Source organism: Gossypium arboreum, chromosome 3 (genome assembly GCF_025698485.1).
Source record: "Gossypium arboreum isolate Shixiya-1 chromosome 3, ASM2569848v2, whole genome shotgun sequence".
In the NCBI taxonomy this organism is placed as follows: domain Eukaryota; kingdom Viridiplantae; phylum Streptophyta; class Magnoliopsida; order Malvales; family Malvaceae; genus Gossypium; species Gossypium arboreum.
The window spans coordinates 74,047,670-74,119,758 of NC_069072.1; positions in this window are offsets into that span (position 1 = coordinate 74,047,670).

Below are 72,089 nucleotides of genomic sequence, written 5' to 3' on the forward strand. Positions count from 1 at the left end.
TTAAAGGAAAAATTTAAAATTTTTATTTAAATTTCCAATTTAAATTTTAAACAAAAATTTTCTTAAAAATTTTAAAAATTTTAAAATTATTAAAAAAAATTTAAAAAAATTTTTTTAAAATTTTTTAAAAACCCCAAAATTTTAAAAAAAAAAAAAAATAAAAAAAATTTAAAAAAAAGGGGAAAAAAAAAAAAGGAAAAGGAAAAAAAAAAAAAAAAAAAAAAAAAAATGAAAGAAAAAAAAAAAAAAAAAAAAAAAAAAAAAAAAAAAAATTTTTTTTTAAAAATTTTAAGGAAAAAATTCAAAAAATTGGTTGAAAAAAAAAAGGGAAATTTTGTTTTTTTTTTTTTTTTAAACCCTTAAGGGGTTTTCCCCAAAAAAAATTTTTAAAAAAGGAAAAAAATTTTTTAAAATTAAGGTTTGGTTTTGGAAAAAATTCCTTTTTCCTTTTTTGGGAAAAGGTTTTTGTTGGAAAATTAATTTTTTTAAAAAAAAAAAATTTTTCCCTTTTTTTTGGTTTTTTGGGAATTTTTGTTTTAAATTTTAAATTAAAAAAAATTTTTTTTTTTTTTTTTAAAAATTCAAATTTTAAATTTTAAAAAATTTTTCTTTAATTTTTAATTTTTTAAAAATTTTTTTAAAAAATTCAAATTTTTTTTTTTTTTTTTAATTTAAAGGTTTTTAAATTTTTTTAAAAGGAAAAATAATTGGTTCTTTTGGTTTAAATTTTTTAAAAAAAATTTTTCCAATTTTAAAAATTTTAAAAAAAAATTTTTTGAAATTTTTGGGCCCTTTTAAAAAAGGCAATTTGGGGAAAAATAATTTGACCCAAAAAAAAAAAAAAATTTCCCCCCCAAAAAATCAATTTAAACCGGGAATTTAAAAAGGGGCCTTTAAAAATTTAAAAAAAGGCCCTTAAAAAGGGCCCCCCAAAAAAAAACCTTTTCCCCTTTTGGCCCTTTGGGGAAAAAAATTTAAAAAACCCTTGGGTTTTTTTCCCCCCTTTTTTTCGTTTTTTTTTCCCCTTTCCCAATTAAATTAAGAAACCTTTTTTAAAATTTTTTTTTCGGCCTTTTTTTTTTCCTTTTTTTTTAAATTTTTAAAAAAAATTTTTTTAATTAAATTTTTAAAATTTCCCTTTTTTTTTTTTTTTTTTTTTTAAAAAAATTTAAAATTTATTTTTTTTTTTTTTTTTTTTTTTTGGGGTTAATTTGGTTTAAATTTTTTTTTTTAATTTTTTTATGTTTTTTTTTTGGGTTTTAAAATTTTTTAAAAGGGGGGTTTTTCTTTTTTGGAATTTTTTGGGGGTTTTTTTGGGGGAATTTAAAATTTTTGGGGAAATTTTCCCCTTAATTTAAAAAACCCTTTTGGGGGAAACCTTTGGGTTTTTTTTTCCCAAGGGCCCTTTTCCCCCTTTTCCATGGGAAACCAAAAATTTTGGGGGGTTTTTTAATCCTTAAAAGGGCCCCGGGAAAACCCCCGGCCGAACCAAACCCTTTTTTTTTCCAAACTTCAAGTTTTTTTAAAAAGGCTTTTTTAACCTCCCCCCCTTTTTTTAAATTAAGTTTTAAAAATTTTTTTTTTTTAAAAGGTTTTTCCAAATTTTAAAAATTTTTTTTTTTTTATATTTTAAAATTTTTTAAATTTTTTTTGGGGTTTTCCCCTTTTTTTTTTTTTTTTTTTTCCTTTAAATTTCCAAACCTTTTAAAATTTTGGGGGGTTTTTTTTTTTTCCCTTTTTTTTTCCCCCCCCTTTTTTTCCTTTTTTTAAAAAAAAACCCCCCCCTTTTTTTTCCCTTTTTAAAAATTTAATTTTCCCCCCTTTCCCCTTTCCTTTTTTAAACCCCCAACCCTTTTCCAAAAAACCCCCCCTTTCCCCAAAAATTTTTAAAAATTTAAACCCCCCGGGAAAAAATTTTTTTTTTAAAAAAAAACCCGAAAATTTTTCCGGTTTTGGGGGCCCCCCCGGGCCCAAAAATTTTTAAAACCAAACCCTTAAAATTTTTAAAAAAATTTTTTTTTAAAAAAAATTTTTAAGGGCCCTTGGAAGTTTAAAAGGGGAAAAAGGGTTTTTCCTTTAAAAAAAGGAATTTTAAAACCCAAATTTCCTTCCAAAAAATTTTTTAAAAGGAAAAAGGGGGGGTTTAAATTTTTGGCCCTTTTTAAAAAAGGGGTTTTTTTTTTTTTTTTTAAAAAATTTTTTTTAAAAAAAATTTTAAAAAATTTTTAAAAAAATTTTAAAACTATTAATTTTATTTAAAAACCCAATTTTTTTAAAAAAAAATTTTAAAAATTTTTAAAAAACCTTTTCCCTTTTTTTTAAAAAATTTTTGGGAAAAATTTAAACCCCCCAGGAAAAAAATTTTTCCCAAAATTTCCCTTTTTCCCCAAAAAAAAAAAAATTTTAATAAAAAACCCAAAATTTTTTAAAAAATTTTTTTTCCCTTAAACCGGGGAATTCATTCTAACCCCCCCAAAAAAAAAATAAAAAAACCCCTTTTTAAAAACCCAAAAATTTTTAAAAATTTTAAAAATTTTTTCCTTTTTTTTTTTTTTTAAATTTTTGGGTTTAAATTTTTTTAAAAAAAAAAAAAATTTCAATTAATTTTAAAAACCAAAATTTTTTTTTCCTTTAAAATTTAAATTTTTAAAAGCCAATAATTTCATTTTTATTTAAATTTACCCTTTTTTTAAAAAACCTTTTCACCCCTTTAAATTTTTTAGGGAAAAATAATAATTTTTTTTTGGGAAAAGATTCAAAATTTCCTTTTTTTTTTTTTTTTTTAAAATTTTTGGTTTCCCAATTTCCCCAAAAAAATATTTTTTAAAAAAAAAATTCTTAAAAATTCCTTTTTGGCCCCCAAAAAAACCCAAAATTTTTTTAAATTTAAATTCCCAAAACCCTTTCCCTTTTTTTTTTTAAGGGGTTTTTTAAAATTTTTTACCCTTTGGGTAAATTTAAAAGCCAATTTTTTTTACCCAAAACCCCCCCTTTTTTTCCAAATTTTAAAAAAAAACCCTTTTAAAATTTTTTCCCAAAATTTCCAAGGTTAAATAATTTTCCCAAATTTTCCAATTTTTTTTCCTTTAAAAAATTTTTTAATCTTTTTCCAAATTTTGGAATTTTTTCCCCTTTTTAAAACCCCCTTTTTAAAAATTTGGAAAAATTTTTAAATTAAAATTAAATTTTTCCCCAAAGGTTTCTTACCAAAAAACCCTTTTAAAAAATTTAAAATTCAAATTTGGGAAAAATTTTTTAAAAATTTCCCCAAAAAAAAAACCCAATTTTTTTAAAAAACCCCCTCCTTTTAAAATTTAAAAAAATTTTTAAAAAAAATTCAAAAATTTTGGGGCCAATTATTAAAAAACCCTTCCCAATTTTTAAAAATTTAATTTAAATTAACCCTTTTTTTTTTCCCAAACCCGGGCCTTAAAAACCAAATTTTTTTTTTCCCTTTATTTAAGGGCCTTTAAATTCCAATTTTATTAAAAAATTTTTTAATTTTTTCCCAAATTTTAACCTTTTCCCAAATTTAAAAATTTTTTAAATTTTTTTTAAAAAAAAATTTAATTTTTCCCCAATTTCCCAAAAACCCTTTAAAATTTTTAAATTTTTAAAAATTTTTTTAAAATTTTAAAATTCCTTTAAAAAAAAAAACCCCAATTTTAACCCCCCAAAAAAAACCCTTAAAATTTAAATTTAAAATTTTTAAAAAAAAATTAAATTAAAGGGAAATTTTAAAAATTTTCCCGGAATTAAATTGGAAAAAAAAAACCAAAACCTTAATTTGGTTTTTTGGCCAAACCCTTTTTTCCTTTTCAAAAGGGGAAAAAAAAAATTTTTTTAAAAATTTTTTTTTTAAATTTTCCCTTTTCCCCAAAATTTTTTATTTTTTTTTTAAAACCCCAAAAATTTTTTTAAAAATTTTTCAATTTTTCCAAATTTAAATTTTTTAAAACCCAAAAAAAACCCCTTTTTTTTTTTTTTAAAAATTTAACTTTTACCAAAATTTTAAAAAAAATTTTTAAAATTAAATTTTAAAAAAAAAATTTAAAACCATAAAATTTAAAAAATTTAAATTTTTTTTTTTTAAAAAAAAAAAGGCCCTTTTGGGAATTCAAAATTGGAAAAAAGGGGGGGAAACCAACCTTTGGGTTGGGAACCCCAAACCCTTTTTCTTTCCCAAAAAAAAAAAACCCCTTTTTTTAAAATTTTTTTAAATTTTTAAAACCCAAAAAAAAACCCCCCCTTTTTAAATTTTCCCCCAACCCCCCCGGTTTTTTTTTTTAAAAATTTTTAAATTTTAAAAAAGGGAACCCAAAAAACCCCAAAATTTTTTTAAAAATTTTTCCAAAAGGGCCTTCCCCAAAAAATTTTTAAATTTTTCCAAAACCAATTTTAAAAAAAAAAAATATAAAAAAATTTTTTTTTTTTTTAAAACCCCCCCCAAAAAAAAATGGGTTAAAACCCCTTTTGGGTTTTTCCCCCCCGGAAAAAAAACCAAAAAAAAATTCAAAAACCCCCACAAACCCAAAAATTTAAATTTTTTTCCCCCCAAAAAAAAATTTATTTTGGGAAAAGGAAACAAAATTTTTCCCGGTTTAAAAAATTTTTTCCTTAAAAAAAAGGGAAAATCCAACCCCAAGGGCCAAGCCCTTTTCCCCCTCCCCCTTTTTTCCCCCAAAATTGGGTATTTTAAAAAACCCCCTTTTTTTAAAAAAAAATTAAAATTTAAAAAACTTTAAGGGAATTTGCTTTTCCCTTTTTTAAAAATTTTTTTTAAAACCAACCAAAACCAATTTTAATACTTAAAAAATTTAACCTAATTTTAAAAAAAAACCAAAAAAAATAAGGGCCTTTTTTAAAACCCAAAAATTAAACAAAATAAAAAGGCCCCAATTTTAAAAAACCCCCCCAAATTCATTTTTCCCCCCCCCCAAAAATTTAAAATTTCCCAAAAAAAAATTTTTTAAAAAATTTAAATTTAAAAATTTAAAACCCAAACCCAAAAAAAAAGGGTTTTTTAAACCCCCCTTAAAAAAAAAAAATTAAACCCCCCCTTTTTTTCCCTTTTCCCCTTAAATTTTGGGGAAAAAAAAAAAAAAGTTTTTTTTTTTTAAATTTTTTTAAAAAAGGTTTTCCCCAATTTAAATTAAAATTTTCCCCTTTTAATTTTTAAAAACCCCAAAATTTTTTAACCCATTTAAAACCCAAAATTAAAATTAAAAAAATTTAAAAAAAAAATTTTTTTAAAAATTTTTTTAACGGGCCCCCCTAATTTTTAAAAAAAAAATTTTTTTTTTGGGGGTTTTAACCCAACCTAACCTTTTCGGAAACCCAAAATTAAAATTTTTTTTCCCCCCAAATAAACCCCCCAAAAACCCAAAAAAAATGTTTAAAACCCCCCTTTTAAATTTAAACCCCTAAAAAAACCTTTGGGGAAATTCGCCCCCAAAACCCCAAAAAATTTTTTAAAAATTTCCCCGGGAAATTAATTTGGAGGGGTTTTAAAAAAAAATTTTTTTTAAAAAAACCAAATAAATTTTTCAAACCCCCCTTTTTTCCAAAAAAATTTGGCCCCAAAAGGAAAATTTTAAGGGTTTAAATTAAACCCAAATTTTTCCAAAATTAAATTTGGTTTGGAAATTTTTAAAAGGGGAAAAAAATTTTTTTTTTTTAAAATTTTTAAAATTTTTTTTGGGAAAATTTAAAATTTTTTAAAATGGGGCCTTTTAAAACATTTTAAAAGGGCCTTGGGAAAAAACCCCTTTTTAAGGGAAAAAAAGGGGGAAAAAAAATTTTTAAATTTTTGTTTTATTAAAAAATAAATTTAAAACCCCAAAAAAAAAAAAAAGGGTTTCCCCATTTGGCCGGGAAAAGGAAAAAAAAAATTTTTTTTTTTTTATTTTGGGGTTTTTAAAAAAAAAAAAAATTTTCCTAAACCTTTTAAAAATTTTTCCTTTTGGGTTTTTGAATTTTTTTTTAAAAAGGGGGCCCTTTGTAAAATGAGAGGGCCCCTCAGATCAAGATCAAAATAGGTTCAAAAAAAAATTTTTAAAAAAAAAAATTTTTTTTTCCTTTTTTTTCCTTTTTTTAAAAAAAAAAAAAAATTAAAAAAAAAAAAAAAATTAAGTTTTTTTTTTTTTTTTCCAATTTTCCAAATTTCTTTTTCCTTTTTAACCCCTTTTTCCCCCCCCAAAACCAAAAATTTTTTTTTCCTTTTAAACCCAACACCCCCTTTTCCCTTTTTTAAAAAAACCCCAAACCCAAAAAAAAAAAAAATTACAAGGTTAAAAGGGGGGGAAAAGGTTTTTAAGTTTAAATTTAAAATTAAAAAAAAAAAATTTTTTTTTTTTTTGGGAAAAATTTTTAAAAAAATTGGAAAAAAAGGGGAAAGGAAATTTAAAAGGTTAAATTTAATTTAAATTTTTAAATTTTTTTGAGGGGTTGGACCAAAATTGGAAAATTAAAAAAAAGGGGGGGGGAAAAGGCCCCTGGGCCCCAAAGGGGGAAGTTGGTTTTAAAATTTTGAACCAAAAGGGGGTTTAAAAAAAAAGGAACCAAGGGCCCCAAAAAAAAAGGCCGGAAACCAAAACTTTTAAACAATTTTAAATTTTCCCCCCAAACCCCAAAAGGGGGAAAAAAAAAATTTTAATTTTTTTCCCTAAAAAAAAAATTTTTCCCAAAATTCCCGATTTGGGGGTTTTTTAAAAAAATGGGGCCGAATTAACCCCCAAAAAAAGGGGGGGGGGGTTTAACCCCAACGAAAACCCAAAAAACCCAAAACCCCCTTTTCCCAAGGGGGGGTTTAAAAAAAAAAAGTTTGAGGGAAGGGGGGGGGGAAAAAAGGGTTTTTCCCCAACCAAACCAACCCCTTTTAAACCAAAAATTTTTTTGGCCAAAGGGGAAAAAAAAAAAAAGGGGGGGGGAAAAAAAAAAAAGGGCCAAGGAAAAAAGGGGGGCCCGGGAAAAAAACCCGGGGCCCCAAAACCCAAAGGGGGGTTTGGAACGGTTTTCCCCAAAAATTTTAAAATTATTTTAAATTTAAAAGGTTTAAAAAATTTTAAATTTTGGGTTTTTGGGGAAATTTTAAAAAAAGGAAAATTTTGGAAAAATTTAGGAAATTGAAAGGGAAAAAATGGGAAAAATGGTTGGGGGGGTTTTTTTTAAAATTTGGCCCAAAACCCCCAAAAAAAAAAACATGTTAAAAATTTTTTGGGGAAAAAAAAAAAAAAAAAATTTAAAAAGGAAAAAAAAGGGGGTTTTTGGGGTTTAAAAGGGAAAAAAAAAAAAAAAAAATTTTTAACTTTTTAAAAGTTCTTGGGAAAAAAAAAAGGGGGTTTTTTTTTTTTTCAAAAAAAAAAAAAAAGGAGGGTTTTTGGGTTGGGGTTTTTTTTGGGGGAAATTTTTTGGTTTTTTTTTTTTTTTTTAAAATTTAAAAATTTAAAAATTTTTTTCGGGGGATTTTTTAAGGTTTTTTTAAAAAGGGCTTGAAAAAAGGGGGATTATTTTTTTTTTAAACCCAAAGTTTCCCCCTTTTTTTTTTAAAAAATTAAAGGAAGGGTTTAAAAAAATTTGGTTTAAAATAAAAGAAAAAATTTTTTTTAAAAGTTTAAAAAAGGAAATTGGCCGGGGGAAAAAAAAAGGTTTTTTGGGGAATTTTTTTTTAAAAGGGAAGGGATGGTTTAAAATTTTAAAGGGGGCCTTTTTTTTAAAAATTTTTTTAAACGGAAACCAAATTTGTTTAAATTAATTAAAACCAACCCAAATTAAATTTTTGGGCCCCTTTAAAGGGAAATTTTGGGGGGGGAAAAGGATTGGGTTTTGGCCAATTAGAAATTTTTTGGGGGGAAATTTAAAAATTTTTGGGGAAATTTGGTTTAATTTAAATTTTTTTTAATTAATATTGGGAAATTCCTTGGTTTTTTGGGTTTTAATTTTTTTTTAAAATTTAAAAAATTTTGTTTGTGTTTTAAAATTAAAGGTTTTTTTAAAAACCCCTTTTTTAAAAACCCCAAATTTGGCCTTTAAAAAAAATTTTTTTTTAAAAAAAATTTTTGGGGAAAAAGGGAAAGGGGGGGGATTAAAAAGGGAAAGGTTCGAAAAAAAGGGGGTTTAAAAAGGGGTTTTTGGTTTGGGAAAATTTTTTGGTTGGTTTGGTTTTTTTTGATAAAATTTTTTTTTTCTTTGGGTTTCTAATGGGAAAAATTTTTTTTGTTTTTTAATTGGTTTTTTTTCCCCCCTTTGGGGCTTTTCCAAAATTTTTGGCCCCCTTTTTTTGGTTTTTCCCCGGGGAAAAAAGGATTTGGGGGCCCCAAAAAAAAAATTTTTAAAAAAACCCCATTCCAAAAAGGGAAAATTTGGAAATTTAGGTTTAAAAAATTTTAAAAAAAAAAGGTTTTGTTCATTCATTGTTCATTCTTTTGGTTGTTCTTGAAAAAAAAGTGAAAGGAAGGAAGATTTACCTAGGTCAATTCGGCAAGTATCTTTGGCTACTAGGAGGTAAGCATTGAATTTGTTGATTTGGTTTTGTAATATGCTAAGTTGAAGTGTGGGTGCACTCTTGGTAAGGTCAAGGAAGATGAGATTTCTCATGTGTATTTAGACAATATGCCGAATGATTAAGTGTTGGAGATAGGAGTTTATTTGCATGTTAAATGATTCCTACTTAGCCCATGCTAAAATTTGTAATTTTTATGGATGATAGGAGCATTCGGCTAGGGTATAAACGGAGGGATTTTGGTTGTTCATCTAAGTATTGATGAGGAATGTACTATGGAAATAAATCGGCCTTCCTAAGAATACGAGTTGTGAATGTTTATACATTTTGATTTAAGTAAAATAATTCATGTTTGAACACACAAGGATTCGGCATTGTTCATGACTATTGTATTTAGAACGTGATTTTTGAATATTCCGAATATTGGAATGTAAGTATAGGTGTGATCGGTCATGGGAATTTGAGATGAAATTAGGTGATTAAAAGATGTTATAGTTGACATTGTATATATATATATACATACATTCGGCCATATGGGGTAAAAATGGGTCATATGCTCATGAGATAAAATTTTGTGAATTGATGTATTAATGATGATAGTATAGTTGATGTCATGTATATATGTATAAATATTTGGCAAGACGGTTAAACTAGTTTATTTATTGACTAAGCTCAAGAAGCTCGAGGTGGAGAAACAAGCAAAGGCAAAGGAAAGAACATCGAGTAGCCGAGTTGGAACCATTTTGCCCAACACAAGGTAAGTCATTAAGCACATATGTTTGATATTGCTTAAATGATTGGAAAATCTATGCAATTGTGTTTAATGGAATGCTATATATGTATAAATGAAATTTTATGTGTATGGAGTGATGATAATTGTTGAATGTAAAAGAAATAGTGAAATGTGTAGAAAGTTTGCTTTCGGCACTATGTGTGGGCAATACGTGTGTATGGTGACGAGATAGGCACTAAGTGTGCGTGCTGGAAATATATGGCACTAAGTATGCATGCTGGAAATATATGGCACTAAGTGTGCATGCTGGAAAAAAAAATAATATCTGACCTTTGGGTGTGCGAGCTCGAAGGTATGGCACTATGTGTGCGGGCTTAAATCGCGTGGCACTAAGTGTGCGAAATCGAATATTAAGCACTGTGTGTGCGTACTCTATATATATATGGAGGGTGTGTCTCCATCGAGTTGAGTATGGACAGCGGATCGGGTAAGTATCTCGAGCTCATGACGAATAGAAAATACGTTCATGCTCGGGGTTGAATTTGGTAAGCCTTAAATCTATGTGATGATTGAAATTGTATGATTGTGGTGGAAATGAGTTAGTGTGTGAAAATGCTTCAAATATCTTGTTGTGTAGAATATGAAATGTGGATGTATGACTTGGTATGAGATTGGACCAAAAGGTCCGAGGAATTATGGTATAGATTCGATATGGATGAGTACCTAACCTCGTTTATTGTTCATGTTGTAGTAAGTTTATCGGTGGATTGATGAATGCTTATGACTTCTGAGTTATAAACTCACTCGGTGTTTTCTTGTCACCCATTTTAGGTCTCTCGGACTCGTATTATTTGCGTGATCGGAACCGTCGTTGAAGTCATCACACGGCTGAAATATTTTGGTATTGTCTTCGTTGTTGAAGAACATTTGGCATGTATAGGCTATTATATTTTGTTGAACTGTGGGTTGTAAACTTTAAGCCATGTGAAAATGGCCTATGTGGTCGTCGAGTGGGATGCTAGAACCTATAGCCACGAGTCTTAGAAACTTTAATTTTGATAAGGTGGCCATAATTTGTGTCATGTATGATGGATGATTAAGGCCAAGGAAAGATTCATGAAATTGGCATAGTCTACTGCAGTAACTGTTGCGGACAGCAGCAGTGAGGTGAGATTGAAAAATCACTAAAAATAGTAGAAGTAGAATTAAATAGTGAATAAATTATGCAATTTAACCTTGATGAATCTAGTTTAATATGGATGGAACGAAACAACCATATGAGCAGTATACTGGGAGATATTAAAGTTCTCGTGAGACAGGGCCAGAACGGTTTCTGGGTCCCCTGTCGTGACTTTGAAAATTTACTATAAATTATCCAGAAAGAATTAGAAGTCATGCCTTATATCTTCAGATTTCATTTTGAGTCTAGTTTCATTAGAAACAAACGGCACCAGTATTAAAGCCCTGTACAGAGAGATATTCAAGTTTTAATGTGCGAAGGTCAGTGTAGTCGACTCCTGTAACATTGGTGACTTTAACTAATAAACTGTACCAATTGGCCTAACCAAAAATTCTAGAAATAAATCCATGGATAGATATATGAGTCTAAATTCAGGGAAAATTTACGGAATCAGTTTTCAAGTTTTGAAACTCGAGATATGATTTTTAAGGCGACAGTGACGCAGTTAGCTAGCCTGCCTAGAACAGCAATCAGATTTTACAAAGAGAGAAATAAGGAAGTAAGCCGGTAACACCACGTGTTCAAATCCGGTGACGGTCACGGGTTTGGGGTGTTACAATTTTATTGGTATCAGAGCTATGGTTTAGTCGGTTCTAGGACTACCATAGAGCGTGTGAGTCTAGCTATACATGCCAAATTGTTAGTGCTTAATAATGTGATGACTTCTGACGGTTGAAATTTTTGTTTTGATTAGCGATGGAACCCGGGATAGAGAGACCCTTGGCGGATGACGTTGAAAGTGTAGCGGCTGCTCTGCGCAAGGGACACCGCTGTTGAGCCTCGGTCATCCGCGAATAATCAAAATGAAGGCGAAACAAGCCTTCTTCACCATGATGAATGAGTGGGTCGCGAAGATGCCCGAACTAATCCTCTGTCCAACCATTCCCGAATTTAAATACTCCACCCCAAGAGCCCTTAATGCCTTGATTCTCGATCCTGTGAGGCTGAGTAAACCACCAGACCTGATTAGGAAGCGGGGCTGAAGAGTTCAAGGCCATAGTTCCGATGATGCCGAAAAGGCCGAAGTTCGCTCGATAACACCATTCGAGTGTTAGATGAACTGTCATGCACACCGATGAATGTCTTAAGTGTGCTATATCCTTGTTGCGAGACTCACTTACTATTGGTGGAGGACTTTAATTTCCATAGTCCCAAATGAACGAGTTACTTGGGATTTCTTTCAATCCAATTTGAAAGAAATACATCATCAACGGTTCATCGATCGAAGCGTAAGGAGTTCTTGGAACTCAAGCAAGGCGGATGTCCAGATCTCGAATCTGAACATGAGTTCGTAAGACTTAGTCGGTATGCCCGGAGTGTGTGGCTGATGAGGTTGCTATGTGCAAAAGATTTGAAGAAGGATTGAATGAAGATTTGAAGTCGCTAGTGGGTATTTTGGAGATAAAGGAGTTTGTAACACTAGTCGAACGAGCACGCAAGGCGGAAGAACTGGAAAGGAAAAGAAGAAGGCTGAATTTGAAGCAAGAGATTATCGTAAAAGATCGTGAGTAAAGCTCCATTCTCGGTAAAGAAGTTCGTGGAGGACACCAAGAAGTCGAGGGCGATCGGGAATTTCCATTAGAGCCCGACTGTCGACGGACTCCGAGCTACTTCGGTAGCTAGTGTGGGCAATAATCATCGAGAGAGACTGAATGCCCCCAATGTGGAAGACGACACCTAGGTGAATGTTGGGGTAAGTCATTAATAGGGCTGTTATGGATGCGGTTCAAGGACCACTTCATTAGAGATTGCACGGAGCTAGATGAGAAGAATAAGATGCAAGGTGCAAGACCTAGTGGAACAATGGCTAGAGGTAGGCCCCAGAATTTCGGAGGTAGGGGTGGCAATCGAGAGGAGCCTCGACACGGCTGTTCGATCCGAGGGCCGCGCTCTGCTAGAGCATATGCCATCCGCACACGAGAGGAGGCATCCTCCCCGATGTTATCACCGGTACTTTCACTCTTTTCGATACTAATGTGATTGCTTTGATTGACCCCGGTTCTACTCATTCTTATATATGCGAAACCTTAGCATCCAAAGAAGACTTTGCCTATTGAGTCTCTCGAGTTTGTAATTCGGTGTCAAACCCTTGGGTCATTACGTGCTTGTCAACAAAGTGTGTAAGAAAAGTCCCCTAGTATTTCGAGGTTCTTGTTTCCGCGGACTTGATGCTTTTGCCGTTCGATTTAATTCGACGTTATTCTTGGTTTGGATTGGTTGACCATGCACGATGCGGTTGTAAATTGCAAAAGCAAGACTATCGATCCGAGGTGCGAATAACGAGATAATTCGAGTTGAGTCTACGGACTTAAAGGGTTGCCGGTGTAATATCGCAATGTTGGCCCGAAATATGTAAGAAAAGGGTGCGGCGTACCTTGCGTATGTGCTCGATGACAAGGAGTCGAAAAGAAACCCGAATCTGTGCTGGTTTGTGAATACCGGATGTTTTCCACAAGAATTGCCGAGTTTGCCACTGTTCGGAAATAGAGTTTGGCATCGAATTGGTACTGGTACCACTCCAATTTCGATAGCTCCGTATCGTATGGCACCAACGGAATTAAAGGAGTTGAAAGCTCGGTTGCAAGAATTGGTGGATAGAGGTTTTGCTCGCCGAGTTTTTCGCCTTGGGTGCGCCGGTGTTGTTTGTGAAAAGAAAGATGGAACCATGAGGTCGTGCATCGACTATCGTCGACTTAATAAAGCGACGATAAAGAACAAATATCCGTTATCACAGATCGATGATTTGTTCGATCAACTGAAGGAACCTCGGTGTTTTCGAAAATAGATCGAGATCGGGCTATTATCGATTCTTGAATTCGAGATTCGGACGCACTCCAAGACCGCCTTGAGCGAGATATGGTCACTACGAGTTCCTAGTGATGCCGTTTGGGCTTACTAATGCCCTGCGGTATTTATGGATTTGATGAATCGGATCTTCGACCATATTTGGATCGGTTCGTAGTTGTCTTCATTGATGACATTTTGGTCTATTCGCAAAATGAGACCGAACACGCCGAACACCGAGGATAGTGTTGCGAATTTTACGGATAAGCGGCTTTATGCTAAGTTCAGCAAGTGTGAGTTCGGTTGAGGAGGTTAGCTTCTTGGGTCATGTGGTATCGCATCGGTATTCGAGTCGACCGAATAAAATTTCAGCCATACTTAATTGGAAGCCTCCGAGAAATATTATTGAGGTTCGGAGCCTTTTGGGGCTTGCCGGTTATTACCGACGATTTGTAAAAGGTTTCTCAACGATAGCCACGCCAATGACGGCTACTCCAAAAGGATGTTAAGTTGAATGGACGGAGAAATGTCGAAGAGTTTCAATCAATGAAAACTTATTTGACTGAAGCCCCAATCCTAGTGCAACCCGAATCGGGCAAAGAGTTTGTCATTTATAGTGACGCATCCCTACTTGGGTTGGGTTGCGTATTGATGCAAGAAGGGCGAGTTGTGGCCTATGCGTCAAGACAATTAAAGCCACATGAGAAAAATTATCCGACCCATGATCTCGAATTGGCGCCATCGTATTCGCTTTAAAGATATGGCGACACTACTTATTTGGTGAGAAGTGCCGTGTGTATTCGGATCACAAAAGTCTCAAATATTTGATGACCCAAAGAGACTTAAATCTGCGACAAAGACGATGGCTCGAGTTGTTAAAAGATTATGAGCTCGTCATTGATTATCACCGGAAAGGCTAATGTGGTTGCGGATGCCTTAAGCGGAAATCACCGCTTGTTTTCTGAGCGATGAATGTACACTTGTCTATCCTACCCGACAATGTGTTAGTAGCGAATTAAAGGCCAAACCATTGTTGGCTCATCAAATTCGGGAAGCTCAGAAAGTTGATGAGGAGTTGCTTGCAAAACGGGCTGAGTGTGTTCTGAACAAGGAATCAGAGTTTCAAATCGATGATGACGATTGTTTGAGGTTCAGAAGTCGTCTGTGTGTTCCAAAGAATTCTGAGCTTATTTCGATAATTCGAATGAAGCCCATTGTAGCCGAATGGCAATCCACCCGGAGTACGAAGATGTACAACGATTTGAAACGTCGGTTTGGTGGCATGGTATGAAACGAGACATCTCGATTTTGTTTGAGATGTTTAATATGTCAACAAGTGAAAGCGGAACATCAAGTGCCTTCAGATTACTTCATCGATCACGATACCCGAGTGGAAATGGGATCGAGTCACAATGGACTTTGTATCCGGACTGCCATTGTCAGCTAGTAAGAAGGATGCGATTTGGGTCGTTGTAGATAGATTGACTAAGTCGGCTCACTTTGTCCCCGTACGTACGGATTTTTCAATGGACAAACTAGCCGAATTGTACGTTCTCAGTTGTGAGACTACACGGGTGCCTATTTCCATCGTGTGGGATAGAGATCCGAGATTTACCTCGCGATTTTGGAAGAAGTTGCAAGAAGCTTTGGGTACCAAGTTGCATTTCAGCACCGCCTTTCACCCCCAAACCGATGGTCAATCCGAACGGATAATTCAAATACTCGAGGATATGTTGAGATGTTGCATCCTTGAGTTTAGTGGTTCATGGGAACGGTATTTGCCTTTGATTAAATTCGCTTACAACAATAGCTTTCAGTCAAGTATTAAGATGGCGCCTTACGAGGCTTTATACGGTCGTAAATGCCGTACCCCATTATTCTGGACTGAACTTAGTGAAGGTAAATTCTTCGGGGTTGATTTGGTTAAGGATGCCGAGCAAAAAGTTCGAGTAATTCGTGAAAGTTTGAGGGCTGCTTCGGATCGCCAAAAGTCGTATGCGGATTTGAAAAGGAAAGACATTGAATATCAGGTTGGAGACAAGGTATTTCTCAAAGTCTCACCCTGGAAGAAGGTGCTTAGATTTGGCCGTAAGGGCAAATTGAGTCCGAGGTTCATCGGTCCGTATGAAGTATCTGAACGAGTTGGACCAGTAGCGTACCGATTAATTTTACCCCCAGAGCTCGAAAAGATTCACAACGTTTTCCATGTTTCAATGCTTCGACGATATAGGTCTGACCATCTAAGTATTGATGAGGAATGTACTATGGAAATAAATCGGCCTTCCTAAGAATACGAGTTGTGAATGTTTATACGTTTTGATTTAAGTAAAATAATTCATGTTTGAACACACAAGGATTCGGCATTGTTCATGACTATTGTATTTAGAACGTGATTTTTGAATATTCCGAATATTGGAATGTAAGTATAGGTGTGATCGGTCATGGGAATTTGAGATGAAATTAGGTGATTAAAAGATGTTATAGTTGACATTGTATATATATATACATACATTCGGCCATATGGGGTAAAAATGGGTCATATGCTCATGAGATAAAATTTTGTGAATTGATGTATTAATGATGATAGTATAGTTGATGTCATGTATATATGTATAAATATTTGGCAAGACGGTTAAACTAGTTTATTTATTGACTAAGCTCAAGAAGCTCGAGGTGGAGCAACAAGCAAAGGCAAAGGAAAGAACATCGAGTAGCCGAGTTGGAACCATTTTGCCCAACACAAGGTAAGTCATTAAGCACATATGTTTGATATTGCTTAAATGATTGGAAAATCTATGCAATTGTGTTTAATGGAATGCTATATATGTATAAATGAAATTGTATGTGTATGGAGTGATGATAATTGTTGAATGTAAAAGAAATAGTGAAATGTGTAGAAAGTTTGCTTTCGGCACTATGTGTCTTGCAATACGTGTGTATGGTGATGAGATAGGCACTAAGTGTGCGTGCTGGAAATATATGGCACTAAGTGTGCATGCTGGAAATATATGGCACTAAGTGTGCATGCTGGAAAAAAAATAATACTGACCTGGGTGTGCGAGCTCGAAGGGTATGGCACTATGTGTGGGCTTAAATCGCGTGGCACTAAGTGTGCGAAATCGAATATTAAGCACTCGTGTGTGCGTACTCTATATATATATGGAGGTGTGTCTCCATCGAGTTGAGTATGGACAGCGGATCGGGTAAGTATCTCGAGCTCATGACGAATAGAAAATACGTTCATGCTCGGGGTTGAATTTGGTAAGCCTTAAATCTATGTGATGATTGAAATTGTATGATTGTGGTGGAAATGAGTTAGTGTGTGAAAATGATTCAAATATCTTGTTGTGTAGAATATGAAATATGGATGTATGACTTGGTATGAGATTGGACCAAAAGGTCCGAGGAATTATGGTATAGATTCGATTGGATGAGTACCTAACCTCGTTTATTGTTCATGTTGTAGTAACTTTATCAGTGGATTGATGAATGCTTATGACTTACTGAGTTATAAACTCACTCGGTGTTTTCTTGTCACCCATTTTAAGTCTCTCGGACTCGTATTGTTTGCGTGATCGGAACCGTCGTTGAAGTCATCACACCGGCTGAAATATTTTGGTATTGTCTTCGTTGTTGAAGAACATTTGGCATGTATAGGCTATTATATTTTGTTGAACTGTGGGTTGTAAACTTTAAGCCATGTGAAAATGGCCTATGTGGTCGTCGAGTGGGATGCTAGAACCTATAGCCACGAGTCTTAGAAACTTTAATTTTGATAAGGTGGCCATAATTTGTGTCATGTATGATGGATGATTAAGGCCAAGGAAAGATTCATGAAATTGGCATAGTCTACTGCAGTAACTGTTGCGGACAGCAGCAGTGAGGTGAGATTGAAAAATCACTAAAAATAGTAGAAGTAGAATTAAATAGTGAATAAATTATGCAATTGAACCTTGATGAATCTAGTTTAATATGGATGGAACGAAACAACCATATGAGCAGTATACTGGGAGATATTAAAGTTCTCGTGAGACAGGGCCAGAACGGTTTCTGGGTCCCCTGTCATGACTTTGAAAATTTACTATAAATTATCCAGAAAGAATTAGAAGTCATGCCTTATATCTGCAGATTCCATTTTGAGTCTAGTTTCATTAGAAACAAACATCACCAGTATTAAAGCCCTGTACAGAGAGATATTGAAGTTTTAACGCGGAAGGTCAGTGTAGTCGACTCCTGTAACATTGGTGACTTTAACTAATAAACTGTACCAATTGGCCTAACCAAAAATTCTAGAAATAAATCCATGGATAGATATATGAGTCTAAATTCTGGGAAAATTTACGGAATCAGTTTCTGAGTTTTGAAACTCGAGATATGATTTTTAAGGCGACAGTGACGCAGTTAGCTAGCCTGCCTAGAACAGCAATCAGATTTTACAAAGAGAGAAATAAGGGAAGTAAGCCCGGTAACACCACGTGTTCAAATCCGGTGACGGTCACGGGTTTGGGGTGTTACAAACTACGTATTAACCCCTTACAATATTCAGTCAACCGCACCTACAGATCATAGTAAGCTTATAAGAAATCAATAAGCAACTCATTAACAAATTTTTGTCAATGTTTACCATATAATCATAATTTCACTGCAAGCTGTCTTTCTGAGCAACAGTCACTAAATCATTTATAACTGGAGCTACGAAACTCCAAATCAAGTGTCTTTAATTTTCCCTGAAAATAGACTCATATATCTTCTATCCATAAAATTTTCAGAATTTTTGGTTTGGCCAATCAATACCAGATTTTTCTTAAAGTTTCCCATGTTTCACTGTTTGACTAATCTGACCACTCTTAATTTCGAATCAAATTTCTCATTGTACATAATTCAAAATATGTTCTCGTTTATTTCATTTGAAACTAGACTCAACAAGATTTAATTACATAATTTATTCACCTTCTAACTCATCTCCCACAATTTATGGTGATTTTCCAAAGTCACATTACTGCTGCTATCCCAAGCAGATTTATTACCAAATCACTCTTTCACACATAACTTGCATGCATGTTATTTAAACATGTATATCACCAATCAATCATCACATATCTATGATTTTACTTAAGTATAATCTCCATTTCATCATTTTAAAGCACAACATGTTAGCTGATTTTCCCTTTAACATCTAAGGCACATGCATGCTCATTTGTTTGGCTCAACTTCACCTATCTTCCATTTTTCATCAAAAGAACATGAAACAACAACCATTTCCTTCATTTTAATTCATGACTAAATGCTCACAACACAACTAAAAATCAAAATATACTTCAAGAGTTAAGGTAGAATCAAGAAGAACTCATGAACCTCAAAAAAGAAGCAAGGTACCAAGAACTTACCTTCAATTTTCCTCCTCCTAATGACCGAAAACTCAAGAGCTTTCTCCTCTCCTTTCTCTTCTCTAACTTTCAGCTATGATGAACAAAGATGGACAAAACTTTGTTCTTTTCACCCCTTTTTCTTTTAATAAAACTTCATATTTCATCCATTTAATTCTTTAATACAAAAGACATGAAATTCTTATCATGAAACATTTACCTAACCCATTATCATGAAACATTTACCTAACCCATTATCATGGAATATTTACCTAACCTATTATCATGGAACATTTACCTAACCTATTATCAATTTGTATCAATTTGTCTACAACAACATGATGGTTGGCCACTTCATGTAAAATGGGAGGTTTGTAATGCAAATCCTCCTATTTTGCACTCCTATTTATTTGGCCACTTCAATTTAGCCTATAGCATTTTCAAACATTTTCACATAGGTCCTATTTCATAATTTCACTCCCTTTTTCTTATGGAACAAAAATTAACTATAATTACAGGGTTCTATCTTAAGCTTGGGCCTTCTAGAGGCCCACTAACATAATTAAACCTATGCCAACATTCACAGGATTCCCGAAAATTGGGGCGTTACATTTGGCTAGACCAATATAACATATAACAAAAAAACCATGTTCCTATACATGCCATACTCAAAATATTGAGACTAACTATACCCAAAAGATCCAGTCGATAGTGTGAACAAGCCTCCGATGTCCCTTGATCCCTGAGCTAGCTTAACGATACTAAAAGGAAATGGAAAAAGAGAGAGGGTAAGCATAAAGCTTAGTAAGCTTGCATGTAATTAATAAGCAATAAAAATGTGCATTTTCATACACATACATAACAAACTTCAATCATCTTGTTTTCAACAATCATAGTAGTCAAATCCTATCTCATTCAATTTACATAAGGTTCAATAGAACATCAAGATCGTAATACCTTCATTCTCATCTCACTGCAGCCTTATCATTTCATAATCTAAATAACTACAAGCTTGGTGTACATACCTATACCCTTTCAACATGATTTTTCATTGTCATTTCTTTGACATATCCTCTGCTACCCGTTGAACCACTTAGAATACTAAGGATACTCAGGATTATCATACACACAATAAGATGCCAACGCCATGTCCCAGACCTGGTCTTACATGGGATCTCACATTGATGCCATATCCCAGATATAGTCTTACACGAATTCTCATTTCGATGCCATGTCCCATACATGGTCTGTAACACCCCTAACCCGTATTTGTTGCCGGACTAGGGTTAAAGGCATTACCGGAAAAATCAGAATAATTCACAAATAATTCACAAACATCATTTACTCATAATCATAAATCATTATAAAGTCCCTTACATAGGTCAACAAGACCTTAAACATACATTAGAAATGTTTCGGGACTAAACCAAGCCCATACAAAATTTTTCTAAAACTTAAACATTTTTCAAAGTTGTACAGGCAACACGCCCGTGCGCCTCACACGGCTTTAGACACGCCCGTGTGCCTAGGCCGTGTCAAAATAGTGCATACATACTGACTTATCCACAAGGCCACAAGACACACCCGTGTGCCAGGCCATGTGAAAATTAGGGAGGCTACTGACTTGGGTCACACGGCCGGTCACACGCCCATGTGTCTAGCCTATGGTCAAAGCTGATTTGGCCACACGACCTAACACACGCCCGTATGTGCGACTGTGTGGTCTGCCCAGGCTCATTTTGAAATGGCCCTCAAGCAACACATCTGAGACACACGCCCATGTCTCTACCCGTGTGGGCAAAAATAGGCATTTACAAGGCCAATTTGCCACCCATTAAGGGTCCTCCTTACAAGCATCAAAACCACAACATTTTATACCAAATTCTCAACCATTTCCCAACAAAATCATACACCATGTTAGCAATAACATTATCAACCATTTTTACACTTAATATCCATAATAATTTATGCCAAAACATAAAACAAAATCATATCTAAACATTTGTTTCATAACCTTATTTTACATCATTCAATCACATGTTATAAACTTACCAATTTCTCAAATTTGCACATACCAAAACTTACCAAAATTGACCATTTCATTTGGTCATTCAAAACACATCATATTGATCATATTCATCACATATTTCACACCAAGAACTCATTCATATACACAACCATAATCAAGCCAAATCACATGGCTAGATATAAACATCACAAAACATAATCAAAGTACTTCTAGCCTATACATGCCATACTTCAATATATACATTTTCAAAAGGTAGCAAAATATAATTGAGGTTGAATCTCGGAGGCTTACAATCCAGAATAGCCAAAATTTTGATTGGATCAACTCAGATACCTGATGCTGATACAATATGGCCCAAAAAACTGACTTCTCGTAACCAAAATTCATATTTGCTAAACTTCGCATACAGTTGCTTGCCTCTCAAAGTCTGTAGCACTAATCTCAAATGTTCAACATGTTCAATTTCATCACGCGAATAAATCAATATGTCATCAATGAATACAACAACAAATCGATCTAAATACGGTTTGAAAATTCTATTCATCAAATCCATAAAGATAGTAGGTGCATTAGTTAATCCGAAAGGCATAACTAAGAACTCATAGTGGTTATACCTCATTCTGAATGCAGTTTTCAGAATGTCTGAGACTTTCACTCATATCTGATAATAGCCTAATCTCAAATCTATTTTCGAAAATACAATATCTCCTTCCAATTGATAAAATAAATCATCAATTCGGGGCAAATGGTATTCTTGATAGTCACTTTGTTCAACTGATGATAATCAATGCACATTTTCATCGTGTTATCTTTCTTTTTCACAAACAAAATAGGTGCACCCCAAGGTGAGAAACTCGAACTAACAAACCCTCTATCGGTCAACTGTTGCAACTGAGACTTTAATTCTTTTAGTTCAATCAGAGCCATTCTATACGGAGCTATCGAAATCAGAGTAGTTCCAGGTACTAGAGTAGTTTGTGGTATTAAATCAATATCAAATTCCACTTCTCGTATCGGAGGTAATTCCGAAAGTTCTTTAGGAAACACATCAGGGAATTCACAGACAATAGGCACTGATTCAATTTTCTTTCCTGACACTTTCAAATCAATCACATAGGCAAAGTAAGCTTCTTAACATTTTTTCACAATACTCAGAGCTTTCATTGATGAAATCACAGCTGGTAACCCATTTAAATCACTGGATTCAATTCGAACTATTTCATCATTCTTGCATTTCAAATAAATAGTTTTTCATTTGCAATTCACAATAGCATCATGCAAAGTTAACCAATCAATACCTAGAATTATATCAAACTCATCAAAAGGTAATAACATCAGATCGGCCGAAAAAAAAATGTCTCAAAACATTAACAAACAATTCTTGTAGACTTTATCAACCAAAACACATCTGCCTAAGGGGTTCGATACTTTAATTACGAACTCAGTAGACTCTACAGACAAAGTCTTACTATTCACTAAATTCATGCATATATAAGAATGCGTTGATCCAAGATCTATCAAAGCAATCATAGAAGTATCACAAAGTGTGAAAGTACCAGTTATAACATCTGGAGATGAAGCTTCTTTACGAGCTCGGATAGTGTAGGCTCTGGCAGGTGCACGAGCCTCAAATCTAACAGCAGTATCTTTTGTTCCCCTCTGACTTCCACTCACATTACTCATATTTCTGGGAGGTCTACCACGAGATGCATTGCCACTTGGCCTCAGATTTTGCATAATCTCTTGCTCGACAGACTCGAGGCAATCACGGATAAAATGGTCTAAAGATCCACATTTGAAGCAAGCTCGGTCATATAATCTACAATTGTTGGGATGTTTTTTACAAGAGTGTCTGCACTTAGGGCAATCAGATCAAACATTTCCAACATTGGCAACAGGTGTAGCTAGAGCTCTGAAGCTCGAATACGATCTTACATAATCTCTACTCGAATGTCCCACATTAGCCTTTGAACGACTATAATCATCTCGAAATTTCTTTGATGCATATTGAAATGACTTTCTCGATGATCTCTTTCGCACTTCTCTAACTTCTGAATCAGCTTTTCTTTTTTATTTTCTGAGTTCTTTGGCTTTACATGCTCGTTCAACAAGCACAACGAATTTTTTGATCCCAAGAATCCTGACTAACAAATGGATATCCTCGTTCAAGCAATCCTCGAATTTCTTGTACATTATAGCTTCAGTCGAAACACATTCTTTAGCATACTGACTCAATCTCACAAATTCTCACTCGTATTCTATAACAGACATATGGCCTTGTTTAAGCTCAAGAAACTCTTTAAGTTTCTGGTCGATAAATCTCTAACTGATATATTTCTTTTAGAATTCAGTTTGAAAGAAATCCCAATGACTCCCTCTCTCAGAACCACGGATATCAAGGTCTTCCACCAGTGATACGCTGTATCTCTTAGAAGTGAAACGACACATTTTATGCATTCATCCAGAGTTAAAGACAATTCATCAAACACTTGTTTAAACCTCTGTGGATGAGTACTTTGGTGCAGTCAAAGAGATACTCGTGCCTTCTCATTTGTTACCTTGAAAGGCTTTAAACTCGTGGTTTGCTTTACTCTGATCGAATTCCACATCAAATAGGAATCACGACATTGATCTCTTCTCAAGAAATCATTGGACGTTTGTCTCTTTGGCGATCTTGCTTCCATCCTTTGATTTTGAGGAGTTTGTTCTCGTTGGGTTCTTTCCTTCAATTGGTTTAATTTTCTTGCATTGGCTCCAACTGACATTGTAACATGTGATCCATCTCTTGAATGAGGGTTTGGTATGCTAAGTCGGGCAGACCATCACCAACAATGTCCCTTTTGGGACTTCATGACATGATGTTTTCTCACTGTAAACCTCACTAATTCTCTCAAAAGGAAAAAAGTGTTCACTCCACTCGTGTTTACACACGTGCTACCTTTTATCCTCTCTAATGCTCTCAGACACTCTCACCTTTTACCACTCTTGCTCGTTTCTCTAAGTTCTTTGGTAACTACCTTAAAGTTAAATAGCAAATCTTTGTAGAGTCAGCTTCAAAAGTGATGTAGGGGTGGGATTTTATGTTACGCTTAGGATAGGCTATAAAAAAATTAAAAATACTTGAAGTGTGGCTGAAACATTTGGTGAAAGAAAATTTTGGGGTCGGGAAAACAAACACCTTCAAGCTAGCTTCTCTCTTCTCCTTTTTTTTTATATCTATATTATTTCAAATTCTTTCTTTTTCTTGTATTTTCATGCTTGTATTGTAAATATGATATATTCTCTCTCTTTTTTATCACAAACTTTTTTGAATTTTTTTAAATCTCTACCCTGAGAATACTAGAATATCAATACTTACTCAATTTAACCAGCTCTGATACCAAATGATGCGATCTTGTACTCATTGGACGAATTGAGCTGCTTGTGCTCCAGATCGTAAAATTAAGTAGTATTTGGACTAGTATGTTGATAGGCTGATTATGAAAGTAGTTGGTTTAAAATAACAAAATGGGTGTTTTGTAGATGGGATATGGATGGAATAAGTTCAGCTTAAGGTTGAAGAGTGAACCAATATTATAAATAAATATTGACCTAAATATTATGTCAACACTTAAGGCGAAAAAGATAGATAAGCCATGGCTTGCTATCTATGTGAGATAGAAACCAAACGGTATAGATTGAACACCACACTCTTTAAAGTGACAAGTTCACAAAGGAATCAGATTGACGCCAATAGACTAGCTAGATAAGTCAATTTGAGTCACAAAAGAACAATGAGAGCTGAACAATTCACAAATAGATTAAAATTCATCAAAGGTTCAAAAATCATTTTCAAAAGTTTACAAAACAATTACTTATAGGAAAATATAAAAGAAGATGAATGGCCAACATTCAACCATTAATGTAGCTCATGTACACAAATCATACAATAAACTGAATGATTCATGAACTCGCTTAAATGCATATAAATGGTTGTTCTCACCCCTTTGATGGTTCATGGACATTTATCCCTTGCATTGGCATGTATTTGGACATTCATGCACCTCATTGAATGATATTCATGCATGAACTTTAACTTGAAGAGTCATATTCTTCCTCCCTTTGTTGTGCATGAATTCTTAGCATAGAAGAAAGCTTCAAGTGCCTTGTATGACCACCAAAAGTCTCATTCATGTCCTTGGATTGCTCATGCACTTGTATGAAACATGCATTCTTATAAATAGATGCTTTAATGGCATGTTTGTTCATGAACTAGTTATATGCATCTTGCAAATTCATCCTCCAAGATGTGCATGCATGTTACCATTCATTGTGTCACATTAATAGCTAAATTCTTTCCCCTTGGACGTTCATGCATATAGCTCATACATGAACATGAACCAAATGGCCACATTAAGCTCATTTTGCTCCTACTGTCTATGCACATGAATTGGTACATTAAATTTAGCAACTCTAAGTGCATTTATTTAGCTTGAGAAGAAGTTTCCTAGCAGCAGCCAATGAGAACAACATGGACAACATTAAGACAACATTTAAATGCACATTAACACAAGGTTTAAACACACTTTAATTTGGGGGAATCTTAGACACACAATTATGATGTCTGAATCAAGACACCCTTGAAAACAAGTATTAAAGATGTTTAAACTATGACATAATTAAAGACCCATATTAATGATGTTCAGATTATGACATAATTAAAACTCATATTAATGGTGTTGAAATTATGACATGATTATATACTCAAACTATAATAACTAAAATAAAAAAAATGGATAAATATCCTTATTTTCCAGCAACCAAATTAACAAACTGAAACTAAAACTTCATTTTGCACTTGGGCGCCACGTGCTTGGGCCAATTCTAATGTCGTCAAATTGCATCATAACATGATGTGGTTGTGCTCACATCATAGTGTGACATTTCTTGACAATTTAAAATCATATTTTTCATATAGTAATGAATCCCAATCAAGCAGACTCCGATGATGTTGAAAGGAACGCACCGGCCTCAATTCGAGGGGCAGCGTCGTCTGCATCTAGACCCGTGTCTGATAGTCGAGGAGGAGAGGCTAAGGAAGCCTTCTTCCAGGTGATGAATGAATGCTTCACAAAGTTCGTACGGATAAACATGACTGTTCAACAACCTCCACCCCTTCCTATTTGTAACGCCCCCGTACCCGAGACCGTCACCGGAGTCGAGCATGAGGTTTTGACAGACTTAATTCATTAATTAAACAGCTCAAACAATTTATTTTAGAATTTCCAGACAAGCTGGCTAACTACATCACAATCGCTAAAAAATCCATATCTCGAGTTACGCAACTCGAAATCCAATTCCATAAATTTTCCTTGAAACTAGACTCATATATCTACTTATAATTTTTTTCTATAATTTTTGGTCGGGCCAATTAGTACAGTTTATTAGTTAAAATCTCCCCTGTTTCAAGGTTCGACTACTCTGACCCTTGTGTATTATGAATTAGATATCTCCCTATACAGAGTTTCAATGACTATGCTGTTTGTTTCTCATAAAACTAGACTCAACAAGAATTTCATACATGTAATGTAAAACTCCTAATTGTTTTTGTACAATTTATGGTGAATTTTTAAAGTTAGAACAGGGGATTCAGAGATCGCTCTGACCCTATTCTACCAAAAATTAAATATCTCACAAAACATAACTCATTTACCTGTTTCGTTTCTTCCATATGAAAATAGACTCATCAAGATTCGATTCCATAACTTATTCATCATTTGATTCAATTTCTAATATTTTTAGTGATTTTTCAAATTCATGTTACTGCTGCTGTCTGATTCTGTTTTGTGGCAAATTTTACCTTTCCAAGGATTTTCATGGTTTTGTTAAGACATAAAGCATACATGTTATCATATATAAACTTGATTAGCCATTTCAATAGCTAATCATTCTCAAACATTTCTATTCCATCCATGTCCATATCGTAAGATTATACATACAAAATGATTGGAATGCTATACATGCCATATTTCCAAAAATTTCAAGTCATTATACCGCGATTGTCCAGTGATAGTGTGAGCGTGCCTCCGACCGTCCCGATCTCCAAACTGACTTGTTAAAACTACAAAGAATGAAAAGGAGGGAGTAAGCATAGATGCTTACTAAGTCCACATGCAAATAACAAATAACTTAACAAAGCAATTATACCAACCAACATTAGCATAATATCACCAAAACATGTATCACATTTCTATTCATCATTCATCATCTTACCATATTATTGTTGTCGTATCAAGTCTCAACCCGAGGGTTGAGTACATACCTGTACAAAGTGCCCATTCCATAACACTTACCAATAAGTCACTTACATCTTGAGTATTCTTCCATTTCATTAGAATTTTACCCGTTCAACACATCAGAATATAACTCGAACACATGGAAAGCTTGCACATAAGTGCCACATATGTAGCCAAGCTACCATGTAACCCGCCCATAAGTGAACTCGGACTCAACTCAACGAGCTTGGGCATTCACATTCATAAGTGAACTCAGACTCAACTCAATGAGTTCGGATGCCTAGTTACATTTCACGAACTCGGACTCAACTCAACGAGTTCGGACGTTCGCATCCATAAGTGAACTCGAACTTAACTCAACGAGTTCAGATGTTCGTATCCATAAGTGAACTCGGACTCAACTCAACGAGTTCGGATGTTCGCATCCATAAGTGAACTCGGACTCAACTCAACGAGTTCGGATGCCCAAATATCCGAATCTATTCCTAAGGTTCAACGGGACTTTCCTCATTCGTACTTCTTTGCCATTCTCCTTGGAATACCAATGACGATACTTCGTTAGTCTTTCACATTTTTCACATAATTCATAAAATTTTTGCATGTTGTCCAACAATGACCACAAAGCATAGAATTGCATGATAACAATCATAATATCGTATAAATAGCATTAAATGATTTAAAATAATTAAATGATTTAAAATAACGATTATATTACAATATTTACATATGAACTTACCTCGATACAAAATGAGAATAGTCGAACCTATTCCTCGTAAACTTTATTTTTCCCCTAATCTCGACTCGAATCTCTTTTCTCTTGACCTATAATACCAAATTAATTTATTTAATACACACATTCATCAAAACAGCCCCCAGTACGAACTTTGGAAAAATTACCATTTTGCCCCTAAACTTTCACATATTTACACTTTTCCCCCAAGGCTCGTAAATTAAACCTCATCCTATTTTCTTATGTTTTATGACATGCTGATCATTTTTCCCTTCTATAGCAACATCAAATTCACACTCTAACATGTACTTATGAATATTAGGTATTTTTACCGATTATGTTATTTTACTCGTTTTTACGAAAAATCACTTAGCAAAAGTTGTTTAACACAATCTCAAACTTCATATTCTACCATAAAACATCAAAATTCATACATATCATCCATGGGTAAAATTTTAAATATAAACCCTAGCTCAAAATATTGGTAGAAATAGGTAAACCGAGCTACGAGGATTTCAAAAATGTAATGAACATTAAAAACGGGTATAGAAATCACTTACAATCAAGGCTTAAAAGTGTTGAAACCCTAGCTATGGTGGAGAGCAAAATTCAGCAGCAACTTATGGAGAAGATGATCATTTTTATGTTATTTTTCCCATTTTATTTCATTTAATATCCAAATGACCAAAATGCCCTTCCTTACTAAACTTTCAAAAATTCCATCCATGTCCAATTTTTGTCCATAAACTTAGAAATTGGTCAAATTGCTATTTAAGACCTCCTAATTAATATTTCAAAGCAATTTCATAATAGAAACTTCTAGAATGCAAGTTTTGCAACTTATTCAATTTAGTCCCTAACTTTAAATTAAGCACTTTATGCATAAAATTTCTTCACGAAATTTTCACACAATCATGCAATCATATCATAGACCTCAAAATAATCATAAAATAATTATTTCTATCTCAAATTTTGTGGTCCTGAAACCACTATTCTGATTAGGCCCTAATTTGGGTTATCACACTATTCCTTAATCAATTCTCATTATTCCTCATTATACTGAACCAATCCAAAGTAGTAAGCCTCCTATTGATAAAATCTACAAATACAAGGCTGAGGAGTTTAGGGTTACAGTTCATTATGATCTAGAGATAGCTGAGTTTTGGCTAGAGAATACGATTCGGGTATTTGATGAGTTGTCATGTATGCCATTAGAATGTGTTAAATTTGCTGTGTCTCTTTTGAAAGATGACGTATATCAATGGTGGAACACATTAATATCTGTAGTGCTGAGAGAACGGGTCACGTTGGAATTCTTTCAGACTGAGTTCAAGAAAAAGTACATAAGGCAGCGATTTCTTGATAAAAAATGCAAGGAAATTCTAGAGTTGAAACAAGGTCATATGACCGTGACCGAGTATGAAAGAGAATTCATAAGATTGAGTAAGTATGCCCGAGAGTGCATCTCCACTGAAGAAATTATGTGCAAACGGTTTGAGGATGGGTTGAATGAAGACATCAAGCTCTTAGTCGGGATACTTGAACTGAAAGAATTTGTAGTTTTAGTCGATAGAGCTCACAAAACTGAGGAGCTTAGTAAAGAAAAGAAAAAGGCCAAATTTAAAGCTAGGGATTCGAGGAAAAGATTTACAGGAAAGTCTCCTCAATCAACATCAAAGAAAGCAAAAGAACATCACTACCGTCCTACTATTTCTTTGGGGCATTCTAGTCGAGATAGAGATGTGAGACACTCAACTCCTTTACCCTAGGCTACATTTGTAGTTAGCGTGGGTAGTGTCAGAAATGCTAGACCCGAGTGCAAACACTGTAACAGGCTACATTATGGTGAGTTTCAGGTAAAGAGTGGAGCATGTTTCAAGTGTGGTTCCTCCGACCACTACCTTAGAGATTGCCCTAAAAAGTCTGAGAAAGAAAAAGCTCAAACTGTAAGGCTGAGCAATACAGCTACTAGAGGGAGACCACCCTGAAACATCAAAAATATGAGTGGTAGTCGAGGTGTTATGAGAATTCTACAGAGAGATCTGAAGCACGGGCACCATCCATAGCTTATGCCATTCACGCTCGCAAATATGTGTCAGCGCCAGATGTTATCATTGGTACATTTTCTCTTTATAACACTAATGTAACTGCTTTGATAGATACCGGATCAACCCATTCATATGTATGTACAATCTTAGTGTCTGGTAATAGTTTTGTAACGCCCGGAATTTTGGGCCTAGAAGTTTTAAGTTTTGAGTGGGTGCAGTTAAGAGACTGCACATAAATATTTAGTTGTGCAAGAAAGTGACACAACTCTGTATCTGTTTAAGTGTTGGGTTCAAGCCTTGACTTGTCCAAAGTTTTTGTTTTTAATTGAATAAAACCCTTGGTTCTGGACAGTAGATTTATAAATAATTATGAGGAAAACTTGTCATAAAATGCTTGCTAGTCTAGGGGATATATGGCGTGTGGTGTTTGCCTGAGGACTGAGGTTCAAGTCCTGTGGGGCGGAAAGGAGTATTTATTTTTTTGTTGTGTCCTGCAAGAGGTTGTATGTCAGTGGTTTCTGATGCTTATGGGTGGTTGGAGTGTTTGAGGGGTGTGGGGAAGTGTGGAGCCGAATTCTAGGTGGATATTGTGGAAAAAATTATGGAAAGTGAGGGGAGAGGGAGAAGTGTGCCGAATTTGAATTGTGGCACTCTAGACTTTCGGCTTAGGTAAGTAGAAGTACTCTATTTTGGGTTTTGAGAGCATTTTAGCTCTTTTTCTTTTGTTCTCTAGAAACTAATTAGTGTTAGGTGATTAGGTTTAGTTTTCTTCTCTGCATTTTCGATTTGGGTGATTACTCCTTCTCTTCTTTGGGCCGGACTTAGCAAAAGACCATACGGGTATCTCCACTTCCGTTTTTTCAATCTTATTCTTCCTTTTTATTCTGTGGCCGAATGTTCTCTGTCTCTCCTCCTCTCAAACTTTAACCTATTACTTCTTCTTGTCCTACCCCCTCTTCATCTTAGTTTGTTGTAGCCGAATACCCCTTTCCCTTCTCCCTCTATTCCTTCTACTTTTATTGAGTGTCCCTTTTGCATTGTTTAACCGAATACTTTCTTCTCATTCCCTCTTCTGCTTTTGATTTCTCTTAAAAAGGGAAGGGGAATCGGCTTTGGTGTTCCTCTGTTCCATTGGCCGAATATTTGGTTTTCCTATTCTTCCTCTTCTGTCAACTTTCCTTCTCCTAAGCAGTGGGTTTGGTCTAGCACAAGTTGCTATTGGTTGGTAAGTATTTTGGTAAGGGCAGAAGTTATGTCTCTAGCGTTGTAAATAGTGTTGTTATTTAGTAATCTACTTAGGTTCATAACACGTGATCATGTTGCATTATTTTTGTAGCATCCAATCATATTGAACTTGGTTTATCTACAGTTTTGTAAGACTACATTGGTTGAAGCAGTGGAAGTAAGTTACAGTAACAAGTTCGTTGGGAACTATTTTTGTATTAAACATGACTAACGCTGGTCATGAATTTGTCAATTGTTTTAGGTGCAGTCCATCTCAAGAGGGGTTGCGTACCTAGAATACTAAAAGGTGTGTAACCACATTGCTATAAACGTAGATCGCAAAAGCCAGAAAAGTATGATTATTGACGCTACATGAGCATACGCTCACTGGTGTGGTAATCTAAACGCACAAAACATGGGCGTTGGATTGTAGAGGCCACCATGAGCGATTTCATGGGCTTAGGCCATTTTGGGCTGAAATGGGCAGTGTGGGTTACTAAAATGGGCTCAAGCCCACACTGTTTCTGATTCTGAAATGGGCTAAGGCCCTAACTGAATATGAAAGGGCTTAGGGCCAAATTGTATTTACTCTGATTGTTTGCATATATTGGATTACACACTGAGTTTTTGTAAACTCACCCTTCTGTTCATCTGCGCAAGTAATCCTTAGGCGGATCAGTGCTGCGAAGGACTCGAAGGTGGCCACACATCAGCTTACACTTTTGAATTTATCTTTTCAATTATAAATAGTTTAATTTGGGTATTTTTATGTTACAAGGCCTCTCTGGGTTTTATTTTTAATTTAGGGATTTATATATTTTTTTTGCTTTAGTACTGCCAGCAGTAGGAAAAATAGGCGAGTTTTCGAAAACACAAATGTTTTCAAAAATACCATGAATACGTAAACGGTTTTAAGAGCTACCACAAGAAAACAATGTTTTACAAGTAAACGCTAGTACGCAGCTGTTTTAAAAAGCTTCCGCTACAAACGAGATTTTGAAATTAATAACATTTTAAAGTAAATACTTTTGATAGTGACACGAGTTTTAAAATCATCTTTTAGATCATACAAAGAGGCTTAATAAAGATTAGGCTTTTCAAACGATATTACACTTTATGAAAAACACTTCAATGTGACTTCTCCAGATTCCTCTATAATGTCCAGGCAGGGTTTGGGGTGTTACAAGTTTACTTGTTGAGTCCATTAAATTTGTGGTTAAGGTATTGAACCCTTTTGGCCAGTATGTCCTAATTGATAAAGTTTACAAGAACTATCCTTTGATGACTTAGGGTTATACTTTTTTGGTCTATTTGATGCTTTTACTGTTTGATGAGTTTGATGTAATTTTGGGCATGGATTGGATGGCTCTGCATGATGTGGTTGTAAACTGTAGACGAAAGATTATTGTCTTAAAATGTAAGAATGGTGAAACTCTTTGTATGAGTCCAATGACTCGAGTGGGTTACCTGTTGTGATATCATATCAATGATGCTAGTACAGAAATATGTGAGAAAGGGTTGCAATGCCTACCTTGTGACAGCCCTAAATTGACCCTAGTCGGAAAGTGGTTTCGGGACCGCTAAACCGAGTCACCGAAGTATTTGAATATGATATTTATTGTCTAAAATATGTGAATATGAATGTGTGAAAGTTTTAAGCTTCGATTTAGTCGATTGCATGTGAATTTAGTTAATAGGACTTATGTGTGACACTTTTAAAATGTGATAGGTTAATCTATAAGGATCTATTAATGCATGTTTTAAAAATGATGGGTTTGCATGTCAAATTTCCATTTATAATAAGTAGTGGCGGCCATGGTATGGGCTATTAATGATAATATGTATTTTTTTATTGACATTTTTAGTTACAAAATAAAATAATGGATTAAGAATAATAAAACATGAGGTGAGTGGGAGGAGAAACCAAAGTTGTTTCATCCTTGCTCCTCATTGCCGTAACTAGAAGAGAAAAAGCTTGGAGAAATTCAGCTATGGTGGTTAGCTAAATCAAGGTAAGTTCTAGGATGATTCTTGGATTTTTAGCATTTTTGTTGAGTTAGTCATTAAGTTCTTTGCTTAACCCATGACCAAATTTGAAATGGTGTGGTGTCTTGAGCATTCGGCCATGGTAGGAAATGGAAGAGATATATGGTTGTTTTCATGTTTAATGAATAAGTTACAAATGGTTGTTAATTAAGATAGTTTAAGGTATTTGTAAGTAGTTTGAATAAATGAACAATAATAATAATAAATCATCTAGTGAATTGGTGTAATTGCCGAATTTGAACTAAGAAGTTATTGAGTAATGTTTGTATTTTAAGTGATAGAATAGAGTGAATGCTTGGAATGTGATATGTATGAATCATAAGTTGGATTAAAGGCTGTTATATTGCCTTATCATTTTCAGAAATGTGCTTTGTCAAAGAAATTGAGGGTTGATGTTTAAGTGAGGTAAGTATAGGTATATTCGGCTTGTAGTTTTATAAATGTGATACGAGTATTTTGTTTTGTAAATGAGTAGTAAGTATGTTAAGAATGGTTCTTGTACGTATACATATATGCAATGATGTTAAAGTACGAATGTATTTGGATGGATGTGCTTATAAGTATAACTTGAGACAAAATGGTATTTAGTCAATGCAAATAACCATATTTGTAGAATGTATTAAATATATAATCGGCCTTAACATATATATGCATTATAATATCCCGAATTAGGGCCTAATCGAAATAGTGGTTTCGTGACCATAAATCTGAGATAGAAATAATTATTTTATAATTATTTTGAGGTTTATGATATGATTGCATGATTGTGTGAAAATTTTGTGATGAAATTCTATGCCTAAAGTGCTTAAATTGAAAGTAGGGACTAAATCGAATAAGTTGCAAAACTTGCATTCTAGAAGTTTTTAGTATGAAATTGTTTTGGAATATTAATGAGGAGGTCTTAAATAGCAATTTGACCAATTTTAAGTTCATGGACAAAATTAGGACATGGAAGGAATTTTGGAAAGTTTAGTAGTAAGGGTATTTTGGTCATTTAGTTATTAAAATGAATTAAAAACAAAATTAAAAGCCAATTTTGTCCATCTTCTTCATTAGGCCGAAATTTCAAGGGTTCTCCATAGCTAGGGTTTGTTTCAAGCTTCCAAGCTCCATAGTAAGTGATTCCAAGCCCCGTTTTTAATGTTCTTTACGTTTTTGGAATCCCGGTAACTCGATAAAGCTTATGTTAGCAATAATTTAACCTAGGGTTTATATTTGGAAAAATACCCATAGGTGAAATTTGTGTATTTTGATGCTTTATGATAGAATATGAAGTTTTAAATTATGTTAGACAACTTGTGCTACTCGGTTTTGAGCGAAAACGAGTAAAAGGGCTTAATCGGTAAAAATACCTAATAGTCATAAGTACATGTTAGAGTGAGAATTTGATGTTGCCATAGAAGAGAAAAGTGATCAGCATGTTGTAAAACATAAGAATAAGGAATAAAGTTTAATCCCGAGCTTAGGGGCAAAAATGTAAATATGCAAAAGTTTAGGGGCAAAATTGTAATTTTGCCAAAATTTGAGTTAAGGATTAATTTGATAATGTGAGTATTAAATGAGCTAAATGTGTTATTTTAGATCAAGAAAGACGTGGAATCGACCTCAATCGAGGAAAAGAAAAGATTGTGGACTAAATTGCAAAATCCTTGTATTTTGGTACCAAGGTAAGTTCATGTGTAAATAATGTAGCATAATTGTTATTTTTAAGTTATTGATATTAATTATGTGTTATGCTGAATTTCATTATGAAATGTATGCTTTGTGGTTAATTTCAAATAATATGTAAATTATGTGAGCTACTTGTTAAATATAATTGTTACTAGAGTATTGATTTCGGCATTCTACGGAAGGCGGCAAGGATAAGTGTTCGAGAAAAATCCCGTTTGAACCTTAGGAATAGATTAGGATACAAGTGACATGTCACTAGGATGGTTGAGCATCCGAACTCGTTGAGTTGAGTCCGAGTTCACTTATGGATGCGAATGTCCGAACTCGTTGAGTTGAGTCCGAGTTCGTGAGATGTAACTAGGCATCCGAACTCGTTGAGTTGAGTCCGAGTTCACTTATGGATCTGACGCCGAGCTCGTTGAGTTGAGTTCGAGTTCGCTATGGGCGGGTTACATGATTGCTTGATTGAATATGTGGCACTTATGTGCAATTTATCCGTGTATCCGAATTATATTCCAATGTGTTCAACGGGTAAAGTTCTACTCAATGGAGGAATATTCGAGATGTAAAGAGACGTATTAGTGAGTGATGTGAAATGGATATTTTGGACAGATATGTATTTAACCCTCGGGTTGAGTATTGATACAACCACTATAAGGTAAAAAGATGATGAAAAATGATCAGAAATGTGATATGTGTTTTAGTGATGTATGCTAATGTTGATTGGTATAACTGTTTGTTATGTTACTTATTATTTGCATATGAACTTACTAAGCATTTATGCTTACTCCCTCCTTCTTACTCATTGTAGTTTTGGACAAGCCACTCGAGAGTCGGGATAGGTCGAAGGCTCAGTCACACTATCTGGAAGACTTTTGGTAAATGGCTTGTAAATTTAAGTATGGCATGTATAGCAATATACCTATTTTGTGTAAATGATCTTATGGTATGGTTGTGGAATGGTTGAGGAAATGCTTGATCATGATAAATTATGAAAATGGTTAGTGTAGATTATGTTTGATGTTAAGGAAAACTATTAAGATACTTAGTGCATAAAAACTCATAAAAAGGATGAAATTTGCCATAAACAGAATACTGCAGCAACACTAATGCGAGTTTGAAAATTTACTAAAAATCATAGAAATTTAATTTGGTGATGGACTACATATAAAATTGAAGCTTATTATGTCTAGTTTCACATGAAACAAATGAAACAGGTAAAGGAATTATATGTTAGAAGATATTTGAATTTTATTGAAACAGGGTCATAGCAGTTTTTGAATCCCCTGTTCCAACTTTATAAATTCATCATAAATTATAAAGATATAATTAGGTGGTATATTTTATATCCTCAGAATCCTTATTGAGTCTAGTTTTAGTAGAAACAAATCTCATAGTCATATGAATTTTGTACAGAGAGAAATGTGGTTCGTAGTAAACAGAGGTCAGACCAATCGAGTCCCAAAACAGGGGTAACTTTAACTAATAAAATGTACTAATTGCTCCAACCAAAAATTCTAGAAAAAAATTAGTAGATAGGTATATGAGTTTAGATTCAGATAAAATTTACGGATCTTGATTTCAAGTTTCTTAACTCGAGATATGATTTTTCTTGTGACTGTGACGCAAGTAGCTTAAAAGCTGTGAATGTAGAAACAATAATCCAAAGTTCTAAAAATGTTAAACTAAGCTTAGTAACACCTCATACTCGACTCCGGCGATGGTCTCGGACGTGGGGGCGTTACATTTAGTGGTATCAGAGCAGGTTTAGTCAGTTCTCGGACTACGTGTTGTATGTACGGATTTTGCTATACATGCCATATGTATGAATTGTGATAGTGTGACAACCGACCTTTTAAATGAATTTTTTATATATAGTAAATGGATCCCGATCCGGTGTGGTAGATGAAGTAGAGAGTAATGCGCCACTCTGGTGAAGGAGCGGCCGACCGAAAACCCACCCCTCTTGTTGGTCGGGGAGGAGGAGAAAGGGATCAGGAAGCCTTTCTCCAAATGATGAGTGCATGGTACACTGAGTTCGTTCGTGCAAACCCAAATGTACAACCTCCCCCACCTCCCCCAATTCCTCAACCTGTACCCCCGATGCCTTAGGGTGTAGACCTGATGAAATTTCATAGAACTCCAGTTGATAGAATTCGCAAGCAAGGCAAGAAGAATTTAAAGCAAATATTGATGATGATGCCGAGAAGCGAGTTACGGCTTGAAAATTCAATCCGGTATTTGTGAATTATCTTGTACACGAAGAATGTTTGAAATCGCTATATCTTTGTTGAGGATTCACTTATAATTGGTGGAAGACTTTGATTTGGTGGTACCGAAGAGAAAATAACACAGGAATTCTTTCAAGAAGAGTTTGGAAGAAATATATTAGTGAAAGATTTATTGATCGAAATGTAAAGAGTTTCTTGAGTGAAGCAAGGTAATATGACAGATCTCGAATATGAAAGAGAGTTTGTTCGATTGAGTAAGTATGCGGGAATATGTTCCTACAGAAGCCAAGATGTGCCGACGATTTGAAGACGGGTTCAACGAAGACGTTAAAGTATTTGTCGGGATCCTTGAACTAAAAGAAATGGTAGTACTAGTTGATCGAGCTTGCAAGGCTGAAGAACTACTTAAAGAAAAGAAAAAGGTAGAGGCTGAGACTAGAAATTGGAAGAAAAGACCAATGAGTAGTTCATTTTCACAACAACCTAGAAAGTCAAGGAATATGAATCCTCGTTCCCAAGCTTCAGCTGGACAATCATATGGGAATTATAAGAAGCAAAATGTGGGTCCTAAATCTCAGAATACTTCTGCAGCCAGTGTAGGGAACTCGAGATTTGTTAAACCTGAGTACCAGCGGTGTGGTAGAAATCATTTTGGTCCGTGCAGAGCAAATGAATGTTTTCGATGTGGTTCTCCGGATCATTTTATTAGAGACTGCCCAAAGAGAGCTGAAAAAGAAAAATTTCAGAATACAAAAACAAGTGGGGCGGATTTGAGAGGAAGATATCCAAGAAAAGCTGGGAGCGAAGCAAGCAGTAAGAATGAAGCCAGGGATGCACCAGTTAGACCTGAAGGAAGGGCTTCGGCTAGAACTTATGCTATTAAAGCACGTGAAGATGCTTCCTCACCTGATGTGATTACCGGTACATTTTCCCTCTATAATGTTAATATTATTACTTTGATTGATCCCGGTTCTACTCATTCATATGTATGTATGAAACTGGTGTCTAGTATGAATATACCTGTTGAGAACACAGAATTTATGATTAGAGTGTTGGACCCGTTAGGCAAATGCGTAATAGTTGATAAAGTAAGCAAGAAATGCCCTTTAATGATTCGGGGTCATTACTTTCCGGCCGACTTGATGTTGTTACCGTTTGATGAATTTGATGTTATTTTGGGTATGGATTGGTTGACATTGCATGATGCTATAGTAAATTGCAAAGAAAAGGTTATAGAATTAAAGTGTGGAAATGGTGAAACTCTGCGGGTTGAATCAGATAAATCAGAGGCATTGCCTAGTGTGATTTCTTCAATGTCGGCTCAAAGATATCTGAGAAAGGGTTATGAAGCTTATTTGGAGTATGTAATTAATACAAAAGAAGTTGAAAAGAAAGTTGAATCGGTGCCGGTTGTGTGTGAATTTGCGGACGTATTTCTAGAAGAATTGCCGGGTTTGCCTTGATCGGGGAAGTAGAATTTGGTATTGATTTGATACAGGGAACACTCGATTTCGATTGCTCCGTATAGAATGGCACCAGCAGAGTTGAAGGAATTAAAGTCGCAGATTGCAAGAGTTGGTGATAAAGGTTTTGTGAGACCTAGTTTTTCACCTTGGGGTGCTCCGTGTTATTTGTGAAAAGAAGGATGGTTCTATGAGGTTGTGTGTTGATTATCGGCGGTTAAACAAGGTGACAATCAAAAACAAGTATCCGTTGCCAAGAATTGATGATTTGTTTGATCGGCTAAAAGGAGCGACTGGTTTTCAAAGATTGACTTGAGATCTGGGTATTACCAAGCTGCGGGTAAAAGAGTCGGATGTGCCTAAAAGCGCTTTTAGAACAAGGTATGGTCATTATGAATTTTTAGTTATGCCATTCGGATTGACAAATGCTCCTGCTATGTTTATGGATTTAATGAATCGTATATTTCGGCCATACTTGGACAAATTTGTTGTGGTGTTTATAGATGATATTTTAATTTATTCAAAAGATGAGACAAAGCATGCTGAGCATTTGAGGATAGTTATGCAAACTTTGAGAAATAAGCATTGTATGCTAAGCTTAGTAAAAGTGAATTTTGGCTCGGGAAGTTGGATTTTTGGGTCATATTGTTTGGTGATGGTATCTGGGTTGATCCTAGTAAAATTTCAGCCATTGTTGATTGGAAACCACCGAAAAATGTAGCGAAGTTAGAAGTTTCTTGGGGCTAGCTGGGTATTATCGGCGGTTTGTAAATGGATTTTCTATAATTGCTGCTCCTATAACTAGATTACTCGAAAGGATGTTAAATTTGAATGGACGGAAGAATGTCAACGAGTTTTGAAGAATTGAAAAAGTTATTAACAGAGGCACCGGTGTTAGTACAGCCGAATCGGGTAAAGAATTTGTGGTGTATAGTGATGCTTCTCTAAATGGTTTGGGGTGTGTGCTCATGCAAGAAGGAAAAGTGGTGGCTTATGCTTCAAGGCAGTTAAAACCTCATGAGAGGAATTATCCTACTCACGATTTGGAATTGGCTGCAGTGGTGTTTGCTTTGAAGATTTGGCGACATTATTTGTATGGTGAAAAGTGCCGAGTATATACCGATCACAAAAGTCTTAAATACTTGATGTCACAAAAAGACTTAAATTTGAGACAGCGAAAATGGTTGGAGTTATTGAAAGATTATGAGCTTGTTATTGATTATCATCCGGGAAAAGCGAATGTGGTTGCTGATGCTTTGAGCAGAAAGTTGTTGTTTGCTTTGAGAGTTATGAACACTTAGTTGAAAGTGTCAGATGATGGTTTGATTCTAGCAGAGTTAAGAGCAAAACCAATGTTTTTACAAGAGATTTCTGAAACTCAGAAAAATGATCAAGATTTGCTAGCCAAAAGAAAGCGATGTGAAGTCGTCACGGGATCGATTTGAATTGGTTCGATGGGTGCTTAATGTTTAAATATCGGATTTGTGTACTGAAGAATGAGGAATTGATTCAAAAGATCCTACAGGAAGCACATAGTGGTTATTTCTCGATTCATCCGGGTAGTACGAAAATGTATAATGACTTGAAGAAAATGTATTGGTGGAATGGAATGAAAAGAGATATATCAGAGTTTGTGTCCAAATGCTTAATTTGTCAACAGGTGAAAGCTGAACACCAAGTACCTTCAGGATTACTCCAGCCTATTATGGTTCCTGAATGGAAATGGGATCGGATTACTATGGATTTTGTTTTAGGATTGCCATTGACTCTGGGAAAGAAAGATGCCATCTGGGTAATAGTTGACAGATTAACTAAGTCGGCTCATTTTATCCCGGTACGTACGGATTATTCTCTTAACAAGTTGGCTGAACTATATATTAGAGAAATTGTTAGATTACACGGAATACCATTGTCGATTATTTCAGATAGAGATCCAAGGTTTACCTCGCGGTTTTGGCAAAAGTTGCAAGACGCGTTAGGTACAAAGTTAAATTTCGATCTTGCTTTTCATCCACAAAGCGATGGACAATCAAAAGAATAATTGATTCTTGAAGATATGCATAGATGTTGTGTATTGGAATTTCAAGGAAGTTGGGAAAGATACTTACCGTTGGTGGAATTTGCTTACAATAATAGTTATCGACGAGCTTGAAAATGGCACCTTATGAAGCATTGTATGGTCGTAAGTGTCGAACGCCTTTGTATTGGACTGAACTCAAGGAAAATCAGATTTATGGAGTTGATCTAATAAAAGAAATCAAGAAAAGTGAAGGTAATTCGAGATTGTTTGAAAGTCGCTTCGGATAGATGTAAATCTTATGCGATTTAAAACGAAAGGACATTGAATTTCAAGTTGGTGATAAAGTATTTTTAAAGGTGTCTCCGTGGAAGAAAGTCCTTAGATTTGGACGGAAGGGCAAATTAAGTCCGCGTTTTATTGGGCGTATGAAGTAATTGAAAAAGTTGGACCGATAGCATATCGGTTAGCATTACCACGAATTAGAGAAGATTCATGATGTGTTCCACGTATCGTATTACGTCGGTATCGTTCGGATCCTTCACATGTAGTTTCACCGCGAAATTGAACTACAACCAGATATGACCTACGAAGAAGAACCGATTAAGATTTTAGCTCGAGAGGTCAAACAACTAAGGAATACAAATGTTGCACTTGTGAAGGTGTTGTGGCAAAGGCATGGAGTAGAAGAAGCTATATGGGAATCCGAAGAAACTATGAGAAATCAATACCCACATCTATTTACAGGTAAGATTTTCGAGGACGAAAATCCTTAAAGGGGGGAGAGTTGTAATATCCCGAATTAGGGCCTAATTGGAATAGTGGTTTCGTGACCATAAATCCGAGATAGAAATAATTATTTTATAATTATTTTGAGGTTTATGATATGATTGCATGATTGTGTGAAAATTTCGTGATGAAATTCTATGCCTAAAGTGCTTAAATTGAAAGTAGGGACTAAATCGAATAAGTTGCAAAACTTGCATTCTAGAAGTTTTAGTATGAAATTGTTTTGGAAAATTAATGAGGAGGTCTTAAATAGCAATTTGACCAATTTTAAGTTCATGGACAAAATTAGGACATGGAAGGAATTTTGGAAAGTTTAGTAGTAAGGGTATTTTGGTCATTTAGTTATTAAAATAAATTAAAAACAAAATTAAAAGCCAATTTTGTCCATCTTCTTCATTAGGCCGAAATTTCAAGGGTTCTCCATAGCTAGGGTTTGTTTCAAGCTTCCAAGCTCCATAGTAAGTGATTCCAAGCCCCGTTTTTAATGTTCTTTACGTTTTTGGAATCCCGGTAACTCGATAAAGCTTATGTTAGCAATAATTTAACCTAGGGTTTATATTTGGAAAAATACCCATAGGTGAAATTTGTGTATTTTGATGTTTTATGATAGAATATGAAGTTTTAAATTATGTTAGACAACTTGTGCTACTCGGTTTTGAGCGAAAACGAGTAAAAGGGCTTAATCGGTAAAAATACCTAATAGTCATAAGTACATGTTAGAGTGAGAATTTGATGTTGCCATAGAAGAGAAAAGTGATCAGCATGTTGTAAAACATAAGAATAAGGAATAAAGTTTAATCCAGAGCTTAGGGGCAAAAATGTAAATATGCAAAAGTTTAGGGCAAAATTGTAATTTTGCCAAAATTTGAGTTAAGGATTAATTTGATAATGTGAGTATTAAATGAGCTAAATGTGTTATTTTAGATCAAGAAAGACGTGGAATCGACCTCAATCGAGGAAAAGAAAAGATTGTGGACTAAATTGCAAAATCCTTGTATTTTGGTACCAAGGTAAGTTCATGTGTAAATAATGTAGCATAATTGTTATTTTTAAGTTATTGATATTAATTATGTGTTATGCTGAATTTCATTATGAAATGTATGCTTTGTGGTTAATTTCAAATAATATGTAAATTATGTGAGCTACTTGTTAAATATAATTGTTCTGAGTATTGATTTGGCATTCTACGGAAGGCGGCAAGGATAAGTGTTAGAGAAAAATCCCGTTTGAACCTTAGGAATAGATTAGGATACAAGTGACATGTCACTAGGATGGTTGAGCATCCGAACTCGTTGAGTTGAGTCCGAGTTCACTTATGGATGCGAATGTCCGAACTCGTTGAATTGAGTCCGAGTTCGTGAGATGTAACTAGGCATCCGAACTCGTTGAGTTGAGTCCGAGTTCACTTATGGATCTGAACGCCCGAGCTCGTTGAGTTGAGTCCGAGTTAAACTATGGGCGGGTTACATGATTGCTTGATTGAATATGTGGCACTTATGTGCAATTTATCCGTGTATCCAATTATATTCCAATGTGTTCAACGGGTAAAGTTCTACTCAATGGAGGAATATTCGAGATGTAAAGAGAGCGTATTGGTGAGTGATGTGAAATGGATATTTTGGACGGTATGTATTTAACCCTCGGGTTGAGTATTGATACAACCACTATAAGGTAAAAGATGATGAAAATGATCAGAAATGTGATATGTGTTTTAGTGATGTATGCTAATGTTGATTGGTATAACTGTTTGTTATGTTACTTATTATTTGCATATGAACTTACTAAGCATTTATGCTTACTCCCTCCTTCTTACTCATTGTAGTTTTGGACAAGCCATTTCGAGAGTCGGGATAGGTCAAGGCTCATCACACTATCCAGGAAGACTTTTGGTAAATGGCTTGTAAATTTAAGTATGGCATGTATAGCAATATACCTATTTTGTGTAAATGATCTTATGGTATGGTTGTGGAATGGTTGAGGAAATGCTTGATCATGATAAATTATGAAAATGGTTAGTGTAGATTATGTTTGATGTTAAGGAAAACTATTAAGATACTTAGTGCATAAAAACTCATAAAAAGGATGAAATTTGCCATAAACAGAATACTGCAGCAACACTGACGCGAGTTTGAAAATTTACTAAAAATCATAGAAATTGAATTTGGTGATGGACTACATATAAAGTTGAAGCTTATTATGTCTAGTTTCACATGAAACAAATGAAACAGGTAAAGGAATTATATGTTAGAATATATTTGAATTTTATTGAAACAGGGTCATAGCAGTTTTTGAATCCCCTGTTCCAACTTTAGAAATTCATCATAAATTATAAAGATATAATTAGGTGGTATATTTTATATCCTCAGAATCCTTATTGAGTCTAGTTTTAGTAGAAACAAATCTCATAGTCATATGAATTTTGTACAGAGAGAAATGTGGTTCGTAGTAAACAGAGGTCAGACCAGTCGAGTCCCGAAATAGGGGTAACTTTAACTAATATACTGTACTAATTGTCCCAACCAAAAATTCTATAAAAAAATTAGTAGATAGGTATATGAGTCTAGATTCAGGGAAAATTTACGGATCTTGATTTCGAGTTTCTTAACTCGAGATATGATTTTTCTTGTGACTGTGATGCAAGTAGCTTAAAAGCTGTGAATGTAGAAACAATAATCCAAAGTTCTAAAAATGTTAAACTAAGCTTAGTAACACCTCATACTCGACTCCGGCGATGGTCTCGGGCGTGGGGGCGTTACATGCATATATCTATAAAAATTGTTAATGCCTAAGTAAGATGTTGGGTTGTACATGACTAGAGAAAATATATATATATATGCGTATGGTGTTTGATAGTTAACCATTAAGTCATATGTACCTCAACCTTATAATATACATGTATTATATTAAATCGCCTATTTGATTTGAAATTAGATGAATTCAATTGTTTTAAATTAAGCTCAAGAGCAAAGAGGATCTAGATCTGATAAGGGAAAGGAAAAAGCAATCGAATAGCCGTTGAAGTCGTTCGACAACATCCGAGGTAAGTCTTCGAGTAATGGAACTTAGTTTATGATTTGATTAAGTCATGACATATAAGCATAACAAATAAACGGTGATATGATGATTCTAATTGAATTATATATTGAGGTAATTGGTTCATACTTATGACGGGCATCCGAATGCGTATAGAGATCATGTTATAAAGCAAATCAAAATCATGCCCTTTGTATGTGGCTATTGAGCCGAAAATGGTAATGGTTGATAAGTGTCTTGTGTTTGAGTTCTAGTAATGAAAATGAAATATAGATGTGTTATGATTTATTGATATATGTGCATGATTATTCAGATGATAACAGGACTAAGATCCGAAGGCATTTGTGTGTGTTACTATATCCGGGCTAAGTTCCAAAGGCATTTGTGCGAGTTACTATATCCGGGCTAAGTCCCGAAGGCATTTGTGCGAGTTACTATATCCGGGCTAAGTCCCGAAGGCATTTGTGCGAGTTGCTATATCCGGCTAAATCCCGAAGGTACTTGGGTTTGGAAATGAGTGATCTTGCTGTAATAATTTCAATTAATACGCTCATAAAATCCAAACGATAAGGTATGTTTCGTATATGCATAGGAAAGTTGATTCCTTTTAAATAGTATTCGCTCAATTGATTAACAAACTTCCGGCCTTAGATAGGTTTGATCCCCTGTGTATGAATATACTGGTTGAAGCATGAAGTAAGTATGATTTTGGGAATATGCGTATATGCAATTATTCATTTAGTCATATGAACACTATACTTTAGTCGTAAATAATTTCATTACCTAAACTTACTAAGCATTAAAATGCTTATTCTGTTGCTTTGATTCTCTATTTTATAGATTTTGTTCGTCAGCTATCGGACTCGGGAGTGTCAAAGTCGAAGTCGTCCACACTATCAAAGCCCTTTTGGTACTCTTTTAGTTGAACTTTGATAATGGCATGTATAGGACTGACCTTTGTTGTTAATTAAGTACCTTTTGGTAATGTATATATATTCGGATAGCCATGCGAAAATGGCTTATATATATTTTGAACATAGCATTATAATCATTTTGTATATATGGTTATTGAGTGGTGTGGAAATGCTTGGTAATGATTAGCCATTGGAATGGTTAATCATGACCATATTTGGTGCTAAGTATGTCAAATTGCTAGTTGATTCAGGGAAAACTATGAAATAGGTGAAATTTACCTTAAAATAGATGCTGACAGCAGCAGTGATGTGAGTTTGAAAAATCACTAAAAATAGTAGAAATGGAATTAAATAATGAATAAATTATGTAATAGAATCTTGATGAGTCTATTTTCATATGAAAGAAACGAAATGACCATATGAGCCATATTTTATGAGATGTTTAAGTTTTCGTGAAATAGGGCCAGAGCGATTCTAGATCCCCTGATCTAACTTTGGAAATTCACCATAAATTAACCAGAGATAATTAGAGGTCATTATTTATATGTACAGATTCCTTTTTGAGTCTAGTTTCATTATAAATAAACGGCATAAGTATTGAAGCCCTGTACAGGGAGATATCAAAATCGTAATGTATGAAGGTCAGAGTAGTCAAACCCTGAAATAGGGGAGAATTTAACTAATAAACTGTACTAATTGGCCTGACCAAAAATTATAAAAACAACATTGTAGATGGATATATGAGTCTAGTTTCAGGAAAAATTTATGGAATCGGGTTTTGAATTCTGGAACTCGAGATATGATTTTTAAAGTGACTGTGATGCAGTTAGCCAGCTTGTCTGAAAATTTTAAAATGAACTGTGTAAGTAAATGAATTAAGTTAGTTAACACCTTGTGTTCAACTCCAGAAATGGTCTCAGGTACGGGGTGTTACATACCTTGTGTACATAATTGATACAAAAGCGTCTGAATCGAAGATTGAATTAGTACTAGTGGTTAGTGATTATTCAAATGTGTTTCCAGAAGAATTACCTTAATTGCCACCGATTAAAAAAATCGAATTTGCTATTAAGTTAGTATTGAGAACATCACTGATGTCGATAGCTCCGTATAGAATGGCTTCGACTGAGTTGAAGGAGTTGAAAACTCAATTGCAAGAATTAATAGATAGAGGTTTTGCACAATCGAGTTTTTCACCTTAGGGTGCACCTTTGTTTGTAAAGAAGAAAGATAGATCAATGAGACTGTGTATCAACTATTGACAGCTTAACAAGGTTACGATTAAGAATAAGTATCCTTTGCCAAGAATTGATTATTTGTTAGATTAGTTGAAAGGAGCAACAATATTTTCAAAGATTGATTTGCGATTTGGTTATTATCAATTGCAGGTTAAAGATTTGGATGTACCAAAAACTGCATTCAGGACCGGTACAGGCATTAATATCATCCAAATGATGCTCATCTATGTCCACTTATAAGTCAAGCAGTTACACAGCATAGCACACGGCTTAGCACACGGACATGTGAGGCCATTTCGAGAGTTACACAACCTGGCACATGGGCATGTTGCTTGGCCGTGTGACCTAAGTTAAAGTGTTACACAGCTACGGACACGGGCTAAGACACGGTCGTTTGTTCCTACTTCGAATGTCCATATGACCTAAGACACGGTCGTGTGTCCCAACCGTGCGATCACACAGCCTAGCCATATGGCTGTGTGATTGACACGAGCTCGCCTCTACTTGAGTTGAGTCATATGTAGATTGCCCGATCGTCTACGAGAAGGTGTTGATTAGGATGGATTAGAGAAGTGATTTCAGGTTTGAGTGAGACTTGGATGTCAAAGTTGAGGTTCAAGAAGGGTGATTAGGCTTAGGAAAGAAGGAAGTTAGGATAGTTGGTGGGTTGTTTATGGTTCAGGAAAGAAAATGAAATTCAGTTGATTTGGAATATTTGGGAAATGGACGAATTATGGTATGGTAGGTCTTAAGAACAAGTTGAATCGATATTAGCAAATATCGACCCGAGACTTATGGGTTCTTAAGAAAGGATGGTTGAAACGAAATGGACCTCGACCCACTATCTAGGCAGATAGGAACCTCGGTATAAAGGGGTTTTGAACGCCACACTAAAATTAGTGATAAGTTCGGTTTCGTGAAAGAATTAGGTTGACGCCACTACTAGGTAGATAAGCCAACAAAAATCTTAAACGAGACTTAGAGAAGAAATTCTTACAAAAACAAAAGTTCGGCTACATAAAATTTGGCCAAAAGTTCCTTTCAAAATGTTTTAAACAACTATTTATAGGCAAAATGATAAGCAAGCCGAATGGTCACTCTTGGCAGCTCATTGGACATTTAGAATTGGCTAGAACATGCTAGTATAGGCCTTGGAAATTTCCTTGGAGCTTCCTTAACAGCTGAAGGGATAGATGTGCTCAAATGGCCCTTGGTATGTTGGGCCAAGTGCATGCTTGCAGCTGGACGGTCAAAGGGGCTTTTAAGTCAGCTTGGAAGACTTCAAAGGCCAGCTCCATTCAGCTGAATACTTAGTGAAGAAGCTGTCCATTGCAATGCTCAAGGCGTCACCTAGAATAGAGGAAAAGGCTACTACTGAATTTAATCCTCCTTAACTATTGCTATTCATGAAAAGTCAGCTAGAAAGTGAAGTTAATTCAGCCTTTCCCTAGGCCGATCCATGCATGTGTTCTGCTGCAAATTTAAACCACACTAGAACACATTAAATTCAGCCACCAGCAGCTTCATTTAATCCGTCAACTAGCAGCCAATGACTCATTAAATTAAATCAACCACATGCTCTCCTTGTTATTTCGTCCCATGCTTTACATTTACTACAAAATAAGACAACAATTTAATAAGTTAAGACACATTAAAATTGATAGCAACTAAAACCAATGTAATTTATGTCATGCGGTGGACAAATTAAATTAGCGACAACTAATTTTTCCAAATCGATATATTAAAATTATGTCCTAAACCGGACATATTAAACACCTATATTAATGCTAAACATATGTAATACATTAAATTAAAATGTCCAAATTTAAGTAGTTATTTATTTGAAACAAAATTAACTAATTAACTAACAAGATACTAAATGAATTTATTTGACATAAAAGATGCATAAAATAAATAAATTAAAATCAGCTCAACGAGCTAGCTTTGTATCAAATTGAACTCCTTTGAGCTGAAACGAGCCAAGTCAGCTTGTAGGACGTTGCAACATGAGCTTGTTAAGTTGTTCACTTGCTGCTCGAATTGAGCTGGACGGAGCTCATGGCTGGAAACAAGCTAGGATCAGCTTGCCAACAATGCAATGCTCGGCTCGGTAAGCATTTGTGGGACGGGTTCATATCAGTGATCCTGCAGTGTGAAAAATTCTATCTTTTTCCATGAAATTCTAAATGTTTTTGGTTTAGTCCCGAATTGTTTCTAAAGTGTTTTTAAGGCCTCGAGGGCTCAAATAAGGAACATTATGCATGAGTTTGATTGAATTATCTCATGATTTATGAAATGTTGAAATTGAATGTTATAAGTTACGATTTTATGGTAATGCTCTCAAACCCTATTCTAGTGATGAATACGGGTTAGGGTGTTACATTTAGTGGTATCAGTGCTATAGTTTAGTCGATTCTCGGACTGGACGTAGTGTGTACAAGTCTAGAAATACATGCCATTATATAACCTGTGATAGTGTGATAACTCCTGACTTGTTTGAATATTATGCTTTCATATAGAAATGACATCCAACTGAGTCGACTACAATGAAGTTGAAAGTAACGAGAAAGCCCCTATTCACAGAGGAGTGACGAGTGGCACTAGGCCCTTATCTGAAGGCCAAGGATGAGAGGGTAAGGGAGTTTTTTTTCCATATGATGAATGACTGGTATACCGTGTTTGTACGAACAAACTCGGTGGCTTAACAACCTTCACCCTCACCTATTCCCCAACCAACTCCTGTAGTTCCTCAGAGTTTGGAACCAATGAGAATTAGTAAGCTGCTAGTTGAAAAAAATCGTAAATATGGGGCTGAAGAATTTAAAGCTACAGTTGAAGATGATCCAGGGAGAGCTAAGTTATTGTTAGAGAACACGATTAGGGTTTTTGACGAATTGTCTTGTACACCGGTAGAATATGTAAAATATGTCATTTCTCTATTGAAGGATTCAGTTCACCAGTGGTGGAGCACTTTGGTATCAGTGGTACCGAGAGAGCGAGTTGACCGGGGATTTTTCCAAACTGAGTTTTGAAAGAAGTACATAAGTCAGAGATTCCTTGATAAGAAACACAAAGAGTTTTTTTAGCCTAAACAGGGCCGAATGACAGTGTCTGAGTATGAGAGCGAATTTGTTTGACTGAGTAAGTATGCCGGGGAATGTATACCAACTGAAGTTGATATGTACAAACGGTTTGAAGACGAGTTAAATGAAGACATAAAGTTATTAGTCAGGATACTTGAATTGAAAGAATTTGTTGTTATAGTTGATCGAGCGCATAAAGCCGAAGAGCTTACCAAAGAAAAGAGAAAAGCTAATTATGAAATGAGAGATTTGACAAATATATCAAGGGAAAATCATAGTAGTATCATAACCGTTCATTAGCTTCAGTTTTCTATTCCAGTAGGGATAGAGGTAAACAACATGAGAGTTCAAAAGCTTAAGCTATGTCCATAGAGAGTGTAGGTAGCTTTAAAGTCAATCAATTCAATTATCAACAATGTGGACGTCGACATTTCGGTGCGTGTAAGATGAAAGACGGGGCGTGTTTCAGGTGTGGTTCATATGAACATTTTATTTGAGATTGCCCAGAAAAACCCAAAAAAGAAAAAGCTTAGACTATTCGACCGAGTAACATAGCTGTGAGAGGGAGACCGCCAAGAAACCCTGGAAATATGGGTAATAGCTGTAGTGGGACTAAGGACTCTATTGTGAGATCTGAGGCACGAGAACCAGCTAGAGCATATGCGATCATGCATATGAGATCTGTTGAGTCCATTGAATTTGTGGTTAAAGTAATGAACCCCCTAGGTCAGTATGAACTAGCTGATAAAGTTTGTAAGAACTGTCCTCTTATGATTTGGGGTTGTAACTTTTCGGTCAATTTGATGAGTTTTACATCATTTTGGGTATGGATTGGTTGACTTTGCATGATGCTATTGTGAACTGTGGATGAAAGCTTATTATGTTAAAGTGTCAGAACAGTGAAAAGCTTCAGATTAAGTCAAATAGACTAGATAGTATGTCGAATGTTATTTCAGCTAAGGTTGTAATGCATATCTTGCATACATATTTGATTCTAGAGTTTTTGAATTGAAGCTAGAATTGGTTCCAGTGGTATGTGAGTATCTAGATGTGTTTCTAGAGGAGTTACCCAGGTTACCACTGATCAGAGAGGTTGAGTTTGCTATTGAGTTAGTACCGGGAAGATCTCCGATATCGATAGCTTCTTACAGAATGGCACCTACATAGTTGAAAATACAGTTGCAAGAGTTGACAGATAGGGGTTTTGCTCAACCCAGTTTCTCAGCTTGAGGTGCACCAGGTCTATTTGTTAAGAAAAAGGACAAATCTATGTGATTATGTATTAACTACTGTCAACTCAATGAAGTTACGATAAAAAAACAAGTATCTATTGTCATGTATTGATGATATGTTTGACCAATTGAAGGGTGCAACAGTGTTCTTGAAGATTGATCTTCACTCTGGTTATTATCAGTTTTGAGTTAAAGACTCAGATGTGCTGAAAACTGCGTTCAAGACCAAGTACAGAAATTGTGAGTTTCTTGTGATGCCATTTGGTTTAACTGATGCTCTTGCAGCATTTATGGGTTTGATGAATAGAATTTTCAAACTGTATTTAGACCATTTTATTGTGGTATTCATTAATGATATCTTGATATATTCACGAGATGCGTCAGAGCATGCCGAGCACTTGAGAATTATTTTGCAAACCTTGCATGAAAAGTAATTGTTTGCTAAGTTTAGCAAATATGAATTCTAGCTTTGAAAAGTTAGATTTTTGGGACGTTGTATTAGCCGAGGGCATCAGAGTTGATTTGAGTAAAATTCCAGTTGTTATTGACGGGAAACCTCCTAGAAATGTGTTTAAGGTTAGAAGTTTTTTGGGATTAGCTAGATATTACAGAAGGTTCGTTAAGGGATTCTCGATGATTGTTACACCGTTGATGAGACTATTACAAAAATATGTGACATTTGAGTGGTCTGACAAATGTCAGCAAAGCTTTAATCAATTAAAGGCATTGTTAACTAGGGCACCGGTGTTAGTTCAACCTAAATCGGGTAAAGAGTTTGTAATTTATAGTGATGCATCTTGGAATGGTTTAGTCTGTGTTTTGATGCTAGAAGGCAAGGTGATAGCTTATGCTTCTAGACAATTAAAACTGCTATCTAACACATGATTTAGAGGTTGTGGCAAAATTTTTTTTTTTTGCTTTGAAGATTTGGCGACATCATTTGTACGGTGAAAAGTGCCATATCTTTATAGATCACAAAAGCTTGAAGTATTTGATGTCACTGAAAGATTTGAATCTGAGACAGCGTTGGTGGCTCAAGTTATTGAAAGACTGTAATGCCCCCACGCCCGATACCATCGCCGGAGTCGAGCTTGAGGTGTTACCGAACATAATTTATCAAATTAAGAACTTCGAATCATTTGTTTCTACATTCACAGCTTTCTAGCTACCTACGTCACAGTTACAAGAAAAATCATATCTCGAGTTACAAAACTCCAAATCAAGATCTGTAAATTTTCCCTAAATCTAGACTCATATATCTATTTAATAATTTTTTTGTAGAATTTTTGATTGGGCCAATTAGTACAGTTTATTAGTTAAAGTTACCCCTGTTTCAGGACTTGACTGGACTAACCTCTGTTTACTCCAAACAATATTTCTCTCTATGAAAAATTCATATGACTATGCTGTTTGTTTATCCTGAAACTAGACTCAATAAGGATTCCAATAATATAAAATAAACCACCTAATTATTTTTTTACAATTTATGGTGAATTTCTAAATTTGGAACAGGGGATCCAGAAATCACTCTAGCCCTGTTTCACTAAAATTAAAATATCTTCTAACATATAATTCCTTTACCTATTTCGTTTGTTTTATGTGAAGCTAGAATGTTAGGCTTCAATTTCATATTTAATCCATCACCAAATTAGATTTCTATGATTTTTAGTAAATTTTCAAACTCACGTCAGTGTTGCTGCAATGTTCTGTTTATGGTAAATTTCATCTTTTCATGAGTTTTTATGGACTAGATAACCTATTAACCTTCCATGACATCAAACATGATCTAAATTAGCCATTTCCATGACTTACCATTATCAAGCATTTTCTCAACCAAATAACCACCATATCAGAAAATTATTTACACAAAATAAGTATATTGCTATACATGCCATACTTAAGTTTTACAAGTCATTTACCAAAAAAAAAAGTCCTTCGGATAGTATGATCGAACCTTCGACCTGTCCCGATTCCTAAGTCGGCTTGTTCAAAATACAGTGAATGAAAAGAAGGGAGTAAGCATAAATGCTTAGTAGGTTCATATGCAAATAACAAGTAACATAACAATACAATTATACCAAACAACCTTAGCATGGTATCACCAAAACGTATATCACATTTTTAAACATCATTCATCATCTTACCACCTTATCGTTGTTGTATCTATTTTCAACCTGAGGGCTAAGTACATACCTGTCCAAAGTGTCCATTTCACAACATTTACCAAAACGTCACTTGCATCTTAAGTGTTCTTCCATTTCACTAGAAATTTTACCCGTTGAACACATCGGAATATAACTCGGATACATGGATAATTTGCACATAAGTGCCACATATGTAATCAAGCAATCATGTAACCCGGCCCTAAGTGAACTCGGACTCAACTCAACGAGCTCGGGCATTCGCATCCATAAGTGAACTCGGACTCAACTCAACAAGTTCGGATGCCTAGTTACATCTCACGAACTCGGACTCAACTCAACGAGTTCGGACATTCGCATCCATAAGTGAACTCGGACTCAACTCAACGAGTTCGGATGCTCAACCATCCTAGTGACATGTCACTTGAATCCTAATCTATTCCTAAGGTTCAAACGGGATTTTCCTCAAACACATATCCTTGCCATCTTCCGTAAAATACCGAAACCAATACTCGGTAGCACTTTATATTTAACAAATAATACACATAATTTGCATTTTATTTGAAAATAACCACAAAGCATATATTTCATGATAAAAATCAGCATATCATATAATTAACATCAATAACTTAAAAATAACAATTATGCTACATTATTCACACATGAACTTACCTTGGTACCAAAATATAAAGATTTTGCAATTTAGTCCACAATCTTTTCTTTTCCTCGATTGGGGTCGATTCCACGTCTTTCTTGATTATGGAGCTTGGAAGCTTGAAACAAACCCTAGCTATGGAGAACCCTTGAAATTTCGGCCTAATGAAGAAGATGGAAAAAAATTGGCTTTTAATTTTGTTTTTAATTCATTTTAATAACTAAATAACCAAAATGCCCTTACTACTAAACTTTCCAAAAATTCCATCCATGTCCAATTTTTGTCCATAGACTTAGAAATTGGTCAAATTGCTATTTAAGACCTCCTCATTAATATTCCAAAGCAATTTCATACTAAAAACTCCTAGAATGCAAGTTTTGCAAATTATTCGATTTAGTCCCTAATTTCAATTTAAGCACTTTAGACATAGGATTTCATCACGAAATTTTCACACAATCATGCAATCTTATCATAAACAACAAAATAATTATAAAATAATTATTTCTATCTCAGATTTTTGGTCATGAAACCACTATTCCAATTAGGCCCTAATTCGGGATATTACAACTCTCCCCCCTTTAAGGATTTTCCTCCTCGAAAATCTTACCGGTAAACAGGTGTGGGTATTGGTTTCTCATAGTTTCTTCAGGTTCCCATGTAGTCTCTTCTACCCTGTGCTTTTGCCACAATACTTTCACGAGAGTGACACTTTTATTTCTTAGTTGTTTGACTTCTCGAGCTAAAATCTTAATCGGTTCTTCTTCGTAAGTCATGTCCAGTCGTAGTTCAATTTCTGTCGGTGAAATTATATGTGAAGGATCTGAACGATACCGACGTAACATAGATACGTGGAACACATCATGAATCTTCTCTAATTCAGGTGGTAATGCTAGCCGATATGCTACCGGTCCAACTTTTTCAATTATTTCATACGGTCCAATAAAACGCGGACTTAACTTGCCCTTCCGTCCAAATCTAAGGACTTTCTTCCATGGAGACACTTTCAAAAATACCTTATCACCAACTTGAAACGTGATTTCCTTCGTTTCAAATCGCATAAGATTTCATCTATCCAAGCGACTTTCAAACAATCTCGAATCACTTTCACCTTTTCTTGGTTTCTTTTATTAGATCAACTCCATAAATCTGATTTTCCTTGAGTTCATCCAATACAATGGCGTCCACATTTACGACCATACAATGCTTCATAAGGTGCCATCTTCAAACTCGTCTGATAACTATTATTATAAGCAAATTCTACCAACGGTAAGTACCTTTCCCAACTACCTTGAAATTCCAATACGCAACATCTGAGCATGTCTTCAAGAATCTAAATTACTCTCTCTGATTGTCCATCAAGTTGTGGATGAAAGGCAGTGCTGAAATTTAACTTTGTACCTAATGCCTCTTGCAACTTTTGCCAAAACCGTGAAGTAAATCTCAGATCTCTATCTGAAAGGATTGACAAAGGTATTACATAAAGTCTAACAATCTCACGGATATACAATTTAGCCAACTTATTAAGAGAATAATCCATACGTACCAGAATAAAATGAGCCGATTTAGTCAATCTATCAACTATTACCCAGATGGCATTTTTCTTCCCCGGAGTTAACGGCAACTCTGATATAAAATCCATGTAATCCGATCCCATTTCCATTCAGGAACCATGATAGGCTAGAGTAACCCCGAAGGTACTTGGTGTTCTGCTTTCACTTGTTGACAAACTAAGCACTTTGATACAAACTCGGAAATATCTCTTTTCATTCCACTCCACCAGTACATTTTCTTCAAGTCATTATACATTTTCATACTGCCTGGATGAACCACCAAACAGCCATTATGTGCTTCATGCAAAATCTTTTGAATCAACTCATCATTTTTCGGTACACAAATTTGATTTTTAAACATCAAACAACCATCAGAACCGATTCTGAAATCTGATCCCGTATCAGCTTCACACTGCTTTCTCTTGGCTTGCAAATCTTGATCATTTTTCTGAGCTTCAGAAATCTCTTGTAAAAACATCGGTCTAGCTCTTAACTCTGCTAGAATCGAACCATCATCTGACATTTTCAACTGAGTGTTCATAACTCTCAAAGCAAACAACAACTTTCTGTTTAAAGCACTGGCAACCACATTCACTTTTCCCGGATGATAATCAATAACAAGCTCGTAATCTTTCAATAACTCCAACTATCTTTGCTGTCTCAAATTCAAGTCTTTTTGTGACATCAAGTACTTAAGACTTTTGTGGTCGATATATACCCGGCACTTTTCACCATACAAATAATGTCGCCAAATCTTCAAAGCAAACACCACCGCAGCTAATTCCAAATCGTGAGTAGGATAATTCCTCTCATGAGGTTTTAACTGCCTCAAAGCATAAGCCACCACTTTTCCTTCTTGCATGAGTACACACCCCAAACCATTTAGAGAAGCATCACTATACACCACAAATTCTTTACGATTAATTTGTACTAACACTGGTGCCTCTGTTAATAACTTTTTCAATTCTTCAAAACTCAGTTGACATTCTTCCGTCCATTCAAATTTAACATTCTTTCGGGGTAGTCTAGTCATAGGAGCAGCAATTATAGAAAATCCATTTACAAACCACCGATAATACCCAGCTAGCCCCAAGAAACTTCTAACCGGTTACATTTTTCGATGATTTCCAATCAACAATGGCTGAAATTTTACTAGGATCAACCCGTATACCATCACCGAAACAATATGACCCAAAAATCCAACTTCCCGGAGCCAAAATTCACTTTTACTAAACTTAGCATACAGCTACTTATTTCTCAAAGTTTGCAAAACTATCCTCAAATGCTCAGCATGCTCTGTCTCATCTTTTGAATAAATTAAAATATCATCTATAAACACCACAACAAATTTGTCCAAGTATGGCCGAAATATGCGATTCATTAAATCCATAAACACAAAGAGAGCATTTGTCAACCCGAATGGCATAACTAAAATTCATAATGACCGTACCTTGTTCTAAAAGCGCTTTTAGGCACATCCGACTCTTTTACCCACAGCTGGTTATACCCAGATCTCAAGTCAATCTTTGAAAACCATGTCGCTCCTTTTAGCTGATCAAACAAATCATCAATTCTTGGCAACGGATACTTGTTTTTGATTGTCACCTTGTTTAACTATCGATAGTCAACACACAACCTCATAGAACTATCCTTCTTTTTCACAAATAACACGGGAGCACCCCAAGGTGAAAAACTCAGTCTCACAAAGCCTTTATCAGTCAACTCTTGCAACTGCGACTTTAACTCTTTGAACTCTGTTGGTGCCATTCTATATGGAGCAATCGAGATTGGAGTTGTTCCCGATATCAAATCAATACCAAATTCTACTTCCCTGACTGGAGGCAAACCCGGCAATTCTTCTGGAAATACATTCGCAAATTCACACACAACCGGCACTGATTCAACTTTCTTTTCAACTTTCGTTTCAACTTCTTTTGTATTAATTACATATGCCAAATAAGCTTCATAACCCTTTCTCAAATATCTTTGAGCAGACATTGAAGAAATCACACTAGACAATGCCTCTGATTTATCTGATTCAACTCGCAGAGTTTCACCATTTTCACACTTTAATTTTATAACCTTCTCTTTGAAATTTATTATAGCATCATGTAATGTCAACCAATCCATACCCAAAATAACATCAAACTCATCAAACGGCAACAACATCAAGCCAGCCGGAAAGTAATGACCCCGAATCATTAAAGGACATTTCTTGCATACTTTATCAACTATCACACATTTGCCTAACGGATTCGACACTCTAATCATAAATTTTGTGTTCTCAATAGGTATATTCATACTAGACACCAGTTTCATGCATACATATGAATAAGTAGAACCGGGATCAATCAAAGCAATAACATTAACATCATAAAGAGAAAATATACCGGTAATCACATCGGGTGAGGAAGCATCTTCACGCGCTTTAATAGCATAAGTTCTAGCCGGAGCCCTTCCTTCAGGTCTAACTGCTGTATCTCTGGCTACATTCTTACTGCTTGCTTCACTCCCAGCTTTTCTTGGATACTTTCCCCTCGAATCTGTACCACTTGCTTTTGTATACTGAAATTTTTCTTTCTCAGCTCTCTCTGGGCAGTCTCTAATAAAATGATCTGGAGAACCACATTGAAAACATTCATTTACTTTGCACGGACCAAAATGATTTCTACCACACCGCTGGCACTCGGGTTTAACAAATCTCGAGTTCCCTACACTGGCTGCATAAGTAGTCTGGGACTTAGGACCCACATTTTGCTTCTTAGAATTCCCATATGATTGCCCAGCTGAAACTTGGGAACGAGGATTCATATTTCTTGACTTTTCGGGTTGCTATGAGGGTGCATTACTCATTGGTCTTTTCTTCCAATTTCGTGTCTCAGATTCTACCTTTTTCTTTTCCTTAAGTAGTTCTTCAGCCTTGCAAGCTTGATTGACAAGTACCACCATTTCTTTTAGTTCAAGGATCCCAACAAATACCTTGATGTCTTTGTTGAGCCTGTCTTCAAATCGTCGGCACATCTTGGCCTCTATAGGAACATATTCTCTGGCATTCTGTAGGAACATATTCTCTGGCATACTTACTCAATCAAACAAACTCTCTTTCATATGCTGTAACTGTCATATTACCTTGCTTCACTCAAGAAACTCTTTACATTTCGATCAATAAATCTTTCACTAATATATTTCTTCCAAACTCTTCTTGAAAGAATTCTGTGTTACCCTCTCTTCGGTACCACCAAATCAAAGTCTTCCACCAATTATAGGTGAATCCCTCAACAAAGATATAGCACATTTCAAACATTCTTCAGGTGTACAAGACAATTCATCAAATACTCGGATAGAATTTTCAAGCCAAAACTCTGCTTTCTCGGCATCATCATCAATATTTGCCCTAAATTCTTTGGCCCCTTGTTTACGAATTCTGTCAACTGGAGTTCTGTGAAATTTTATCATATCCACACCCTGAGGCATCGGGGGTATAGGTTGAGGAATTGGGGGAGGTGGGGGAGGTCGTACATTTGGGTTCGTACAAACGAACTCAGTGTACCATGCACTCATCATTTGGAGAAAGGCTTCCCGATCCCTTTCTCCTTCTCCCGACCAACAAGAGGAGGTGGATTTTCAGTCGGTCTGTCTGCCTTCACTGGAGTGGCATTACTCTCTACTTCATCTGCCACACTGGATCGAGATCCATTTACTATATAAAAATCATTTAAAAAGGTTAAAAGTCGTCACGCTATCACAATTTATACATATGGCATGTATAGCAAAATCCGTACATACAACACGTAGTCCAAGAACTAACTAAACCTGCTCTGATACCACTAAATGTAATGCCCCCACGCCTGAGACCGTCGCTGGAGTCAAGCTTGAGGTGTTACCGAACATAATTTATCAAATTAAAAACTTCGAATCATTTGTTTCTACATTCACAGCTTTCTAGCTACCTGCATCACAGTTACAAGAAAAATCATATCTCGAGTTACAAAACTCAAAATCAATATCCATAAATTTTCCCTAAATATATACTCATATATCTATTTACTAATTTGTTTCTAGAATTTTTGATTAGGCCAATTAGTACAGTTTATTAGTTAAATTTACCCCTGTTTCAGGATTTGACTGGACTAACCTCTGTTTGCTTCGAACCATATTTCTCCCTGTGAAAACTTTATATGACTATTCCATTTATTTATCCTAAAACTAGACTCAATAAGGATTCCAAGAATATAAAATACACCACCTAATTATTTTTGTACAATTTATGGTGAATTTCTAAAGTTAGAATAGGGGATCCAGAAATTGCTCTGGCCTTGTTTCACTAAAATTAAAATATCTTCTAACATATAATTCCTTTACCTGTTTCGTTTGTTTTATGTGAAACTAGACATGTTTGGCTTCAATTTTATATTTAATCCATCCCAAATTCGATTTCTATGATTTTTAGTAAATTTTCAAACTCACGTCAGTGTTGCTGCAATGTTCTATTTATGGCAAATTTCATCTTTTCATGAGTTTTTATAGACTAGATAATCTATTAACCTTCCATGACATCAAACATGATCTAAATTAGCCATTTCCATGACTTACCATTATCAAGCATTTTCTCAACCAAATCACCACCATATCACAAAATTATTTACACAAAATAAGTATATTGCTATACATGCCATACTTAAGTTTTACAAGTCATTTACCAAAAAAAAAAGTCCTTAGGATAGTATGATCGAACCTTCGACCTGTCCCGATTCTTGAGCCGGCTTGTTCAAAACTACAGTGAATGAAAAGAAGGGAGTAAGCATAAATGCTTAGTAGGTTCATATGCAAATAAAAAGTAACATAACAATACAATTATACCAAACAACCTTAGCATGGTATCACCAAAACATATATCACATTTCTAAACATCATTCATCATCTTACCACCTTATCGTTGTTGTATCTATTTTCAACCTGAGGGCTAAGTTCATACCTGTCCAAAGTGTCCATTTCACAACATTTACCAAAACGTCACTTGCATCTTAAGTTTTCTTCCATTTCACTAGAAATTTTACCCGTTGAACACATCGGAATATAACTCGGATACATGGATAATTTGCACATAAGTGCCACATATGTAATCAAGCAATCATGTAACCCGCCCCTAAGTGAACTCAGACTCAACTCAACGAGTTCAGGCATTCGCATCCATAAGTGAACTCGAACTCAACTCAACGAGTTCGGATGCCTAGTTACATCTCACGAACTCGGACTCAACTCAACGAGTTCGGACATTCGCACCCATAAGTGAACTCGCACTCAACTCAACGAGTTCGGATGCTCAACCATCCTAGTGACATGTCACTTATATCCTAATCTATTCCTAAGGTTCAAACGAGATTTTCCTCGAACACATATCCTTGCCATCTTCCGTAAAATACCGAAACCAATACTCGGTAGCACTTTATATTTAACAAATAATACACATAATTTGCATTTTATTCGAAAATAACCACAAAGCATATATTTCATGATAAAAATAGCATATCATATAATTAACATCAATAACTTAAAAATAACAATTATGCTACATTATTTACACATGAACTTACCTTGGGACCAAAATATAAAGATTTTGCAATTTACTCCACAATCTTTTCTTTTCCTCGATTGGGGTCGATTCCACGTCTTTCTTGATTATGGAGCTTGGAAGCTTGAAACAAACCCTAGCTATGGAGAACCCTTGAAATTTCAGCCTAATGAAGAATATAGACAAAAATTGGCTTTTAATTTTGTTTTTAATTCATTTTAATAACTAAATGACCAAAATGCCCTTACTACTAAACTTTCCAAAAATTTCATCCATGTCCAAATTTTGTCCATAGACTTAGAAATTGGTCAAATTGCTATTTAAGACCTCCTCATTAATATTCCAAAATAATTTCATACTAAAAACTCCTAGAATGCAAGTTTTGCAAATTACTCGATTTAGTCCCTAATTTCAATTTAAGCACTTTAGACATAGGATTTCATCACAAAATTTTCACACAATCATGCAATCTTATCATAAACATCAAAATAATTATAAAATAATTATTTCTATCTCGAATTTGTGGTCACGAAACCACTATTCCGATTAGGCCCTAATTCGGGATATTACAAAGACTATGATTTGATTATTGACTATTATACAGGTAAGGCAGATGTAGTTGTTGATGCTTTGAGTAGAAAGTCTTTGTTTATTGCAATACTATATTATTGCAATATTCATACTATGGGCGTTACTACATTCAGAAGTAGTCATTTACTATCACAGCAGACTTAATTTCGTGTTTATTGTCCAGGAGGACTTACCCTATTCCGTGTTTACTTTTCCAGTGGACTTTATATATGTTTTGTGTTTACTGTCCCAGCGAACTTACTCTATTTCGTGTTTACTATCCTGGTGAACTTTATCACTGTTTCGTGTTTACTGTCTTGATGGACTTTATCTTTGTGGATGCCATGGAGATTTTTATCCTTGGTCTTACCCATCATAATTGGCTACCATAGTGTCATTCATTTATGGTCTTACATCGTATGCCTTATACCTTTCTACCATGGTGTCTTTCATCCATGGTCTTTCACTATGTACCACATACCAGACTATCATAGTCGTTTTCATCTATGGTCTTATGCCATTTAACTTATACTAGACTGCCATAGCCTCTTTCACCTAAGGTCTTACCCTATATTCCATCATCATGGTGTCACCCTGAAGGACTAGTCAATATTGTCGTTGTTGTAAATGCCATTCCATTGTTTAATTTCCCAAATCCTCCTCCCATTACCTCTTTAACACCACCTAACCTTGATGCTCGAACACCATAATGTTCCCTCCGCAAGATCTAGAGCTTTGCCCAACATGGTAACTAATAGGTTCACTCTCTATTTCCCTTCCAAACTTCGTCTAACCCCTTGAGGTTTCCAACAATTATACTGTGCATACTCATATCATCATGGTTCATGCCTATGCAAACATGACATGCTTAACAACATAGACCTTCATAACAGGTCCAAAGTCTAAAACTCACCTTAAAATTTATCATCTCCATAGCTTATTTCTTCTCTCGAACATGAGAGCTTGCATTCTCCAGACAATAGCTTACAACAAAAATTCTACTAGTTAAACTTCCACTACATCTTAAAAATTTAAGCTTTCATAGCATGCAAAACCCTTGAAATGGCTCTAATGTCTATAACTTAATCCTACGTACACAGAAGGGATAAGAACCTTACTCGCTTAATGGTTTTCCTACATTTTTAGCTTCATCCTCATGAAGTTTGCTCCATGCAGAACCTTTCATGGCTACTATTTCTTTGAGCTACCGAAGAAGATGAAGAACAGGAGAAATTGGAACATGTTCGAGATGAAAATCATCCATGGGAGCCATCTTCCAAGTATTTCTAGCCTTTCTTACACTATTACCGACCTCATGTGTACCTCCCATTACTAATTATGTTGTCTCCCACTAAGGAACTAGCTTGTTCCATCCTAACCAAACCAGAATTGGATCCCAACATGTCCAATTCAGTTTCCAGCTTTCCTATTTCTCCCAATATATGCTGCCAGGTTGCAATCTCTTTCAAATTTATCCCTTAATTATTCTAAATTTTAGGTTATCAGAAATCAGAGTGTTACATTTGTCCTAGTTCAATCTCGAGTTAGCAAAAGAGCTTTTGTAAGCTCATATAAGATTGAAAATGATTATGAATCATATTATGAGCGTGTAATGTAGCACCCTGAAATAAGGCCTAGGATTTTAGGGTATTTTAGGGATTTTAGACTTAGAGTGTTCGAAATTTTACGACATGGTTTATCAGTAATTTTTTTACTATGGTTTTTGGGAAATTAAATCAATTTCTGAAAATGAGTTTTAAAGACCTTTAATTTTGAAAAATTTTACTGATTTGTAAAAGAGTGGAAACCTAGAGTTTTTAAAAGGCCATTAGACTAGATTTTAAAATTCAACCTAAAAACCCACATTTATAGTTTTATTCTCACATTAGTCTTATTCTCCTCTCGTACTTGAGCCGTCCATAGTTCTCCCAACTCTCCCAATCAATTTTGAATTCCAAATTCTAGTTTCTTTCGATTTCTATCATCTCTTAAGTTATAAATCTCCAAAGAAGTTAAGAAAAAACCTAAAACACTATAGATTTTTCCATTTCCAAGCTTTTGGGGTTTTTAAATTTTCACTCAAACTCTTCGATTTTCATCAACGAAAGTAACGGTTCATCTTTCCATTAGTTTTAAATGTTATTTAGTCTTTAAAACCAAGTTTTTAGCGATTAAATCACATGTTTTGAAAAAAAAGTAAATAATTAGCTTGTTAGTGGTGGATTTCAGGATTTTCGAGTAAAAACATGGTTGCAAAGTGTTTTTCAATTAGTTTTGACATGATTAAGAGATTCCTCAACTTACTTTGAAGTTTTGTTAAAGATTTCTTGAGTGTTAGTGAAATTTTGAAAAATAGCCATAAAACATATCGAAAAAGTCAATACTATAATTGAGTATTTTATTGTTGTTTAAAGGTTGGAAATTAGTCGTAGGTGAATAATTAGATGAATGAAATGTATTTTAGGTGAACCAATTAAGTTTAGATCGAGATATTTGGATTTCAATTTGGTTATGTTAAAGGTTTCGGCTACATGAGAACATAGCTTAGGCTTATGTTTTTGATTGCTTGTGGTAAGTCCTTAGCTAATTCTTGAATGTATTATTGTGTGAATTATTTTCTTGAATCTCTAGATTCATTAGGACCTTCAACGAGTAGAGATAACTGCAACGAAAAGCTAATTTAAGCTTTCGAATTTTTGGCGAAAGCGTGTTGGTGAGATTTTGGAATAATTGCTTGTGGACATGACTCAATGCGTTATTTGGAAATTTAGTATTAGCCTAAACCCCTACTCTAAATTTTGAGTGTAAGGTTTCTCATATCTATTGTAACACTCCAAACCCGGCCTGGACGTTATGATCAAATCTGGTGATGTCACATTGAAGTATTTTTTGCAAAGCGTGATATCGTTTGAAAAGCCCAATCTTTACTAAGCCTCTTTGTGTGATCTAAAATATGGTTTTAAACCTTGCGTCACTATCAAAATTATTTACTTTAAAACGTTATTAATTTCAAAATGCCGTTTGTAGCAGAAGCTTTATAAAACAGTTGCGTACTAGTGTTTACTTGCAAAACGTTGTTTTCTTGCTGTAGCTCTTAAAACCGTTTATGTATTCATGGTATTTTTGAAAAACATTTATCTTTCAAAAACCCGTGTCCTACTGCTAGCAGATATAAATAAAACCCCAAATTAAAATAAAAACTTAAAGAGGCCTTATTACAGAAAATACCCAAATTAAACTACTTATAATTTAAAAATCAAAAATAGAAGCATGCGTGGTTGTGTGGCCACCTTCAAGTCCATTGCAGATTACCTGCACAGATAATCAGAAGGGTGAGTTTATGAAAACTCAGTGTGTAATCCCTTAATAAACAAACAGTCAAACATATAGTGAGCAAATACAGTCTGGGCCTAAGCCTTTTTTAGTAACAATGGCAATATCAGTTTAGGCTTTAGCCCATCTCAATACAGAAATAGTCATATGTTCGGGCCTTTGCCCTTTACAGTAACAGTAAATAGTGCAGTAACAGTAAATAATGTAACAACCCAATTTAGACCCTATTTGGAATGGTGGTTTCGAGACCATGAATTCGAGTCAGAAAAATATTTTAAAATTATTTTCTGCGTTTATTATGTGTGAATATATATATCTGTGAAATTTTTGTGATTTAATTTTGTCGTTTGAGTGCCGATTTAATAAAAAGGGCTTAATCGCATAAAATGAAAATTTGAAGGTTAAATGTGAAAGTGCTTAATTGATGTTGTCTTTGTAATGTGAAGCACTTATAATGCAATTAAGCCATTGACAATTTGAGTGGACAGTAACGACCATGAATTATACTGGTTTTATATATTATTATAAAGGTTAATTTAGTAAAACAAGTAATAATATATGTTATAATAAAACATGAAAATTAAATAAGCATGCAAATTTTCTTTGTTCATGACCGAAACAATAAAAGAAAAGAAAGAAACAAAGCCTAGGTTATTCGACTTTTGTCAAGCTTAATTCAAGGTGAGTTCTAGCTCGGTTTTTGATAATTTTTACATTTTTGAGATCGTTGCTATATTATCTACAAAGCCCATGCTTGAATTTTTTATTTTGATGAAATTTTGATGAATATTTTTACATTTTTGTGATGTTAGTTAATGAAATATGAAAGATGTGTTTTGGATTTATATGTTTTGTATTGGAATTTTTGATGATCTTGAGTAAATAGGACTAAATTGAAAAAATAATAAATTGAGGGACTAAAATGTGAAAGAAATGAAATGTATGGACTTGTATGAACACAAGGAACATTCAGCCTAAGCATGGTATGTGCAAATTTTTCATGTTTTGTGTTTTATACAATTTGGACTAAATTGTAAAAAGTGTGAAATGTTAGGGGTAAAATGGTAATTTTCTATTTATGTGTTTTCGGACTAAATTGAGTGAAAATATGTTTGAATGAGTTTAATTTGAATATGTTTAGATCAAGAACCAAAGAAATCGGATTTGGATCGAGGGAAAACTAAAGTTGTTGATTAGCTATCCCGTTCTGTTTTTCATCGTCCGAGGTAAGTTTATAAGCAAATAGATATTGTTAATTTTAATTATGTACAAGTTTATATGCTGAAATTAAATTATGTGAAATTACATAAGTGAAAGCCGAATATACATATGCATGAGAACTAAGTCTACGTGTAATGCCCCGAATTTGGGCCTAGAAGGAATGAGCCTTGAGCGTGGGAACACATAAAAGTTTATGTGTGCGGGAAATATCACAAATTGCATGTTGGCTTTAGTGTCTAAGTATTTGGGCATATTTGGGAGTGTTGGAGAAGTCCTGGGTTCAAACCCGGGCTTTAGCTGAATTTTTTATTTAAGTGAATAAAACCCTTGGTAGTTGGAGGTAAGCCTTTTAAATAATTAAGATTAAAATATGACACAAGATGAGCTTGTAGTTTAGTGGTTATGGCATCATTAAGGTGGGAAGGGAGCTTGAGTTCGAGTCACTCTATGCACAAAGGAGTATTTATTTTACTCCTTTGTTGTGCGAGTGGTGGAGTTTGAATAAAACACTACAAAGGTGGTTGGAATTTGAACTGGTCAAGGAATGGATTATGGAGGAAATCATGGAGGGATTTTAGGAGGAAAAAGGGGAGTTTGAAATGAGGTAAGACTGTACTGAATTTGCTTCAGAAGTACTCAGAAATTTGGCTGGGGAGGGTGCCTTTCATTTTCAGCTTTTGGTGATCATTATTTTTTTTGGTTTTTTTTCCTCTGCAACATCTTAGCCGTATACTTTCCTTAAGTGACCGAATACATTTTGACTTGTTTTCATAACTCCTTCATCTATTCTTTTAAGTACTACGATCAATTCTATTCTGCTTCTTTTTCTATTTTTCACTTCGGCATTCGTTCACCCATACTTTCCCTTTCGGTTAGCCCTCTAGTTGTATTTTCTTTTATTTTGAGTTCTTGCCAAATACCTTTTTCTTCTTTCTTTTTTTCATTTCCTTCGATTTTTGTCAAACAACTATTCTTTTTCCCTCTCTTAATTCCGACTTCTGCAATTGATTCTGAGCAATCGACTAAACATCTACCATCTTGTCTCTATGCACTTCTCTACCTTCACCTCCAATTGTTTCATTGGTCGAATACTCATAGGTGAATATCTGAATTACACTTTCTTTCCGCTTTCAGGCTTTTCCATTCTCTGGTTATTGTCTTTTGGTTCTGTTTTTCACACCAACTATATTATTTTAGTATACTTTTCAGATTAAACTGATTCTCGACTCGTGTACGCTACTCCTTTTATCAATATTTGGTTCTGCGGTCTGGTAAGTGGTGGAGAATGGGGTATAAGGTTCTTGTTGTAATGATATCGTATGTCTAGTGTGAATCTAAAGAAGAAGGGGGTTCTTGTGTAGGTTGTGGCCAAGGGTGATTGGTGCATTGCTTGTGAACTAAAGAGGTGATCGTTTCTGTTGTTGGTAAGGGCATCGCATTTTGGAATTCCATTAGATTTCATTAGTGTTATGAGTTAAGTTTCTAACCAGATATTTAATTTAGTACAAGGTTACTTTGAGCACAATTCGCTTTCATAATCAGGTGTGTTACCGTATGCTATGTTTGATGATTGGTTGAAAAGCCTAAAGCTTGTGTATCTGTATGCGGTATTCGATAATCGTTTGAAAGCCGAAAGTATATGTTGTTTACATTGCTATGATTGTAGATCGAAAAAATGCCGAAAAGCCAGAAATATGGCTTATGATGCACATGGGCGTGCGATTGCACGTGTGGTGAATCGAGCCCACAGACATGGGCATTAGACTATAGAGGCCACCACGAATGCTATTGTGGTCTTGGGCTATTCTGGGCCTCGTTGGGCCGAAATGGGCCGTGTGGGCCCAGTGGGCTTGTGGACCCACACGGATAATGTATGTGATGTGGTAAGTGTTGTTTGGACTATGACGTTTGCATAGCTATGGCTGTTTCTAGGCTAAATGGGCCACACGAGTGTGTGGGCCCACTTGGGCCGAGTATGGGCCTTAGGCCCATCTACACCATTAGGTTTGTTTAGGTTACTTAAGTCGCTCGAGGAGACGATGGACCATCTGTTGGGTCGTTAAGACCCCAGTTTATAAAATTATCGAAATACCCTTGTAGTGTAAAATTGCCGAAATACCTTTGTAGTGTAAAATTATCGAAATATCCCTATAGGGTAAAATGACTGTTTTGCCCTTATGGGTAAATGACTAACTTGGACTATGAATTTGACTGATTTGACTATGATTGTATGACTGTGTTTTAACTGACTTGACTGTGGTTGTATGACTGACATGCTTTTAATATATGTTTAAATGCCTATTACTGAGCATGGCCATTATGCATACACGTGTGAAGATTGAGCATGACATACATGCCATATTGCATGGGGTTGGGACATTGATACGAAGGAAGTTCTGATAGGATCGCACTGGTCGCACGAGATGACTGTGGATCCAGTATTGATCTGTTAAGGCCGCACGGGTCGCATGAGACGACTGTGGACCGATGAACGGCTTAGTGCTGCTTAATCTGTTTATGGCTCTGTGCCAGCCTAAATATGTCTCAGTGCTATCTTGATTATGGCTTTGTGCCAATCATATTTACCTATGGCTATGTGCCTATCATATTTATCGATGACTCTGTGTCGATCATATTTACCCATGGCTGTGTGCCGATTATATTACCATCGCTGATGGCTATATGCTGAATTTATTACAGTTACCGATGGCTTTGTGTCAATTATAATACCGCTACTGAAGGCTTAAAGCCGTATATATATATAGCAGCTTTGTTGCGATTTCGGTTAGTGCTGCAATCAGTGCTGACATTGTAAGTGTAGGGATGGTGTGGGTGAGTTATTCCCCACAGGTAGTGCAGGGTTGGACGGAGGCAAGTGCAGGGTTGGATGGGATAGCATGCATCCATGCATTCACACATTCTATTTTGTTACTGTAACACCCCAAACCCGGCCTAGACGTTATGGCCGAATCTGACATGCCACATTGGAGTTGAAAACCCATGTTCCATTTTAGTGTTTTAAAAACCATATATTTTGTTGAGTTAACAAAGTGAATGGAAGCTGGGCACCAGGTAGGTATCCGAGACAGAGGAGGTGAGCCATGAAGGCTGCTTAAGTACCAAGCTCTTCGATTGGATCCAATCCTAGACATGCCCACGACCATTGCCCCACTTTGTTATATCGAGTTTAAATTTTTTTAAGTGGACGTCTTTGATAAATCGAATAATCATGGTGTTGTGATATTTTGAAATCAAGTATCGTTTGGAAAACACGTTCTAAGTTTAGCCCATTTGTATAATTATCAACCAGTTTTTAAGTTATTAAAAATAAAATAATCCCGAAAAGAAGCAAAAGAAAAGTTAAAATGGCCTTATTACAACCCAAGAATAAATAATAATTAAAGGAAATTTAAAGAAAACCAATGCTTATTTAAAATCCCAAAGGCGATCACCGTGGCCACTCTGAATCCCCTTCGGCTCCAAGTCCCCACATCAAGGCTCACCTACAAGGTTAAGGAAAGAGGGTGAGCTTGGAAACTCAGTGTGCAACAAGCCCCTTTCAAAGCCCAAAACAATATCAGCCTGCTAGGCCTCAGCCCAAGTCCAATCCCAATATGTATATACTGGGCCGTAGCATTTTCATAAATCAAATAACTGGGCCGAAACCTTTTACTGTAAACGGTATGGCTCATAGGCCCATTTCAATATCACATGTATCATCAATGAAAAAAAACAAATGAATGCAAGCCCATTTGGGGAGACTACTCGACCCACCATCCGCTACTCTCCACCCGTACCAACCAACACACCATGTGGGGAATAACTCAACCCACCCAACCAACACACCACTGGCAGCATAGCTGCTTTATCATATATCTGGAGGCCTAGCCTCTTTAATAACTGGGGCAAAGCCCTTTTAATAACTGGGGCATAAGCCCTTTTTAATAACTGGGGCATAAGCCCTTTTGCACTTCCTCCATCCATATAAAAATCCAACCCAATGCATTTATGAATACATCATGTGCATATCATACATATCATGTGCATATCATACATGTCATGTGCATATCATACATACCATGTTTATCAAAATCCCATGCATTAAATTCATTTTTAAACCCTAGGGGTATAATGGTCATTTTTACCTAGGGGCAAAACAGTCATTTTCATATTATTAGAGTAATTCTGTAATTTTACCAAAAATTAGGGTTTCCATGTTCATTAACGGTTACTAACAATTCATGGGTGCAAACAGTGATTCTGGCCCATTTTTAGCGAAATCGAGTTATTGGGCCTAAAAACCCCTAATAGGCCCTACTTAGCCAATTTCGTCATCTAGGCCCATTTAGCCTATATTCCATAACGGTTTTATTAGTCTCGATGCACAATTTAACAGGTTCCCCTTTTCTACCAATTTTTTTACAAATGGGCCCGAAAGCCCATTGGGCCCCACTTTGGCCCCTCGAGGCCCAACTTACTGTGAACGCCAAAAATCACGCTCTTACCGTTTCCAATGTTCCCAATCATCATCTCAACGAATCTAACTAACTAATGAGCGTTCGCTTGCTCACAAGTCCTCGAAATGCCAGAATTTCGGCATTTCGGCTTTTCGGCATTTATCGCTTTAAGCTATGAAGAGGGTTCGTTACACACCTGTTTTGCGATATTCCTCGATGAGATCTCCTACACGATTTCTCCTATAATCAAACGTTAATTAGATCAGCTCACAATAATTCAACCAAATCAAGAACCATCCAATATTAACACTTACACATTCGGCCACCATCCATAATGGCCTTAGGCACCTTACCTTTGCCGAGATTTATGACGAGATCTAGCCACTCCGGTGATCCAAGCTAATCCAAATCGACACTACGCCTTGCTGCTCCTCCACTACAGAAACCATAAAAATATTAAAAGAAGAACCCCATAAGGCCTATACCCATATTCAGCCACCTCTGTGACAGCCTTAAATTGACCCTAGTCGGAAAGTGGTTTCGGGACCACTAAACCGAGACATAAAAATAATTGACCGTTATAGTTGATGCTCAATATATGTACATATACATGTGTGAAAATTTCACGTTTGGATTTTGTTAATTGTAAGTGAATTTTATCAAATAGGACTTATGTGAGAAAATCTAGAAATGTGCTAGGCAATTGTAAAGTGGGCTATTAATGCATAATGTGAAAATGATGGGTTTGCATGTCAATTTACCCAAAAGTTAAGCATGATGGCCGGCCATGTTAAGAGTGGAAACATGTTGCAAACATGTTTAGTTAGTGGTTATGTTAGAAAGAATAAAATAATGAAAAGGAATAGGATGAAAACAAATAAAAGAAAAAAAAGTGTCCATCCTTTCATTTCTTTGCTTGGCCGAATGTCCTAAGAAGAAGGGGAGAGCTTGAGAAAATCAGCCATGGTAGTTGCTAGACCAAGGTATGTTTGATGTTGTCCATGAGATTCATGCATGTTTTAGTTGTTAGTTTGAATTCTATCTATCCCATGGTTGGATTTGGGGTTGTTGGAGAATTGGGATTTGACAAAGAAGCTTAAAATTTTAGTTGATACCTTGAAGCTATTAACATGTTAGTTATATGGATGTGTTAAGTTGCTTGGGATGTTAGCATGAAAGTTGGAATTGTTAAGCTAATTTGTTGGAAGTGCCGAATTTAGGACTAAGAAGAGAATGAGTATTCGGCAAACATAGTGAAAAGGTAGGTGTTGCCGATTGTTAGATTTAGACCATGGGAGTGGCTATAATGGGCATTAAGATGTAGAACTTAAGAAATGTAGTTATATGTGAATTTACATAATGATACAAATAGATGTGAAAATATATGCTAGATTAGGAAAATTTGATTAAGTGTTCATGAGATGAAATTAGGTGTTTAAAAGATGTTATAGTTGACATTGTATATATATACATACATTCGGCCATCTCATTGAGTTTGAAGGTGGTGTTAAATCTAATTGTGATGCCCATTTGGAAGTGTATATATATATGTATAAATATACATAAGTATGCCTGTTCGTGATGTTACCTTTAATTATGTGTATAATCGACTAAATGGGTAATTAGTGAGGATGGTTGCGAATATACAAACATACATATGCATGTGTAATTGAATTATGAATGTTTAGCAAGATGGTTAAACTAGTTGATTTATTGATTAAGCTCAAGGAGTTAAAGAAGGAGAATCAAGCAAGGGAAAGACGAAGGTCATCGAGTAGCCGACTTGGAACTATTTTACCCAACACAAGGTAGGTCACTAAGCATATATTTTGTATTGATTTAAATAGACATAATGTCTATGTAATTATGCCGAAAGGAATGATAAATTTATATACATGTATGTATGTGGTGATGAAAGTATTGAATGAAAAGAAAAGAGGTGAG